Source organism: Dipteris shenzhenensis, chromosome 27, assembly GCF_047967505.1.
Source record: "Dipteris shenzhenensis isolate YYH24624 ecotype China chromosome 27, Dip_SZ_1.0, whole genome shotgun sequence".
Classification (NCBI taxonomy): domain Eukaryota; kingdom Viridiplantae; phylum Streptophyta; class Polypodiopsida; order Gleicheniales; family Dipteridaceae; genus Dipteris; species Dipteris shenzhenensis.
The window spans coordinates 39,540,618-39,612,706 of NC_141622.1; the positions used below are offsets into that span (position 1 = coordinate 39,540,618).

At 42.4% G+C, this 72,089-nt stretch overlaps 2 protein-coding genes across 2 annotated transcripts; both read right to left on the bottom strand.

Annotated features, from left to right (window-relative positions):
- Positions 1-7,428: 7,428 nt before the first annotated feature.
- On the bottom strand, positions 7,429-32,137 carry LOC147884282 (uncharacterized). The gene is made up of 9 exons (XM_087398746.1): positions 31,963-32,137; positions 31,227-31,876; positions 31,039-31,094; positions 30,846-30,957; positions 30,678-30,730; positions 30,513-30,550; positions 8,743-9,064; positions 8,252-8,589; positions 7,429-8,160 (listed from the first exon to the last, which is right to left on the bottom strand). The coding sequence occupies exons 1-9, from the start codon at positions 31,989-31,991 to the stop codon at positions 7,992-7,994; spliced, it is 1,767 nt and encodes a 588-aa protein (XP_087254872.1). The 5' UTR covers positions 31,992-32,137; the 3' UTR covers positions 7,429-7,991.
- A 33,336-nt stretch (positions 32,138-65,473) lies between these two features.
- LOC147884283 (putative inactive receptor kinase At2g26730) lies at positions 65,474-68,258 on the bottom strand. The gene is made up of 2 exons (XM_087398092.1): positions 66,871-68,258; positions 65,474-66,757 (listed from the first exon to the last, which is right to left on the bottom strand). Exons 1-2 carry the CDS (start codon positions 68,198-68,200, stop codon positions 65,982-65,984), a joined length of 2,106 nt encoding a protein of 701 aa, XP_087254218.1. The 5' UTR covers positions 68,201-68,258; the 3' UTR covers positions 65,474-65,981.
- Between the last annotated feature and the right edge of the window lie 3,831 nt (positions 68,259-72,089).

Consider the following 72,089-nt stretch of genomic DNA (forward strand, 5'->3'; position numbering starts at 1 on the left):
AAAAGAAGGGTGGGGTATGCAGATTGATGAGCACATCTTTGTGAACCTTTTCTTCATCCTTTGTGAGGGTATTTGACAAGCAAAAGTATGTAACAAGGGTCAAACAGGCAGAATGAATTAAGTTGGCAGCCATGTGGTTATGTTTTGCACACCACCTCTCTTTAGGCTTCCCTCTTGCAGAAGCTCACCTCTTTGAACACTGCTATAAGATTGTGTGTGTTTATTAGCACCGGCTCTCCTAGAGAGAGTGCATTAGGATTGAGTTGAGTGGGAGTTTTGTGATGATTCTTAGTTGTTTAGAAATTCTTATTTGGAATTTCTAAAATTCTTAACCAATACTTTTAGATAGGTGTAGCTAAAAGCTGAAAAGCAACATCTCCAACTCCCTCCCAGGTGCATGTCAACAGAATGAATACTTTTAATAATTAGCTTCACCTTTGCATGTGCCACCCGCATCTACGCAAAGTAGATGAAGCGTCAAAGTCCAACTCTCTGGATTCTACATACTCAGCACCTTCTCTGCGAAGATCGCCATGGCCAGCATACATCGATAACGTCTCTCGTGATCCATCATAGAGACGAGTGCCAAAGCTTCATGCCGCCAAAGCTCACATTAGTACGTATGTCCATCCCCCCATCACTTGACCGGATCCAGAAACGTGTTACTACACTCTCTCCCTGCTCACATGAAAGGAATAAGTCGTTGCCTAGTCGTCGAAGCAATGCTTCGGCATTTGACAGGCGCTCCAAGATGAAAGCTCGCAAAAAGAAGCCCTAATGGAGGTCATTTTTCCATCTCAATGAGGAGAACCGGGATCCCCGTTCGAAGGCGAAGCCTCGGGCGCTGTCGAGCTCCCCTTTGATTGAGGCGATTGAACCTCAAACTCGGCTACAACAAGAAAGATACCCAAGGATTCCCAGGCAGCAACCCGTGCACCTACGGGTCCTGTTGTGTGTGAAAGGCTTCCAAGAAGTGAGTCAAGAGCTGAAAAAAGATACAGAGAGTTGTGTGGAAAGGCTCCAAACCATGCAAATTCTGCTTTTCTAGCTGGATGGAGCTGCATCGAGGAGGTAGAAGATGACAGATATTTCTTGCAATCCCGCAGCTGGGGTCGTGCTTGGAGCAGAACTTTGTCACCGCTTTGGGACTTCAAGCAGACTAATCGAAGAGATGTAGCCATTGACGAAGGTCTCATTTCAAGTCAGCATCCAGCTAGTTTGTCTTCAGATCACAACGACCGTGGGCAGCGAACCTCAAATCTCAATAACGAACCTTGTGCGGCCTTCAACTTTTACTATTATCCTCTCCAAAAAGCCAAGCATGGAGCTAGTGGAGGTGTACGTTTTGCGAGTTAAACTTGCTTTGATGTGCTTGCCATGCTTGTCGACCGTTTCACAATCAACGGAATAAGCTCCTTAGACGTTGAACCATTCACAGAGGGATGGAAACCTGCTATGGGGCTGGCCTTCCAGCGTTTTCGGCTAATGAAGACACACAATCTCTGGCTGAAATCCAGAAAGAGATCATGTTCATGGCCGGCGAGGAATTCGTCATAGCAGAAGACATTGCAGGAGAAAGTTTCTCACAAAGGCCAAGCGTCTGGAGCTTGGTGGAAACGGCAGGCCAGTTTGTGGTGAGCACAATGCCGAAAGTCCAATGCAATGTGGTCAATTTCTTTCACTGCTACAGTCTTGGGAATTGTTGTCATAGGGCATCGCTGGCAGCGAGAGCGATATCAAAATCAGCAGCTTCGGCTCGAGCTTTACGCCAAGGACGAGGTGTGCTCGCATAGCATCGGAATTGGCTAGTATTTCAAGATTGAACAGGACGCATGTGTAGTGTAACGAAACGTTCATGCATGAACTTAACCTTTGAGGTGTGTTCGGGACACTAATTACACTACGAGTGCATGTCTGCATGCTTTATGATCTTACCAAGTTCGTTTTTCTTGTTGTGATGTAGAAACTCAATGAATTAATGTATCATATCAATCGCCTCAGTCAAGCCAGTTTCTCCCTTCATAGTGTGCATTTCCATAAGAGCACCAATTTACAAGCACCATGATCATTTGCCCTATCCTGCTGCTGCAGATTTGTTCCCGCTTCAGCACAAGAATGCTTTCTTGACTATGCAGGTTGTGCAATGAAATTCATTCAAATAATGCCAGCAGTCGTTGTAGCTTCTAGACTCTCGCACTCAAGAAAAGGTGCATCAAGCCGCCACCCCCTCCTACAGTCTATATGGAGCATCCAACAGACAGATACTCAGATTGGGCACTTTCTCCATTTGTAACCATCTTTCTCTGGAGATTTTGCAACCCGTAATTTTATTGCCACCGTGATTGTTTCTCATCTGTGATTGTTGATAACTAAGTTAATGGCCTTCTATGCACCGATCCATCGAATTGGGTCCAATCAGAAAGCTAGAATTCCATTATCCTACTTTGGAGGCAATGATGGCGGGCTGTTGGAGAAAATCATAGTGTGGGTTCGTTGTCGGCAGATCAAGGCGATTTTGAGGGAAAGTGAGCCAAGGACGTTTGGGGTACCGTCTGGACCGTCAAGGCAATTCGACTTCCAGCCTGCTGAGCCGGTGACCAGGCTATCGCTATGGGGCAATGGTGAAGGTGAGCGCTGCTTTGCTATTCCCAACTGCATACTCAACGACAATGAATGAAAAATTAACATCTCTGTTCCCAGGTCCATCCTTCTGCCCTTTATGCCTCGTTTCCTTTTTGTTATCGGTGCTTTGTTGAACCAAAAGCATGGGCGATTCTTCCTCTATGATTATGCAATACGACATTTAAAACGTTCAGGAGCATTATGGTGGATTGTGTAAGTATTTACTCTTCGATGTGACTAAGCACAATATCGTCACGCTTTCCCATTCACAGAGCGTTTTTGGCTTTGTAAAGGTTTTGTCGATCGCAATGGAAAAGGCTTCATTTTCGCATAATACTTATTTGTATGTTTTTGGCACAGTGTATTGAAAACTTTATTCGTCTTTTTTGCAGTGATCAATTAAACGTAAACCTAACGCTAGAGGGGACACACCTAACAATCCATGTAAGTGCGACATCATAAGTGAGAATTCCTTACACTATTTCTTAAGTGGTTAGCAAAGTTTAGGGTGATCATTTTTCATTTGCGTGTATGAATGTGTTTTGTTTGCACATGCTGTTTGAACATGAAAATAATTTAAATCCTCGATTTCATTGTTTTCATTGTAGTCTGCTTCTATGCATCTCACCTTTTCTTTTTCATTAAATGATTCATTAGTGAGTGTGCGTTAGTTCTATCTGCTTTGGGATATTCCCTGAAAGGTTTGCTCAAATAGCACATGGGATTGAGCGTTATTGTATATGTATGGTTGGTCAATGAATGTGCCCGTTCTCTTTCATTAAATGTTTTTAACCGTTATTGTATATGTATTGCAGAGTGCACTTTTAAATACTCGTAAGTGATGATGGTCTTGATTTTCTGTGAATCGATTTTTTAAAAGTCCTCCTATGTGTAGAAAAGTGTGCACGTTTTCCATCTTCTTTGGGGTGTCCCTGCAAGGATTTGCTCAAATGGCACATGGAATTCCCAAGCGTTGGTCAATGCATAACTCTGTCCTTTTTTTAGAATTTTTTTTTTAAAAAAAAGAATTGTGGAATGTTTTTATTATAGTCTACTTTTGTGTATCCCATCTCCTTTGGGGTATCCCTCTAAGGGTTTGCTCAAATGGCACATGGGATTTGCAAAAAGCCGGTCAATGAATGCGCCTGTTCTCTTTCATTAAATATTTCGTTATAGAGAGCATTTTGGTACCATTTGCTTTAAGATATTTTTGATAGGGTTTCCCTAGATAACGCATAAGATTTAATTTCCACTGTATATGTACGATTAAGTGCTCTTTTGAATACTACTAAGTGATGACACGTAAGTACTAATAACAGATCCTGAAGATGAATATGCATTGCAAATTTTGAAAGCTGAGGACAAGTATGCGACTGAAGACATTGCTTGGAAAAACAAAAAAAAAAAAGCAATCCAAAAAGCTATTTGTTAGAAAAGCCGGTTCACCTGAAAAAAAAAAAGAGTTTGCTCGAAAAGCCAGTTTGCTTGAAAACTGATGTTTGCCTATTGAAAGGGCTTTATGCCTGCCAAACAAACTTTATGCCTGCCAAATGGCCTTTATGCCTACCTAACGGGCTTTACGCCTACCAAACAGGCTTTATGCCTGCCTAACATGATTTATGCCTATCAGTGAAAAGATCGTTGTGTTTACTAAGACTATAAACGAAAAAAAATGTCAAATAAAGCAAAAAAAAAAAAGGAAATGCCGTCAACTCTTTGCATAAAATTACTGGTCCAGGAGATTCGAGAAGATATCATTTCATAAAACCTTCATTGTTTTAGTTATTTTATGTTATCTTTACTAAGCTATGCACGGCTTCTAGAAGGACATCAAAGTGATTCATTTAAAACTGTAAAGGTAGCCCTGTTGACAGACTTTTTCTCTTTTAAGAAAAAAAAGGCGAGCCTGGCATTCAAAACAACAGCAATTGACCCAAACAAATCAATCACTAACATCTTGCACAAACAAAACTTAAGCCGTGTTATGCATTATAATTACACACCAAGTGATTGTTTATTTGATGTAGTCGCGTAACTGTTGAAAAAAGGGATGACCTTTAAATAACTGCGGACTATAACAATCTAAAATTTTATTTTGAACTTGCACAAAAATGACCAGCACGCAATCAACTACTTCAACACATTTTTGGATTTTGTTTATTCTTATTCTTTGCATATTTTGGGTCAATTTTTTTACTGAGAAAGCTTTTTCTTCTACCGTTATCTAAGTAGTGGTTCTATTTCTAACTTATTTTTTCATGCTTTTAGAAAGTCAAAGAAACCTATATTATTGGCGTGTGTGTGAGATTAATTTTCAAATTGCAATATGAATACGACTAATGATATTCGGGTAATATACTAATGTCCTATCTATTCACAAGACTTCTTTGCAATACTCTTTTGACGCATGTTCTCAAACATTAGATATAGCCGAGTTAGATACAAGGTCAAAGGATGACATTTCATATAATTGTAGTCCATAACACTATTATTTAGGTCACAACCAAGGATGAGTTATGAGCTCATATGAGCGTAGTCTTATTCATGTGTTCATTGGGCTTCAATTTCCAAAAGGCACAAATTTTTGCACGTCACCAAAGCAATAATAAAACACTACCCCTGCCGTTTGCAAGGAGGATCAGATCCTGATGGACCCTGTGTTGTGTCTCATGTTCATATTTATTTTGCTCTTTTCTTTCTTTTCATTAAACGGTAGGATCCAAGTCACTTTTGAGGTAGTAGTTATGTGCTCTGTGAAAAAAAAAAAGAACTCTGAAGTATAGCAAGTGAGCAATGAATGAATTAATAAATACATACCAAGGACTATGAAATTTAGAACATTATCAGTGATAACAAGCGGGCCTCTCAAGATTAAGTAGAAGCTACCCACTTTGAAGTAACCTTAATATATTTTTTCAACCACATGGGTGCGGAAATTATTTTTTAATTTCTTTTGGACAGAGCCTTAATTGATAGAACCTCATAGTAAGAGCAGTGCTTCCGTGCATACATGCACTCTATATCTAAAAAATGAGGATCAAACTAGCTATTATTTACATTCAGCATGGCACTAAAACCATTGTACAAATTAGCAAGAAAACCCAAATGCATAGTAATAAATCTTTATTCCAGTTGTAACAGAAGTGTCACTGCACTAGGTAAGGATTACACAAGGCTTGGCAAAGCAATATGGACAACCAACTACCACAAATTACTAGAATGAACCATATTGCATTTTTGACTAACCCCAGGGATTCTCATATCTACCTAGTTGAAGGACGATTGATTGGTGCAAGAAAGAATCCATTTCACGTTCAATAAACCACTGCCCTGAAACTTTGACTACTCTCAGCCAAAAAAGGAAAAGTGAGCCCCATTAGCCTTTTCCCTTCTGAAGCAAAAACCTGATTTGCCCATCTTCAAAGCCCAAGATAGCTGACAGAACAACCACTTTCACCACCTTGGAAAAATATGTAGCAAATTGCTCCTGGAAAGCTCGCAAAGCATGCAGGTAGCCCCTGAGATCACATCCACTGTGACTCCAAAAGTTTTGTTCCACAGAATTACAGCAGAATATCCTTTTGGCTCAGGAGTGGAACACATGCCTCAAACAAATGTGCGGCCTCTAGCAAGAGTCTTCGTGTCTCTAAAAGAGGACCTAATGTCCTCGTCTTTGGCTGCTGCAGCTTTTCAAGTGCCTTTGCCGCTTTCTTTGCTTCTGCTATGAGGGCCCTGTTTCAGAAATGGAAAGCACACAAGTCAGATCCATATCAAGCCACAACCAGTCAAGTTTTTGCCTTGGCCACTTTCTTTGCTTCTGCCAAGAGGGCCCTGTTTCAGGAATGGAAAGCACACAAGTCGGCTCCAGTACCACCATATACTCCAACAGGGCTCATTTTGCCTCCACTCTTGAGAGAAACATTTGGCACAAATTTGCGTCAGTTTTTCCAGCCTCTCCCAAGTATGAAGATCTTTGTACACATTTCATAAGCTACTACCAATACACATTTTGCAAGCTTAGAGACACACCTTGGTCTCCTTGACGACATGAATAAAAGGACGAGGAGTTTGTTGACCTCATGTAGAGTTCAAGAGTTGACCAGAAACAAAAAACTTAACCCAACCAAGCTAGGCAAGCTAGAAAAGAGGGGCGGCAGACTGACAGCTACATCTTTGTGACCTTTTCTTCATCCTCTATGAGGGCATTTGACAAGCAAAAGTACGTTAACAAGGGTCAAAAAGGAAGAATGAATTACGTTTGTAACCATGTTAGTATGTTTTCAACACCACCTTTCCTTCCTTCTTTTCAGGTTTGCCCTCTTGCAGAAGCTCACCCCTTATAACACTGCTATAAGATTGTATGTGTGTATTCTCCATCTACAAAAACCAGGATCAAACTAAACTATTATTTACATTCAGCATGGCACTAAAACCATGTACGACTCGGCAAGAAGATCCAAATGCATAGTAATAAATCCTTATTCCAGTTGTAACTGCAGTGTCACTGCATCAGGTAAGGATTACACAGGGCATGGCAGAGCAATATCAACAATCGACTTAGACTAGCCCAAATTAGTAAAATGGACCATATTGCATTGTTAATTAACCCCAAGGATGCTCAAACCCACCTAGTTATTGTCTAAGCATTTTCTGCTTAGAAATGCTCATTGAGAGACTAAAATGAAATGGTATAGTCTTCACAAGCAGTAGCTTGAATGAGAGAATGTAAACTACTTTTTGATTAGCCTTCTCCTTGTTGAGGCAAAGTTTCTCAACAGGGTGAAAACAAAGTATGACAGGAAAAAGGGAGAGAAATAACGAGATACAAAGCTCAATACTCTAAATCAGGTATGTACATATGCTGAAAGGCTCCTACAAGGATATAGGAGGAGAACATTCCAACATTCGTCTCTAACGTTCCCTTACACAAGTGGGCTTTGCCTCCATAAATGCCAAGATTCCACTCCCTATGTGCCTAACTCTATGCCTTATCATGGTTATAATCGGAGTTTACGGATCCACCCAACACGCCCTCCTGGTGGAACAAAAAATCATTGACTCGAATCCCACATGGGGTTGAATAGTGCAAGTGAAAAACTAGGCTAAGGTATACACCATTTTAGGACGCATTGCCAGGGCTGGGAACCCATAAGATACAATACTGCCTGCAACTTTGACCATTCTCAGCCAGAAAAGGAAAAGTGAGCCCCATAGGGAAGACCTGATTTGAGCCCAAGAGAACTGACAAAGGCAACCACTTTCACCACCTTGGAAAAATATGTAGCAAACTGCCCCTGAAGCATGCAGGTAGCCCCTGAGATACACCCACTGTAAATAGGTATTCCCTCCAAATGTTTTGCTCCACAGAATTACAGCAGGATATTCTTTTGTCTCAGAATTGGAGCACATGCCTCAAACGAGCGTGCGGCCTCTGCCAACAGTCTTCGTGTCTCTAGAAGAGGACCTAGTGCACTCTTGTCTTTGGCTGCTGCAGCTTCAAGTGCCTTGGCCGCTTTCTTTGCTTCTGCCATAAGGGCCCTGTTTCAGAAATGGAAAGCACACAAATCAGATCCAGTTCAAAGCCACAACCAGTTGCAAACAATAAATATACCATATACTCCAACAGTACCTGGCATGTTCAGTCAATTCCGTCCGCCTCCTCTCTTGAGAGAAACGTTTGGCACGAATCCGCCTCAGTTTTTCCAGCCTTTCCCCAGTATGAGGATCTTTGTACGCAGGTGGTGATTTTTTAGGGTGCAAAGTACTCGAGTCTTTGTCTAATTGTGCTGCAAGGATGGAGTCTTCTTTACTGTCCATATCATCCCTGACTGAAGTCTCAGGTTCCTTTTTCAGGGGCTTCATTCGTGATGTCCTCTTGTAACTTGGCCGGGTACTCCGTATGCGTGGTTGAATACCACGTTGCAGCAGGTAAGCACGAATACCCTGTTGCACGCTACGCCTATAGTCCTGTAGCCAGGCAAGAACCAACAAAAGTACCACTTCACGACATCGACAGATCAGAAGAGTAAGATAGATCATTGTTGGCTGCACTTACAGCGCTGATCCTGGTACAAAGAGAAGATTTGCCACATGCCTCTAGAGATTTTGTAGGTCACTTACAGGATCAGTCCATTTGGCTTTGATTGCTTCTGATATCTTTGATTTATGGTCCCCTGACTTACTAACATCTACCAGACGCTTCGAAACTCTCTTTCTCTCTCTCTCTTTCCTCAAAGATAATTTCCATGCCTCTTGTGACTCCCTGATAATGGTGGAATAACTGTTCCACTGGTACACCTCATCCCCAACACTGCCAATTCTTGCTGCCTCTGCAATCAGTTCTTTCCATTCTACAACACAAGATTGTTGAGTTTGTATTATCTTCCTCCTGGTGCTCCATACACTTGACAGTGCGGTACTTATTTTCAACCTGGTCTCTGGACTGCAGATCACAGAAGATAAATACATTGTTGTGTTACAAAACACTTCGCAGCAGAGTTCAACAGAAAACACATGCCTGTTTCTTTTGAGCCAATATTTTTAAAGATATTAACTTAAAGAATGAAAATTTGAAGCTGACAAGTCTTGTCGTAACCACCTCAATATACCTAAGTATGCTAGTTACACCATTATTTGATGTTGTCTTTCAGGCTCAATGCTGACAAAAAGAAAGCAGCTCTCCTTACAATATGGTTACAAAAGGAAGACGTCTTTCTCGAATCTGTTTGCTTTTGACCAAAAAACTCCAATGTATTCCCCTTTCTACCGACAATGTACTATAGTACTTAGCATACAGCCTCTTAGAAAATGTGGTGATGAGTATTGAACAGGACATACTCTCTGCTATATACTGGAAGTAACAGGTAGCCTATATCTGCCCAATGCAATCCTGAATCCAGAACAATCATAGAGAAACTTTTATGGATAATCCTCCTCATGCATTGCCGGTAGCTTGATTGGAAGCGGACAAGATTGTGTGTATACAAGCCTTCTAATGTTTTAAGACATGCCACATGGCACCCCCGTCCAATAATCCCACATACAATAAGGTGCTGGCCCACTTACCTAGGCCTATAAAAGGGGCTTCAGCTGTACTTGCTTATAAGGTTCTCACCAGATTCTAGTCATGTTTTCAAATCAACTACTGGCCCCAAAAGATCTCATACTACTTGCATATGATAAACTCCCACTAAACTGTTGTTGAAGCAAATGAGGAGAGATGGCACTTGTTACTGTTGCAAAACAAGAGTTCAAGTGACAATCTCTCACTAGGCAACGGATGCAACTTGCTTACACTTTAGTGAAATATGTTGGACGACATATATACATTGAACTTCATATGGGAGCATGATACAGAGGATTCCAACATCATTGAACAACGTCAAACTTTCTACAACAAATTGCATGAAAGCATCTTTTGTATTCTCACAAATACAGGAATCCACCAGCAATGTCACCTACTCCTAGGTTACAATGAGCAATGAGCCAAAACCTGGTGAAGCAACAACTAGCTTTTCTTTTTTATCAGCACCTAATGGATATATAGCTCATTTTGTATTGTTTTCAAAGCATATAATAGAAAGGTTTTTTCTTTTTCCCACCTTTCCTTTTATTGGGGTGTGGAGGAGGATACCCAGCCAAGACAGATCTAATATACCTAGATGAGTCTAGGAACATGCCCAAGCTCATTCTCTAAAAACACAATATAGTGCAGCCACATTCCTCAAGGGCAATGCACTTCAATGGTGGACCAATTTGCTCTTGCAGGGTAAAGCCCCTAACACTTGGTTGAGTTCAAGCAAGTTTTCTCATCTACTTGGCTCACCACCACTTTTGAAGTGGATATAATGACAGCATGGCATAAGTTGGATGCCAAGAACTCTAAGAACCTCGAAGAGTACAATAAAAAGTTTTGGGAAGCCTTGCTGCCCGTGAGCTCTTACAGGCGTGTGGAGCTGTTCGAACAGATCGAGAAATATTGTTGTGGGCTGCAAAAGGAAATTCGGGACTACTGCACCAAAACCAAAGTCTCTAATATGTCCCAACTGATAGAAAACGCCACAACAGCTTATGCCCTATTACTGGGGAAGACTTCGGGCTTCAAGGGCAGCCACCAGGAAGCACAATTAGTTTAGGGGCAGCAAGCAAGGAGGCCACAAGCGTTTCCAAAGATTTGAACAGCCCGTAAAGTCTAGATTTGCTGCAGGACAAAGGCGAGGATCGCCTCGAAAGAAATTGTCAGAGGAAGAGAAGAAGGCCCTCTATGATGCCAACAAATGTTTCATATGCAAGGAAGAGGGCCATTGAGCACATGAATGCCCACACACGAAGAGAAAGTTTCCCTCGTCAGAAAAGAGAGAGAACAAGGGAGAAAAGAGGGATGACCAGCGAGGTAAGAAGCCCAAACGTACTGCTGGACTGGAGCTATACAAGATGTAGATCCCACGGAGTTATGCAGAGCGTGGGGTAAAATGAAACCGGCCTCTAATCACTCAGAGGGCAGTGGAACTAAACCTTTAATCACTTCAGCACTTATTTACAGCTCACAAAGCATATATCACAACCATTAACCATTGCATGATCACCATTTGGCATTTACCCATTTGTTCACAAACAAAACCACTGAAAAAGGGATGGAGGCTAGAATGCCCCTGCTCAACAGACATAGACAAGTGCACCCGATTGGCCCCAAACACCGTGGCGCCCCTTTCGGTATTTCTTTATATTTCACAGTGAAATGATTACAAGTTGCATCTGGGAGACCTTCCCTGCAACTGAGCACGCAGCCCCAATTCACTAAGCCTTCGCAAGGCTTTCAAGCATATAACACCATCACATAAGTGCACTTAACCCGTAGGCTCAACCCAAAGGCATTCTCTTTTCCGAGTGCAATTCCATTGGCTGTCCAGATGCAATCACACTGCACCCCAGCTGCACTCTCTTTGAGTGGTTTCCACATGGCATTCACAAAGCTTTTCAAAGCTCCAAAATAAAATCAGCAAAGTACCCAACCAAGGAATGACTCATGTAGCACTGCCTGGGCACCTGTGAGCCAAGAAAGAGGTGGCACACAAGGCCAACCAATAGCTTATGGCAAAAAGAAATTGCAGTAGCAAAATCACAACTCACCAAGCCCTGAAGACTCGAACCAAGTCCTCAATCGCCAAGAGGACATAGTAGCCAATGCCCAATTGCATTCTCAGCCAAAGAGGAGTGCAAAGGCATGAAGAAAGAGCATTTACAAGAGCCGACCAGCAAGAATTCCACTCAAAAATGCGAAAAGAAGCACTTCTGTCGCGAAGAAGTGGGAGTTCTTGGGCTCAAAAGAAGCGTGCTTCAGAGAGGAATGCATTGAGAAGGTTTTGGAGAAGTTTCATCGCCGGAAAGTCCTCCAAAACTGAGAAAAACCAGTCAACCAGTGCGTCGAACCACTCGAAATTCAACAGAAAGCTGTAGCTTTGCAAGAGCAGAGGCCCAGGAGGCGGTAGAAGCAAAAAGGTCCAGAAAAAGCCACTTTTGCAAATTCGTCCAGCAAAATAAGTGCTCAGCTATGCCCGTTCTACCAAACGCACGGAGGGAAAAGCATATCACTACGAAGGGGAGGCAGAGGGGAAGCCATCGGGCCAAACGGGGAAAAGCATATCACTACGAAGGGGAGGCAGAGGGGAAGCCATCGGGCCAAACGGAAGTCGAGGAATCCAAACGGGTGAGGAGTTATGAAGAAAAACGGAATTCAGCTGGAGGAGGCTGAAAAACCAGTCCAAAATCTCAACAAAGGGAGAAGATGAGAGAGAAAACCACACATGTGAAGTTTAGAAGGCCCAGGAAGGTCCAGGAATGGCAAAGGAGCATGTGGAAGGCACTAGAGCCACCTGAAACTCTAGGGGGGCCACTGAAGGTACATGGCCCTCTAGGGGGCCCATTAAAAATGCCACGTCATCATTTCCCAACAACCACTCTTTTAATTCCTTGGAATGCCTTTGGGCCTAGGGATTAATTACGCTTATGTACTAGGCACCATGCCGCGTTTAATTACACATTATTAAGCCCACGCTTGGACTTTTAAAACCAAAGTTATCACGGTCTTGTAGTACATTAAAGTACTTAGAATTTCACGCCCCCGTGACATACCCCTCTCTTGAAACAGCAAACCACAGTTTGCTGCCCCAAAACACAGGAGCGAGCATGAAATATAGCATAAAAGAGTATACAAGAAAGCCGCAGCTATAGTATACAGAGATAGTGAAAATATGGCTAGGAGAGGCATGCATCCATCCATATATACTGCTCAAAATCTATGTGATCCTCAGCGATCAATAGTCAAGATGCATCAATATCATGAAGTCTCACAGCAGAAATACTGTCAGCTTAGTATCTCGGATGAAACATACAGTGTCATCAAGCGACCTCATGAAATCACAGTGAGCCCGTCTGTACTGAGGGAGTGGAGGTGCTACCCCCCTCTCGAACATCAGGCAATGCTCCAGACGATCGCTCTGCTGAACTACCTGTAGGAGCCCGGACCGTAGTCGGCTCTAATTGGAAAGCATCAAGGTAAAGCTGCAATATCCCAGGTGAATCTGCCAGTTCACCTTCCTCCATCCATTTCGCATCAAGTGATGGGTAATTTTGAAATTTTACCAAGTAGCGACGGATAACTTTACCCTTGAGCTTTCTATCTCTGTGTGCCAGAATCTGCTCTGGGACCAGAAGTTCATCCTGTTCTTCCACTTCAGGCTGCACCTCATCAGGTACATCCTCGGGAATATCTCCATGATATTGCTTTAATAAGCTCACATGAAAGGCATTATGTATCTTCCAATGCGGAGGCAACTTCAGCCTGTAAGCTACCTCGTTTATCTTTTTAGAAACCTGGAAAGGACCATAGTAACGCATGTTCAGCTTTGTGTACAACCTTTCCTTGCCTTTCTTATTTTTTAGCCTTGCCTTTTGAAAACGCAGCAAAACCCAATCACCTTCTGTGAATACCAATTCCCTGCGGTGCTTATCTGCTGCTCTTTTCTGCTTGTCTTGACTTCTTTGCAAGGCATATTTGATCTTCTTGTAAGCCTCTTCAAGGCTTTCCACAAAACGATCAGCCTCGAAGATTTTCTCTTTTGTATGCAAAATGGGAGGTATCTTCCTGGCGCCTTCCACTATTTCAAAAGGTGCTTTACCTGTGGATGTGTGCACTGTATTATTATAAGCATATTCCAGCAAAGGCAAATAATGCTCCCATTTGCTTTTGTGGTCTGAGACATAGCATTTAAACATATCCAAGATGGTAGAGTTTTCCTGCTCTGATTGTCCATCAGACTGAGGGTGAAAAGATGACGAAAAATTCAGCGTAGTGCCCATATTTTCAAACAGTCCTCTCCAAAAGAGGCTGGTCATCCTCGGATCTCTATCACTGATTATGGATTCAGGCATCCCATGATACTTGAAGACATGCTGCAGAAATAATTTGGCCATTTGATCTGCTGTAATTTTCTTTCTTACTGGCACAAAGTGGGCTTGTTTGCTAAACCTGCAAATTATTGTCCACAATCCATCATGTCCAGTAGGAGTACGTGGAAGATCAAACACAAAATCCATAGCTATGCTTTGCCATGGTCTATCGGGAATTGGCAAAGGGTGTAACAACCCAGGTGCCTTCTGCCTGTCAAACTTTACTTTCTGACAAACCATGCATGTTCTCACATATTCTTCCACATCTTTCCTCAAAGATGGCCAATAAAAGTATTGCTCCACTGCTGTAATTGTTGCTGTAATTCCCCTATGTCCTGCATATGGAGGAGCATGACTTTCCATTATGACTTTCTGTCGCATCTGATCAGTGACACAGAGTCGTCCATGCATCAAAATGAAACCCTCTTTCAACATATAGTGATCATGCCTTTGACCATCAGAAAGCTGTTCATAAATAGTTGAAAAATCAGCATCATTAACATACTGATCTTTCATCACATCTAACACATTGTTATAAGCAATGCTCACTGCTGAAACACTGGGTTTCTTGGAGACTGCTTCAGGCTGTGGTTTCCTGGAAAGTGCATCAGCCACGACATTTTTGTTACCCGGCACATGTACAATTTGAAAATGAAACATTGAGAGGAAGTTAGCCCATCTCATGTGCTTTTCAGATAATTTTCTCTGCGTGAGAAAATATCTAAGTGACTGATGATCAGTTTGCACATAAAAATCAGCTCCAAGAAGGTAATGTTTCCATGTGGTCAAAGCATGTATCACTGCTAACATTTCCTTCTCGTATGTCTGCAAGTACAATTCAGCATCTTTGAGAACTCTACTCTCATATGCAACCACTCTGCCATCCTGCATCAAAGTGCCTCCTATGCTGTTCCCACATGCATCACAAGTTACAGCGAAGGGTTTTGCAAGATCTGGCAAGATAATAACGGGTTCAGAACACAATTTTTGCTTCAGCTCTTCAAAAGCTGCATTTTCCTTTGGTCCCCACCGAAACGGTACAGCTTTCTTTTGTAAAGCATGCAAGGGAGAAGCAATTTCTGCAAAGTACTTTATAAACCTCCGATAGTATGAACACAACCCAAGAAAGCTTCTGACTTCATGCAGATTTTTCAAAATTGGCCAACTCCTTATGGCCTCAATTTTTGCAGGATCCATCTTGACTCCATCCTTTGACACTATATGACCGAGAAAATGAATCTCATGCATATAGAACTCACTTTTCTTGGTGTTTATTATTAGCTTGTGTCTTTTCAACTCTTGAAACACAATAGTGAGGTGTTTCCTGTGCTCCTGCTCATTTTTAGAGAACACAATGATGTCATCGAAGAAAGTGCCCACAAACTTTCTGTGTGCTCTAAAAATTCTGTCCATCATTCTATTGAAAGTGGCAGGTGCATTAGTCAAACCAAAAGGCATCACAAGGAACTCATATAAGCCAAATGAAGTGCGGAAGGCAGTCTTGTAGACATCTTCAGGCCGTATCCTTATCTGATGGTATCCACTTTTAAGGTCAATACGACTGAACATTGAGGAACCTTCCAACCGATCCAATATATCATCAATGCGTGGAATTGGAAAACGGTTCTTAATTGTGACTTTATTCAAAGCCCTATAATCAATACACATTCTCCAACTGCCATCCTTCTTTTGCACAAGCAACACAGGGGAACAGTAAGGAGAATTACTTGGCTGTATTAATTCCTTTTCCAAGAGTTCCTTCACTTGTGACATTATCTCTTCCTGTTGTGCCTTACTGACACGATAGGGAGGTATATTAGGCGGTGAGCTTCCTGGAATTATATCAATTTGATGATCCTCGGGCCTCTTGGGAGGTAATTCTTGAGGAAGTGCATCTGAGAAACAATCTTGAAAATCTGAAATAAAAGCAGCCCCTTCTCTATCTAAAGCAAAAAGAGTAGAGCCTTCTTGAACTGGTTGGCTGTCCTCTTTGACAAAAATCAAGTACGCTGAAATATGACGCTTTATTACATTGGAAATACAAGAAGTTGAAACTATAGGGATGGACTCCCCTTTCAACTTTACATCAAGTACATGATTTTTGCCTCTATGAGTTAAAGAAATCTTCTTGTTTCTCATCTGCACATCAGCCCCCACCCTGTACATCCAAGGCATCCCAAGCAAAGCATCACACTCTGGCAAAGGCATAATGTAGAAGTCCTCTGCATCCTGATATCCCTGGATATGCATCCTCAACTTGCCAATGATAGGAGTGACAGGTGTGTTGAGTTCAGGGTTGGCCATATCACACATGCAGGATGGCCCCATTTCCTCAGGCTCAATGCCAAGCCTTCCTGCCATATCAGGAGTTATGAAATTTGCCTTTGCCCCAGAATCAAAGAAAAACAAACAATTCTGATTTCTGATTTTTCCCCATGCTCTGCACATCTCAGTCTTTCTCATTTCCTCTTCATCATGTGCATGTCGCAAACTCCCAATCACATCTAGAAGAAGTCCTGCAGAAGGTTTAGGCTTTTTGCCCTTCCGATCAGCCTGTTTATCACCATTCTTATCATCATCTGACCTGTCTCTTTTCTTGAATGGGCAATCATAAGAGCGGTGTCCCTCTCCTTTGCATATAAAACATTTGTTTTGCTCCATGAGTGACTTTTTCCCTTCATCAGATAACTTGGTACGGGGCTGTTTATTAGGCTGTCCACGCCTTTGACCAGCTTTGAATTGGGCTTTTCCTCCCTTTTGAAACGGTTGTTTGCCATAATTTTTATTTTCAGATTTGATGTCCTTATCCTGGTGTTTGGCAGCCCGTTTGTTGTCTTCTTTCTTGCTGTCCATAAAGCCCAAATTCTTCTCCTGCATCCATGCATATGCTGTCCTTGCATTCTCAATTAATTGAGTCATAGAACCCACCTTGGTTTTGATGCAATAATCACGTAGCTCACTAGGCAATCCACAACAGTACCTCTCTATTTGCTCTTTCAAAGAAACATGCCTGTAAGAGCTCAATGGCAGCAAAACATCCCAAAACCTCTGGGTGTAATCATCAAGATTCTTGCAAAGTTTGTATGACAAGTCATGCCAGTGTGAAAGTACTTCAACTTCAAAAGTTGGAGTAAGCCAAGTAGAAGAGAACACTTGCTTAAATTCCAGCCAAGTAGCAGGTGCATCTCCATGAAGCATAAGGTTAGTGTACCACTTAAGTGCATTGCCTTTCAAAAATGTGGCAACCTTCCTCATCTTGGATGCTTCTGTAAACAAACCCCCAAGAAATGCAGCATCAAACTGTTGAAGGAATGTGAGGGCTTTGTACCTGTCCTATACTCCATTATATGTATCAAACTTGACATGAGAACCACCATCCTTAAATTCTTTATATACATTTGATATTGGCTGTCCCAAAGATGGCTGTATATTTGCAGCATTCCCTTCACTAGGGAGAGCCATGCTTGGCTGAACATTAGGCATGGGAGCATGTGCTGTGGCTTGCATGCCTGGCTGCATTCCCACATTGTCATACATGGCTTGCTTTCTATGCCCAATTGGCGGTGAAATCAACATAGCATCAAAGATAGAATTTGTACCAAAATATTCAGGTTGCTGCCTCAAATATGGCTGAGGTGGTTGAGCCACATTTATGGACTGCACATTATTATTTTGAGGAGTAGAAATACCCAAACCAAGGCCTTGTGCTGGCTGCTCATACTGTTGCACTGGATGTACTTTTTGTACCTCTTTCTCAAGTGCTCTTTTGGGCGATTCCTCTCTCTTGGAAGTCACTTTCTAAGTCATTTTTGATGGCTGTCCCTCATGGGAAACTGATGCATGAGTGTGTGGTCCGCCATGAGAAGCTGATGCATGTGTGTACTCACTCTTTCCGTGCTTGTGATTTCTTGATTTCTTGATTTCTTCTTCTTCTTGGCATTTGTTTGCACAATCTGAGCCAAATTTTGAGCCAGCTGAGTCAAAGCAGTCACTGCACTTGCAAGCTGTGCATTCAACATAGTAGCATCATCTGACTCACTGCTAGAACTAGTATCACCGTTGAGCTCAGTTGTAGCTTCATGTGTGGCCTGCTCAAAAGGCATTTGTTGTGCTTCTTGCAGCTGTACACTAGCTGGATCATTAAGGCTTTCCTGCCTTCTCCTTTGAGGAGTTGTGGAGCTCTCTTGCTCATGGGTACTCACCATGTTTATGGTTGTAATATGCAGCAAAGATATCCTTCCACCAAACTACCAAGGCCCACCTCTTGAGAAAGAGTATGTGGTATCCCGGCAATGGAACCAATGAAACCGGCCTCTAATCACTCAGAGGGCAGTGGAACTAAACCTTTAATCACTTCAGCACTTATTTACAGCTCACAAAGCATATATCACAACCATTAACCATTGCATGATCATCATTTGGCATTTACCCATTTGTTCACAAACAAAACCACTGAAAAAGGGATGGAGGCTAGAATGCCCCTGCTCAACAGACATAGACAAGTGCACCCGATTGGCCCCAAACACCGTGGCGCCCCTTTCGGTATTTCTTTATATTTCACAGTGAAATGATTACAAGTTGCATCTGGGAGACCTTCCCTGCAACTGAGCACGCAGCCCCAATTCACTAAGCCTTCGCAAGGCTTTCAAGCATATAACACCATCACATAAGTGCACTTAACCCGTAGGCTCAACCCAAAGGCATTCTCTTTTCCGAGTGCAATTCCATTGGCTGTCCAGATGCAATCACACTGCACCCCAGCTGCACTCTCTTTGAGTGGTTTCCACATGGCATTCACAAAGCTTTTCAAAGCTCCAAAATAAAATCAGCAAAGTACCCAACCAAGGAATGACTCATGTAGCACTGCCTGGGCACCTGTGAGCCAAGAAAGAGGTGGCACACAAGGCCAACCAATAGCTTATGGCAAAAAGAAATTGCAGTAGCAAAATCACAACTCACCAAGCCCTGAAGACTCGAACCAAGTCCTCAATCGCCAAGAGGACATAGTAGCCAATGCCCAATTGCATTCTCAGCCAAAGAGGAGTGCAAAGGCATGAAGAAAGAGCATTTACAAGAGCCGACCAGCAAGAATTCCACTCAAAAATGCGAAAAGAAGCACTTCTGTCGCGAAGAAGTGGGAGTTCTTGGGCTCAAAAGAAGCGTGCTTCAGAGAGGAATGCATTGAGAAGGTTTTGGAGAAGTTTCATCGTCGGAAAGTCCTCCAAAACTGAGAAAAACCAGTCAACCAGTGCGTCGAACCACTCGAAATTCAACAGAAAGCTGTAGCTTTGCAAGAGCAGAGGCCCAGGAGGCGGTAGAAGCAAAAAGGTCCAGAAAAAGCCACTTTTGCAAATTCGTCCAGCAAAATAAGTGCTCAGCTCTGCCCGTTCTACCAAACGCACGGAGGGAAAAGCATATCACTACGAAGGGGAGGCAGAGGGGAAGCCATCGGGCCAAACGGGGAAAAGCATATCACTACGAAGGGGAGGCAGAGGGGAAGCCATCGGGCCAAACGGAAGTCGAGGAATCCAAACGGGTGAGGAGTTATGAAGAAAAACGGAATTCAGCTGGAGGAGGCTGAAAAACCAGTCCAAAATCTCAACAAAGGGAGAAGATGAGAGAGAAAACCACACATGTGAAGTTTAGAAGGCCCAGGAAGGTCCAGGAATGGCAAAGGAGCATGTAGAAGGCACTAGAGCCACCTGAAACTCTAGGGGGGCCACTGAAGGTACATGGCCCTCTAGGGGGCCCATTAAAAATGCCACGTCATCATTTCCCAACAACCACTCTTTTAATTCCTTGGAATGCCTTTGGGCCTAGGGATTAATTACGCTTATGTGCTAGGCACCATGCCGCGTTTAATTACACATTATTAAGCCCACGCTTGGACTTTTAAAACCAAAGTTATCACGGTCTTGTAGTACATTAAAGTACTTAGAATTTCACGCCCCCGTGACATAAAACCTATGACCAGACCGCTCTATTCTTCTTTGATCCAGACAGCTTTTAGAAAGCTATGCTTTCTAAGAAATCCCACCCTCCCAAACTTGGAGGGTTGGTGCTTTTTTTAGCATCTAGCCTCCCCGAACAGCAGCCTGGCCGCGATCCTGCTCCAGCCTATGGCACACCCCTCTACACTCTCCTACATGCGTCACCTAATCACTGCACAGCCCTGACCGTACACGGGATCCCCTGGGGTTCCCCTCAACCCATCGCTTGCCTAGCGGCCCCTCTCACGCCTCTCCTACAATCCTCTCCACTCTCTCCTAGCTACACCTCACACTCTCTCTCACCTAACCCCACTTATCAGCCTCGAATTCACCCTCTCTCTCTTCTTCCTTCCTTCTTTCCCTAAACTTAACCACTTCCCTTAATCGATGAACCAGCAGACACTTGCAGGGTTTGAGCACGAATTTCGAAATTAGGGCATACCTAGAGAAAAAATCGTCCAAAATTCTCGCAACAAAAGTTCCTACCTCAAGAGTTGGCTTTGATACCAACTGACACGTGCCCAGCACTCCCAAAACCTCTGATCTGCAAGCAAACACAAGAACACACCAATGTGAGGAAACTCAGCACGCTGCTCACCACCCAACCATGACATCTACGAGATGTGATCCCGAATCAAGAGATGTCCCCTCCGAGCCACGAGCTGAGCTACTGGCACGAACTCCCAACCAGATCCTAACCAACCTAGCGCCCTATACCACCAGGTGGCGTTGTGAAGCCTAGGATCTGCAGCTGGGCCTTGGGCTACGCTATGATGCAGGTGCGCATCCGCGACTCAGGATCAGACCTAGCACCTGGGAACGAAACTTGCTCCCATCGGCTCCCGAGAGCTGAACCTCTGGGCCCCTTACATAGACTCGGGCCCCAAGCACCCAAAATAGTGAAGACCTCTAAATGGTTCGTACCCTTGCCACTCAACCCGAGAATCAAGCCTGCCTAGCTCTAAGCCTCCCCAAGCTACCTGAGCTAGTCTTGTGTACCCAGTACACGTCGGATACCAATCCGTGCACATGACAGAACATCCTTTCAAAGCCCCTTCCAGTAAAAACTCTGTTTTACCTTATCATACATCTTGTTGAGGCCTATATGCCCAGCCATAAGAGATGAGTGAAATTCCTGCAAGATTAGCAGCTTATAGGAGGAATTTTCAGTAAAAAATATTCTATCATTATACCACAAGAGCCCATTGTGCAACTTGAAATTGGGATATTGCTGACAATCAGGATCTTGCAAGTCTTGGAACATAGCAGTTGCTTGAGGATCATTGAGATACTCTTCTTGAATGCCATGGATCCAATCTTTATAAACCTCAATAATAGATGATAAAGTATGAGCCCATATCCTGGAAAGAGAATCTGCCACAATATTTTCTTTGCCCATCTTGTAATCTATGTCAAAGTCATAGTTTTGCACAATGGATAGCCATCTCCTTTGCTTTGGTGATAGAGAAGACTAAGATAGAAAATATCTGAGAGTCTTATGATCAGTCTTGACCTTGAAATGGCTGCCATAAATGTAGTGGTGCCACTTTTTGATTGCATGAAGTATTGCCAACTTGGTCATAAATGTGGAAACTTGACTCCTTGTCATCCAATTTCCGACTTTCAAAGGCAATAACTCCATGACTCTGCTTTAGGACAGCTCCAATGCCCCTTCCACTAGCATCAGCCTCAATTATAAAAGGTTGAGAGAAATCAGGACATACCAAGATAGGCGCTGAAGTTAATGCCTCCTTTAATGCTTCAAAGCTCTTATTGGCACTGTCAGACCATTGGAAAGCATTCTTTTTTAGAAGATTAGTGAGAGGAGCTGCCAATTTGGCAAAATGCCTTATAAACCTTCTATAAAATGATGCTAGACCAAGGAACCCTCTCAACTAGGTGATATTCTGAGGTATAGGTCAATCCTTTACACACTTTACCTTGCTGGGATCCACCTTAATGCCACTACTGCTGATGATATGGCCCAAATATTCCACTTCTTCAGCCATGAAGGTGCATTTACTTGATTTGGCATACAACTGGTGTGTCCTCAATACTTCCAATACTTGCTGGACATGCAATAAATGCTCTTCTTTCGTTTTGCTATAGATCAATATATCATCAAAGAATACCAACACAAATTTATAGAGGAAAGGCTACAATACCTTGTTCATTAGGGCCTGGAAAGTTGCAGGTGCATTGGTTAGACCAAATGCCATTACTTTGAATTGATAAAGCCCATGTTCTGTCGTGAAGGTAGTTTTATGTTCATCTCCCTCCTTCATCCTTATTTGATGATAGCCTGATCTTGAGTCAATCTTTGTGAAGTACTTTGCCCCTCTAAGCTCATCTAGTAGATCATCAATTCTAGGGATAGGAAACCTATTCTTAACTGTCATTTTGTTCAAATCCCTGTAATCAATACACATTCTAAATGAGCCACCCTTCTTCTTAACCAATAACACAGGAGAGGCAAAGGGCGACTGACTGTGTGTAATAAATTCCTTGTCAAGGAGTTCCTTTATTTGCCTTGCCACCTCTTCCCTTTCAGCTCTAGAAAGTTTGTATGGAGCTTTGTTGATTGGTTCAGATCCTAGCTCCAACCCAATTGCATGATCCACATCTCTCATGGGAGGGAGATGGTTTGGAAGATCAGCAAATACATCAAAGTATTGCTGTAATAGGGACTGCATGTCTTTATCCTCCACCAACAACCCATTACCCTCTTGAGACTTGGTCAACTGAATAGCATAGACTCCACAAACACTTTTGAGGTGTCTGGCCATTCTTGTTGCAGAAATTAAGGACAATTTAGGAGATTGGTGACCCATAAAAGTGATGTGCTTACCTTCATGCATAAACTTCATATACAGCCTGTTAAGGTCCATAGAGAATTCTCCCAAGGTTCTCAACCATTCACAACCAAGGACAATGTCAATAGGTCCCATTTCCAAGACAAATAGATCTCCATGAAAAGTATAGTCTTGAGAAAGTTGCACTTGAGCAGCTTGACAATATTGCTTACTATGGGAATGCTGACCATTAGCCACCTCGACTTCGATCCCATGATCCAAACTGGATGGCCATAACCTCACTGTTTAAACTGTCTTTGCATAAATGAAGTTATGAGTGCTCCCACTGTCAATAAAAATGTGGACTGGTCTGTTATTGATTGTTCCTTTTAACCTAAGGGTTTGAGAGCCCTTGCAGCCCATAAAAACATCAAGAGATATGCTATACACAACTGATTGTATATCCCAATACACTTCATCATCATCATCAACAGCATCATTTTCATCAGAATTTTCGATCTCATCCTCATAACCTTCAACAACTTCAATGTTCCATTGTCTAGATCTATTTGAGCACCTTGGCAAACTCTCATCCATAATCATGGTGTCAAACATGGATAACCCACCTGGATCAAAGGGAAAGGTGGTCCCCTTTTTGAAACTATGATCCTCATCATCATCAAGGCCTTCATTCATACAGTCTTGATATTCATGAAATTCAGATTCTGCTGCAAAAGTATTAGGAGATAAATCCTCATCAATCTCTAGAATCAAGCTCAACTTTGCTCCCATTTTTGCTTTGCACACATTCCTATGTTCAGGGGTCCACTTCTCACCACAAAAATAGCACAAATTCTTCTTCTTCCTGTCATCAATAATTGCTTGAGATAACTGCTTAACCAACTTGTTTCTTTTATCACTCAAATCATCCTTTGGAGTGGGTTTAAAGGATGACTTTACATATGTAGCCTTGTAAGGCTTAGGTTGTCCCATGCCACTGCCATACACTGTGGGGAACCTAGAAATAGAAGAAGTTGTAGCAGTTGCACGAAGTTTGCTTTCATCATTGGAAACCCCTTTGACCATAGGCTTAGTTCCAAAGTGACCAATACCCAAAGTCTTCTCCTTTCCATTATATTTGGGTTTATACAGCTCTGCCAACAGCATGGCCTCCTTAAGAGAATTGGGCTTTTGAGCTACAACATCTGAAGCAATACTAGGGTGCAAACCATGGATGAATTTGAGCATTTTAACTCTTTCATCAATACCATGAACAAACAGAGCCAATTTCCAAAACTGTTTGATCTAAATTTTCACTGATCCTTGCTGAGTAAGATCATACCACTTACAAATATATTGATCCCTAGTAAAAGGAGATATAAAAGTTTTAAGCATTTCAGCCTTGAATTCATCCCAAGCATTAAAAGTTAACCCTTCTTGCTGTAGATGCCTCCACCAAGAGTGAGTATAATCTTCCAGATGAAGAACAGCAAATCTGATTTTACCTTGATCACCCTTTGGATATAGAAGGAAGTAATCATCCATCTTGTTGAGCCATTCCTCCAATTCCTCAGGAGAGGTAGAATCACCTTTGAACTTAGGAAGTATAATCTTTTCTTTCATATCTTTGTCTTGATGAACAGTTCCTTTTGGTTCAATAGATTTAACTGTTTGTATATATTGCTGGAATGTCATTGCTGCCCTAAGATCTACTGGTAGCAACTTATATTCATGGAATTTTTTACACAACTCTTCAGCTATTGAACTGTTATTATTATTAGGAGTCTTACCTAGTGCTGAATCCTTATCCATATGAGCTGTAACTCCACTAGAGTGATAGGTCCTTCGGGCAAAAGCCATAAAACCAACTAGTTCAATTACATGTATAGGATGATCATCATCATCATGTGAACCTGAGTCTATATCAATTTGGGGATCCACAGGTCTCTTCCCATCATAAATTTGGCTTCTCTTGAACTGGTCAAACCTTTTATTAAAAGTGGCAGACATGTTCTGCATCCTTTGGTCAATCCTCTGATTATTGGTCTTAATCTCATTGGTTAACTCCTTGAATATCTGTACCATTGGGTCCATACAACTCTTTATGATCTGCTCTTGGTTAAGGGATGCTTGTACTTGAGGAGTTGCTCCTAAATCCCCTTGCACATTGCTAACATGAGGATCATTGGGCTCAGAAACTACAGCCTGATCATTAGATGGTTCCTTTTCTGAGATGGAATCAAGGATACCCATTGGTTGCTTACTAGCTTGACCAGTAACTCTCTTTACAGGCATCTTCAACGACTTGAATCTAGAGTAAATGCACCGTCTTAAGCCCTGATCAAAAACCAGACCAGAAGCCCCAAATGCTAGTTTTTACCCTAATTTCGCAGGTCAAATTTCTGAAAGAAAACTTTAAATTTTCCACTTGTTTAGGTGATCCTTATGCTAAGACTGAACCAAAGAGCCAATTAGGAGTAGAATTTCATAACATTGCACTTGGATGGCTAGAAATTGCTAGAACCTTTGGCAAATAGCAATTCTGCGCTAGCTGTTGCACTGAATTTTCGAAATTCTCAGTAACAAAAAACCAAATCACTATCACACTTTGTCAGTTGCATTCATGGAGCTAGGCGACCATCTGCACTAGAGCTGACGCGAAATGGAGCTGTACATCTCAAGATCACAGCAGTTCCTCCATGCCAGCCAATCGAAATAGCACATAACTCCTCCAAATAGTCTCGGAACACCACCAGACTTAGGGAGCAGCCTTATGAGATTCGGGCGAACAGATCAAGCCAAGAATGTCCTAATTTGGTGCAGGAAAACAGCAGATCGTCGCTTTCTTCACTTTCTTGCGCTAGAGAGAAAAACCTCAATGTTGACTCAATCCTCCATCCTTTTAGGAATCTCACACATAGAAATGATCAGGGAAGCGAGGGCTTTCCACTGATGTAAAAAGCCCCAAATTCTGAGCAGTTCGAAAATCAAGGTTTCTCAGAGCCTGCCATGTGGCAGCTCACAACAGAGAGCACTTCTGGTGCTGAATTTTTGCAAAGGTAGGCCCTAGGCTCAAGAGTAGATGCTCCAAATTTCAAAGTGATTGAACAAAGAATTTCCCACAAATTCCCACGAAAAGTGCTCTGATACCAATGCAACAAGACTACTCCTAGTTAACAATAAACACTACTAAGTTTAGTAGAATTTGCCGAGAGTTAAGTAGTGTAGTACCTTATGTTTAGGAAAAGGGTAGGAGAGGAAGATCATGGGCTGGATCTTCAACAGAGACTTGTGAGGGGCTGCACAAGGACAGGAGGAAGTCATTCCTTTTTAGAATTCAGCTGAGTATTCAACTCTTGCTGTAATATTCTATTTCAGTAATGAAGTACAAGTCATGAATTGAATTGCCAAGTACAACTATATTGTATGGCCCAAGGCAGTACAAAGTAGTATTGCTTATGGGATTACCTCCTAGGATGCCACGTGGCAACTTATGGTATCCCCTTTAAAAAAAAGAAAACACTTACAAGCCAATTAGCAACATGGAAGAGCCCTTGGGATAGGGTGTCCAGCAACTTTTAGAAGGACAGGGCAACAAAGGTAGAGCGCTAGGGCAGCGCTTTCAGCAGTGTAGCAACATGGAAGAGCCCTGGTGGCAGGCTGGGATAGGGTGTACAGCAAGAGAGAGAATCTGTGTGGTTAGGCTAGGCCACTATTATATAAGAGAACAAGGGCTAAAAATAGAGTAGCTTTTCTAAAAATAAGAAAGCTAAAAGCACAAAAGCTAAAAGTATGAAAACTAAACTAGCTTTTTGGAAAAGCAAAAAGCAGAAAAGCTAAACTATCTTTTTAGAAAAGCAAAAAGCAGAAAAGCTAAACTAGCTTTTAAGAAAAACATCAACTTTTAAAAATTTAATACTTTAATAACTTTATGAATATGGTTATTATTATTATTATTATTATTATTTTATCCTTTACCAAGGTTGATTAATCTAGAGGCCTAGGACTCGATCAACCCTAGAACCTAGACAACTTGAATCTAACTCTAGACTACTCAAAATTCTACCAAACTGAGACCAACTTTTAGCTCTTGAAAGGCTCTCAAAACTAGATACTCAAGCACTGGGTTTTGAGATCGCTCCCAACTCACTAAGCTATGCGATCTAGATCCGTCCTCATTGACTAAGCATCATAGCCCAACACACCAAGGCATTGAAGGTGTCAAGGAGGAATGGTCGGGTATTGAGAACCCTTGTGGATGTGCGAAGCATCATCAGTCTTATACGGCATGTTGGTAATTTAATACCAGGGAGGGTGATCCGGTAAGGTAGTCAATCGACTCGTAACTTCACCGGTGTGAACTCCACCCCATGCACTAGCTTCCGACATCTTGTCACTGAATGTGACTAATGGATACTGAAGATCCATGGCCATGCTGAAGACGGCAGAGAGCCATACTAAAGATGGTGCATCACACTAAAGGTGATTGGTTGCGCTGAAGGCGACAGATTGCATTAAAGGCGATAAGAGCTCTGAAGTCCGGAAAAACGTCACACTGAAGGTGACAAGTGCTATATTGAAGATAGCATGCATGGTGATCAGCCATGAAAAGAGAATACTCTAAGCTGCAGGAGAGTATGTGCACATGGTAGTAGAAGATGCCCGGCCGGGATGTGAATCCGCAATCAGATTTGACATAGAAGAGTACACATGTGTAATTAGTAATAAGAGATCTCAATAATTGAAAATGAAAAATGTGGCCAGAAGAAAGAACCATGGTTACAGGCCATACCCGATCATGCCACCAAATTGCTGAAAAATCTGACTCCACCTAGCTTGCACACTGCTCCACTGAGAACTAGGCATGGTCTGAAGCCACTTATGATCTATTTTTACTCTGAAGGTTCCACCATAAAGGAAGGGCTTCCAATGCTTCAATGCTTGAATAACATTGAGTAATTCCTTGTTGTATACTAAGTAGATCTTCTCAGCGGCATTTAGCTTACAGCTATATTAGGATACCGGCCGTTTCAACTTGCTAGAGAACTGCACCAATAGCTACATTGCTTGCATCCATGATGATCAAAAACCATGCCAAGACGCTAGCTTAAAAATGGGAGTTGTCGAGAGCAAACGTTATACATCATAAAAGGCTTGTAGAGCTTTGCCGGTAACTGAGATCTTTTGCCGGTGGGTTTTCATCACGTTAAGAAATTTGTGAGAGGTGCCGCAAATGTGAAGAAACGACCCATATATCCACTATAAATCTTGCAGAGTCCCACAAAGGATTTAATCTCCCATGCATTCATGATAACAAACCAATCCATAATGGCTTAACCTTTTCAGATTCTAATCTACACTAATGATGTATCCCAAATACTGAATTTCTAACAGCCCAAATTCACTTTTCTTTGCATTAAAGGTAGAGCTGATTATCATGCAACACCTGAAGAGCGTTCCTCACATCCTTCATGTGTTGATCGTCAATTACCGAAAAGATTAAAATATCATCCAAGAAAATAACGAGGCACACACCGATACACTTTGCAAAGATCCTCAACATCATCTTGTTGAAGGTAGGAGGTGCATTCTTGAGTCAAAGCCAAGGCCAACTACTTGTAGTAGCCACTGATAAATATTGCATGAAAGCAAACACCCAAGTGGCGTGATGCCATGTAATATCCCCAAAGGAACTAAAGATGATGGCAAGCTTTGAAAGTAGAGGCAGTTACTTATCCTGCTAGCCAAATAGTAGACTAAACATAGCCAACCACTTACAGCACTTAGTAGCTTATATTGTATGACATTAAGCTTCGATGTGCAACTTTAGGCCTCCACCAAGAGTGTGTGTGACCATATACAAGAACTATGCATCCATAAGAAACTTTGAAACTTGCAAAATGAGAGAATTATATCAAAAGAAACAAGCATTCAAGCAGCAAGCAGCAAGCAACAAGCAACAAACACTCGAGCACACAAGCACTCATTCAATGGTCATACATTTCTTTATAGAAACCCAAAAAATAGAAGGGACACAACAGATTCAGATATTTTTCACCAAGTTCTGCAATTGAGGTACCCATGCATCAATTTGGCTCAAAGACAGTTTCTTCCAGGAGTTTTCCCAAATATTGGTGGACTACTTGGAGGCTATGCATTTGCCACCAAGTAAAGGAGAAAATGTCACATGCACCCCTGCAATAGGGTGGAATGTGACACTCTGGCTCATCAACTGCAAACAACGTACAAAAGTAGAACCCATTTAGAACATTTTGTCATATGGGCACGAGCTACGTAGATCAGTCCCTGAACCTTAGGATCAGCAGTACCCATGGAGAACTGCATACATTAGTTAGGTTCAGACTTAGGTCTAAGTTGGTAGGCAGGTCATTAGGCCAGCCTGGGCTGACCAAACCACACCGGACCATGTCAGACCAGATTGGCCTGACCAGGTTGGTCAATCGACTGACCGGACATTGGCCGACCAGGTCGGGTCTCTGTCCAAGTCCTATAAAGGGGCCCTCAGTCCCCCATTTCCCTCATTCAGTTCCTGGCTTCACCCCTGCTGTTCCAGCCTGTTTCCACGCCCCATTCGAGCTGTTCCCTGCATCGAATCAGTCCCATACCTTTGCCAAAAGGGTAGATCTCCACACAGCAGTGGCACGACTTGGACAGCAGCAACTGGGGGCAGTTACCGGCCCATTTCAACAGCCTTTCTCAGTTTTCTCACTCTCTCTCAGTTCATCTCATCCTCATTCTCACACACGCAGTACACCTGCATGCCCATGGACAGCACAAGCCTCATTCTCACCCTCGCAAAGTGAGCTACATCGATGGTGTGGACAGAATTGAGGCCTCAAACATTGGCTGGAGTTGTTCTTACAAGTTTTTGGGCACTGTATGGCATTCTAAGGTCCCTCTTCAGAATTGCATTCTCTTGCTCTCTAGAAGAGTGTTTTCAACATTGAATTTCAGTTCTCCAAGTTAAAGCAAATTCTCCTGTATATTGTAGGAGAGGGTTCCTTGGTGGGTACAAGGACCCAATCACTTGTCAACTCCTTTATCTTTCTAGTCCCCTTTCTATGGTGTGCATTGAAAATGGCTTGCTAAAGGTTTAAAGAAGGTCTTGCTGAGCTTCACATGATCATTAATCATTGCATGTTACTTCGTCTAAACAAGTGTGTGTCTTCAAAACATTAAAGAGAATTAAAAGAGGAAGAGGTGATAGTAATAGCAATAGCAGTGATAAAGAAGATAAGGTACTAGAATACCAAAGATTCATATCATGGAACATACAACATGAACTGTAGAATATGCATTAAAAACTCTTGGTGCACTAGACCATTGATCAAACCATAGCAAAAATATGGCTTCAGATTCAACGCAAAGTAGAAAATGTAGATCCTTAGTTTGGAAGATCTTGCATAAGTTGCATGAACTCCACCACTTAACAAGGTCTACGGCCCAAACTAATCAAGACAGCATTAAGACTTTCAATTCATTGTTAAATAGTTGTTGTATGTGTTAAATCAAACGGGAACCCTCTACTCTAGAAAGGGTTGAATGAATTGCAGCGCATGGAACTTGAAGCAACTTGCTGTATTCAGGACTTCACATCAAAAGCTAATAACAAACGTCACAGAAAATTGATGAAGCTAACCTCTGTGTTTCTCCATGGACTCGCAGTTTTCTACGTATCTATGAATCAGGTAGACATCAACAATTAGCATATACTTTGAGAGCCTTTGATGGCAAGGAAAGGCTGAGTGCAAGTGTTGAAAATACACAGTCGAGCTGAGACTACCTGAAAACGACTAAATCTTACCTCAGGATTTTGCATAGCCTCCATGGTTCTTCTCCTAATAAGAAATTTTGTCTCTGTAAGAAAAAAGAAATTGTGTATTCAATAACATGAAAACATCAACAAGATAAGTGCAGCAAAAATCCAAATTTTGATGTCAGATATGTTAAAAGAATAGATTTGAAGTTTTACCTTCAGAATGCTGCCGTCCCTTATTCCAAGGAACTTTTCCCTTATTTGCCGCGCTTATCCTTTTCCTCCTCCATTTCTCCCGTATTAACAGGCTAGTGATATCATCCACATCCTTGAAAGAACCACACCAAACAAAGTGGGCAAGGCAACTATAAACTTGTTGAAAGGTTAAAAAAAGCTTTTAGTTCCTTACTGTTGGATTTTCGTCTGGCACATCCTTTATGGCATGAATGGGACACTGAAGCCCCCCTATGACACAAAAACACCCTTTGTAATTGATGCCGTTCAAGAAACAGACATTGTTTGCAGGCAAGGCACCACACTAATGATATGATTTAACAGAACGCTAAAGGGGATAACATTGTCCCGTACTTAATATACCTGTTCGAATATTTTGTAGCTTGTTCGACGGGACTTCCCTCTTCTTGGCCGTGCTTGTGTTACGTCTTCTCGTGGCCTCAGCTTTAAGAATGGGCATGTCCTCTTCTGTCAATTTGATACTCTCCTCCTGTGATCTGAATAATTTTTCTTCCTGACAAGTATCGTCTTCAACGGAATATAAAGATGCCCCTTCCTCTGGAAGCAAGGCAGAAACCTGATTCTCGGAAGAAATTGGCAATGGTTCCTTTTGTGTAGGCAATACAGTCATGGGTAGTGTACGTGATCCATTGCCATAGATTGAAGAAGCTGCGCCCGGTTCAATCCATGCACTTGCGTTAACTTCGAGATTCCCTGCTGGCACAGCCCCGGGACAATTGTCCGGTACATTAAGTTTATGGCTGGCGGTTCCATTCTCGACAGCTTGCCCAAAAGAGAGGGCAACCTTTGCCACCAATCTTCTTTGTCCGTTAAAATATTCTATCCTCCTTCCAGGAAGTAGAAGAGGGCTGCTCCATCTCCACGCAAACTGGAGATCGGTATTCTTGCCAAAGTTGAATAGAGAAGGCTGCGATAGTGCCCGATGACCAGACTTCTTGCGCGCAGAACTTGAAGAACCATTCCCTAGATCAATTCGCAAAAGAGCAACTGACCTGAAAGGAAGCCATGGAGGAAGTGATAAGGGAATTTGCGCTATCAAGCTATGGCATAAAACAGGAGATGGCGAGGGGGAACCGACCTGAATTGCAAAGTGGGTGATATGGGCATGTCTGTGAGACGTTGAGCACATTTGGGTTGTGGAGAAGGTTCCTTAGAGTTGAGAAGACAAAGGCTCGTTTTCCTTAGTGCTTGCTTTGGCAAGCAAGCAATTTTTCGTCATTTGGTTTTTCGGAGGGATATCTTCGTCTCTCGTTATTGGGCGCCCTTGCTCATCCCTCCTTGGCTACTTATGAATCACTACTTACTTTTCGGAGGATCTCAAACACAATAATGCAAAAATGAATCCTCAAATAGTTCAGGTTTCGCACTCAGGGGGTGTTAGAACATCATAGTTATGTTTGGACAAACAGGTAATGTATGTTTTCCCTGGCTTGTAACTAGGAAGATAGACAACCACATGGATTCTTATATAATCTTAAAAAAAACAAAAAAGTTTAAGTTACAAGTGGAGTAAGGAGCGAATGAGTGCATGGGTGTAGAAGGGATTAGAGGAGGTATGGGAGGATTAGTGTGCTCGATGTGTGGGGTGGTTAGAAAGATAGTGTAAAAGGGAGATTTCACGGGGTACATAAAAGAATAATTCATAGTTAGGGAAGTATACATGTGTGTGTCTGTCTGTCTGTCTATCCTCTTAACTACAATATTGGGTCCAATTTACAATGTACAAGTAGACTAACAACAACCATACACCATTGCCCTTAACCCCGCACAAGTAAGAATAATCCATTACTATACCATCTCTTCTAACAAATAGTTCAAGTGGCAGTCCATTTCCATACTTCATATCAGTCAATTGTAAGAAGTACAACAATACCCATGACTAGTCTCCAATCATTAGTAGTTGGAGATAATTTGCCATATAGTCTTATTTAAAGTTGCTCAATATACATCGAATCACTTGGAGTAGCTCAATTCGTCACGTTGTGGACTAATGTCTCCGAGCTAAGCACATTCAAAGATGGACTTATTTGAGCCTAGTCATGGATGTCTAAACTTGAGTCTTCCTGATTGTTCCGAGCGTCCCATAAGAAAAATCGTGTTGCTCAACCACAATACTAGTGAAAGTAGCCAGGAAACCGATGAGGAGTGGGCTAGAAAATAGCATGGAGAAGCTCACAGTATAGGGAAGCAGAGGCAAGGAGTTCGGGAGCCAGGAAGAAGAGGAGTCATGGGCAACAGGCATGTGTTTTAAGGCAAAAGAAGGGGAGAAAGAGTCATGGGCACGTGGCTACCTCTTTCCCCACTCCCAAGTACTCATCTCAATCCAAGCGTACTTAATACTCATCTCCATACATGGGCACATGGCCACCTCTTTCCCCACTCCCAAGTACTCATCTCATCTTCTTTTCAGTCCAAAGTGCCAACCAAAAATCAAGGACCACCATTCAAAAAATCCTCTATCATGAATTCTTTAATCCTCCCAAAAAGCCCCCGCTCTTATTGCTCTTTTATTGGTCCATGATTTCCATGACTTCTTTTTATGCTTCATAATGGAGGTAATGATTGTACTAAGTCCTATGGCAACACTATCCATGTGACCATAACTCTTAACAATTCCACCATGACTCTCTCACCTCCAACCATGACCAGTTAAAAATATATTGTTGATAGATTGGTTAACAATATGCCACCGCTGGTTAAGTGATGTGATTTGATATGGACAATGGCAAGTCCATAGAGCCAGGATTGTGTCTTAGAGCTAGATGGGCCCAAGAGGATGGTAAAAGAATGAGAAGAGAGAGTGGTATAAAGAGATTAGGGTTGGCCCTCCCTTCAAAAGGTGACTTGTATAAAAGGCCAAATGGTTGACTTTAGTCTTCATTGTTGAATGCATAAGTTTGGAATATAAGCTCCCTCTTCTCTTCCAAGAGTGTCGTTGGGTGTTCTCTTGTTTCCTTTGTAGTGCCTTTGTGTTTGCTACTCCATCCCCCTTCACTCTCCTCCTCCCTTCTCCTCCCTCCCTTCTCCCCTCTCTTCTCCCCTTCTCCCCCTTTCCTCTTTCTCTCATGGAAACACACTGCAACAATCAGGGAGCTGCTTGAGTGACACATGCGGGCGACTCGTGCTTTGCATTGCTCTCACAAGGAGTAGCTTGGAGTGGAGGCTCCATCGGCATTCCTTCAAGATCCCCACGACATGTGAGTCACCATTGAGACTACACATTTTTGGCGCCGCTGTCGAGGAGTTCAAGGTATGCTTTTGCATTGCACTTGCCATCTCTCGTCATCTACCCATTGCTCATTGTTTCAAGCTTAACTTGGAGCTTTGATAGTGGAGTTGTAGGAGAGGAAAGAGTGAAGAAGTGTGTGTTTGGATAGAAAAAAGAAGAAGCTGTCATTTTCTGTTGGAAAGTCTTTTTGATCCTTTAAAGCTTGTTTTTTATGTTTTTTAGTGTTTTAAAATGGTAAGAAGATAGTTGGGAAGATTGCTAAGGAGTGTATGATGTCAAAACTCACAAAAAACAACCAAGAATGAGGAATCAAGCTGAAAATCAAAGTGGTTTTGAGTGTTGACAATCACCTCTTCAAGAAATCTCTCATTTTGCATTCAAATGTTGTTTTTCTTTCTTCTTTTTTGCATTGGGTAGGTAGATTAGGTAGTTTAGCATCCCCCCATCACCAAAAAACATGAACGGAAACCTCCAAATCATCAAGAATCATCAAAAACCAGTCGGCAAAACTACGCACTCCTATCCCCACGGGTCGTCGCTATCTCACATGTCAAACCTATGTTGACCCATCGCGTTAGCATTATCTCGTCAGTCAAACTTGCATTGACCCATCGCCTTAGTGCTATCCTGTCAATCAAACTTGCATTGACCCGTCAGCTTAGCCCTATCCCCATGACCTGACACATGTTAGTACCTAACCTTCCGCCCTAATTAATTACTATAAGTTAGCTATGCTACTGGTCAAACATGCGTTGACCCGGTGCCGTAAGGCTATCCCATCAATCATTGCCTTAGCTCTATCCCCACGAGTTGTCGCCATAGCTCTATCTCACCGGTCAAACAAGCATTGACTCGTTGCTTTAGCTCTATCCCATCAACCATTGCTTTAACTCTATCCTACCAACTTGCTATCCCCGCGGGCCGTCGCCATAGCCCTATCCCCATAGGTGAATGCCATATCTCTATCTTGTCGATCAAATAGGCATTGACTCATTGCTTTAACTCTATCCTGTCGATTTGCTATCCTCACGAGTCGTCAGCATAGCCCTATCCCCACAAGTCATCGCCATAGCTCTATTCCGTTGATCAAACAAGCGTTGACTCGTTGCTTTAACTCTATCTCATCGGTTGTGGCTTTAACTCTATCCTGACGACTTGCTATCCCCATGGGTCGTTGCCATAGCCCTATCGCCACAGCCGTAGGGATAGCTCTGGGAACACAAAAATCAAGAAAAAGCACATGAAAATTGGGAAGCCACAAGGGGTTGCCGCCCCTTGACCTCGCGTCGAGGCGAACTCAACCTAGAATTAGGGCCGCAATTGTGCCAATGGACACATGATCTTGAGATCAACAAGAGTCCTACAAGCTCACCTTGAACCTAAAGACAGTGTCTCAAATACCATCTTGTTGACCTCCATACCTAGCTTGGCATCCTCAGGGTTAGTAAGCTTAAAAGTTGGTTCTCACTCATTGCAAGAACCACTACCAAGTGAATTATCCAGCTTGGAAGAGTCCCTGAGTTAGGACAGAGACATGGGTGAATCCTCTAATGTTAGAGCCTCAGTGGCTTTGAACTCCATCCCCACTGATCTCCACTCTCCTACCCCATCTATAGTAGCAGCCACCCTAATGAAAACCTTTTCCAATATCATGGGAAGGTTTGGATTGACAGACCCAATAGAGTGGCTAAACCCATTTGCTAGACATCAAACTAGGGCAATGTTAGAGGCTCAAATGTTGGCCCAACCACCAATGTCCGAAGCAATACCCAGGGAGCCAAGTCGGCAATCACTCCTCGTTGTAGCAATTCTTTGATGACACTCCTATGAGGATGGAGTTGGACCCACATTCTCACAAGGGTCCCAAAATCTAGAGCAAAGGGGGCAGAGGAGAAACCTTAAGGTCCACAGTTAAGACCCTCCACTTTAGAAGCCCTTATGATGCCTCCTTGGCAACAAAACATGGGAGATATTCCCTACCCAACAAGTGCCCCTTATAAGCCTATGCCTGCAGGGGACATACCACTCCCTAGAGGACCTCCATACCAACCTGTTAAGCCCAACCCGACCCAAGTCACAATGCAAATGCCTAGTTGGCCTCGATCCTCCCATCCCAACCTCATGTCATCAAATCCATGGAACCCTTCATTACGACCACCAATGTATGGGATAGGGCCCACCATTCCACAACCTCCTCCTATATCGTGAACGGTCCTTACAAATGAAGCTATGAGAATCCTAGTGCAAGCACTAGCAAGGGAGGCCTCTGCTCCACCACCAATGTTTCCAGGAAGGGATATGAACCCCTCAAGGAGCAAGCATGTCACAATCTCTAAGCTAATCACCAAGTTTCTAGGAGAAGGAGACTCGGTCTCCCATGTTGAGAGATTTGAACAAATCTGTGAGACCCTTGGTGATATTGGGAATCTAGACAAGGTCAATGCTTTTAGCTTGAGTCTTGATGGCAAGGCTGGACAATGGTTTGGAGCCTTAAACCCTGAGGAGAAAATAAATTGGGACACATTGCGTAAATCTTTCATTGTGGGGTTTGCCCCCAATGGTCCCAAGTGGAGTCCACTTAACCAGCTTTATGAGGTGAAGCAGAAGGACACTGAGTCCTTAAGAGACTATATCATGAGGATTAAAAATATGAACTCGCGATGTGACCCCCACGAGAGGATGAGTGATGTGCAGCTTCCACCACGCTTCCTTCTAGGGCTACGAGATGCTAAGCTGCATGATCATTTGTTTGCTATGAATCCCACATCATTTGATCTATGTAGTAAGACGGCGATATGCTTAGGGGATAACATGAGGGAGAAGTCCCAACAGGATAAATCCTTAGCTTCCTCTGATACGTCCCAAATAGCACATGCTTCAACCTTAGAAGCAACTAGGGATGCAAGCATTATGCCCAAGGTGCTCAACATGGAAGAGTTGGCCACAGATCTATTAAATAAGTTGAGCCAACAATGGAAAATAGAAGCACCAAAAGATGCTCCTAGCAACCCCCATCTATTTCCACAAAGAGAGAACATATGATGTGGGGTACGTACTGGGAATCATCCCACCAAGGAATGCCCTCGTCTTAGAGCCAGGCCAACACCCTACTGTGCCCATTGTGTTCGTTGGGAAAATTATGACACATCCCAATATCATTATCCTACGATGATTCCTCAACCCCTGTATCAACAAAGGCCGCATCTACCATGGCCTACTACACTGCCGAATCCATTTAATCAAGCACAATTGGCAATACAAGGAGCCACATCAACCAATCAAGGGTAATTTAGGGCTCAAAATATTTCATTACCCCTGCCAGTACTGGGACCTCAACTACCACCTCCATGAATTACTCCCCTGAATCAAGTATTGGTGGAAGAGCTACCTAGTGATTGGGGAGACTTCAAACCTACCCACAGTAGACACACTATGCCCACAAATGTGACAATGCATATCGGTGCAGCATTATAAGTCACAACATTATACAAGGTGACCAATACATTCTAGTCTACTAGACGGCCCCGATTGCTCAAAAAATGGGATATATGAACTTGACCAAGACACAACCCATTCAATGCTCTATGTGTCAAGGGCCAATGAGTGTCCCCTCAAGGGAGCAACAAATCAGCCGGTCATAGGTGCACTAGCATCTAATACACCACCACCATTGTGCATTAGGTGTGTTGTGGACCATCCTTTCAAGGATTGCTTGATGAGAAGGCCATCTAGGTCCACAAGCCTTAACTTAAGCATTGACAGACCCCCCCCAGAGGCCAAGTGTCATCAGTATCCTTGGATGTAATCACGAGGTTGCAAGCTAAATCCCTTAATAAAGAGCTTTGCAAACAAGCCAAAAGGGATAAAGCTAGCACGTTGAAGCCTAGAGAGGCAACTGAATTAGCACGAGTAAGAACAAGGGTGCAACGAAGATTGGCAAGGGAAAAAATAAGATCATCATCCACGATGGGTCAAATGAAGATACAGCCTCCCTAGCAACATCATCTTTCTCTGGTGATACTCTCTCAAACGGTACCAACAACAACCACCCGCATGAGGCAAATGAGGCAATGATAATGGTTTCAACCCATGGCCAAGCCACAACACCTAAGGGTCACGGTGAATATCCCAACCCATGGGTGGGGAAACAAGGTCTCGCTGAGGTGCATTAGTTGGAACACAAGTGCCAAGAGGAATGTGAGTAAAGGCTTAAGGCAAGCAAGAGTGCTGATACAATTCATCCAAGACATTAGATAACTACTACAACCTCAAAAACCTTGCAAATACCTGAAAGGGTAGATGAACAAGGTGTGTCATGCCCTTTAACAAAGGGATCCACCCTAATGAAACAGATGTTTGAAGAAGACCCCACCTTGCAACAACTAAAGGAGGATGACAACATGTATGTATATGGCTTAGAAGAGTCGAAATCAATAGGTAGGGAACCTATCACTGGTCCTCAAGACATCGCAGGGTTAGCCTCATTCCTATCCGCTGAGATCAAGATGCCCATCACGATACTATTACAGGATAATCCTACTCTATGGAGAGACCTCTCAGATTGGATGAATGGGCAAATAGTGACACCCTAATCCACTAATCCCGAGAATGTTGAATCTCCCAACCAAGCTCAAGACCTTCCAAGGGTTCCAATTAACAAACTCGGATAATACTTTGAGAGTGATGAAAAGAATGCAGTGTTACCCATCTCCTTCCGTGATGAGAAAGCTATGACAATCTTAGATGGAGGAGCAGGTGTTAGCATCATCATGAAACAATGCTGGGAAAAGTGGAGAAGTCCCGACCAAGAGATTACTTCCTTGGTAGTTAAATTAGCTGATGGAGGCACGAATCATCCCATACGAGTACTCAAGGACATTAAAATCAAAACCTTTGGTCTCACATATTGGGTGTGCCTTGTTGTAATGGATTTCCAAAACAACCTTGGGTATGAGGATATACTAGGGAGACCTTTCTTGCGTATGGCAATATTAATCCATGATTGGCGCTCCAACAACATTTATCTAAGGAAAGATCAGCAAGTCATGAGGGTTGATCTCCAAACATGGAAGGCTCACACTAGGTCCAAAAATCTATTTGCAGCTGAATCGGATACCACCGATAGGTCTGTGTCGGTAAAGCTAGTTAGAAAATATGAGAAAGAGGATAGTGAGAAGAGTCTTGATGAACCTTGGTGTGCTCCTTTACCAAAACTAGAAGACTCACTTGATTGGATGCATACACTAGCGGTAATAAATCTACAACTTCTGAGGGCACTCACGTGATGCACCTTGATGAACAACTTAACTCCATTACAACTTTTTACACCATAAGAGCGGTACTACCTAATCAAGTTGAACTAGGAATTGACAATACCATTGATCCTAATGAGATAGATATGACTCCATCTCAACTTTGGGTAGAGCTGACATCCGCAAGTGCAACATGTTGAATACAAGCCATGGCAGATTGGCGAGCAAGCCACAACCTCATCTCCTGGGAAACATTAAAAGGTTTTGGCCAGGTACGCCTTCAATTATGTGATTATGAAATTCAGTCCATAGAGGGTACCTCTATTAAGGTTATTGGTTCTTTAATGTTGAATGTTTCCTTGGACAATTACATTGTGCTTGGCAAGTTTTTTATAGCTCCTGCAGGTAGCCTAACGAAAGCTACCATTCTTGGTAAAAGATGGATCCAAGACACAAAGGATTATTTGGTGATGAGTCGACCCAACAAGATGTGCTAAGCCCTACCAACCAGCCCAATGTTCAAACACCAACATCAACAACTACTTCCACCTCCCCACCTCGAAAAGGATGCCACCAAGGAAGAAGACAAAGACAAAAGGCAACCAAGCAAATATGGGTCCAAAAGGATCTATTGAAGGCTCAAGGATACTTTGAGGGTGAATCATATTTTTGGATTCCAAAGAAACCTCAACATATAACGCCACCCCCTCCTTTAAACATCAAGCCTCACCATCGCTAGCCACCCCCTCATGTAAACAACAAACCTCAACATCAAAGAAGAAGACCATGCTATCCAACAAGGAAGGTACATTACCAATGGGTTCCCACAAGACTACTCAAGGCCCAGGGATATTACCTTGGCAACTCTTATATATGGGTACCCAAGCCTCGCTAGAGCAATCAACATCCCATCCATGCTTGCCCTAGGCCTAAATGTACACCATCTCCATCGCAAAAGTAGGAGTAGAGCCCCAAATCTATCAATACAAAACCATCAACCAGTGCAGATGTACCAATAGTAGTCACACAAGAACCTACTCTCAAAAGATGCCAAGAACAGCGAAAACGTGCTTTCAAGGATAAGGGAAAAACACCAGTGCAGGAGGATCAAATGCAAAGGAATTCATCTGCCTCCTCTTGAGTAGTTACACAAGAGCCTATCTCAAAAAGGGAGACAGTATCACAAGAACTTGCACGTTTGCAAGTCTCTCAAAAGGCATGTCACTTTATAGCATCATCTTCACGGCAACTGGCAGTGACACAAGAACCTGTCTTGAAAAAAGAGACAACAACACAAGAACGTGCCAAGACAAAAGATGAATCCACATTAGAGCCACATAAGAACCTTCCTTATTGAGAAATTTGTCATCCATCATCAGGGTAGCTACACAAGAATCGGCCACGCAAGTAATGCCCATCACAATGGAAGTCCCACAAGAACCTTCCAATGTGAACAATGAATTATCTTCATCCTTGACAACTTTCTCAGTTGAAACTTGGGCTCAACAAAAGCAAAAGATCTCTGAGACATTGCAATCCTACTCACATTTGATACATAGAACATATATCACTTTATTATACGATATCATGGAAGTGGTACATGTGGGAGATCACAATGTTCAATGGTGCAACATTGACAACAAGAAACATGCCAATAGTAGATCCACAAGAACCCACTCCTAAAAATGCAGTAGCTCCACAAGAACCTACTGCTACAATCAAGGATCTCAAAGAACGTCACGCAACATTGTTGCCAATGGGATGACAACTGCTCATTGCCAACAAAGATATCTAGTGATGTCTTAGTGGCTCTCCTTCGAATTGATTATCAAACTTACATGAGGTCTACAAAATGATTTTCTTGCTAGGTGTGGGTCACAATTGGTCAATATGTCACATGTGGAAGTCCTAGGTGAAAATAGGCGATTAGTCCTCTTCAGGTTCTCAGCATGGCATACTCAGCAAATCACAAGTACATCAATCCAAGGGCTCCTTGGTCATGAAGATAAGCTACAAACACTACAAAAAGTCAATACACCAATCAACATCAACAACTAACCCATCAGTAGAGCTAAATAGAACAGGGCACTGACTTATGCCTAAGTCATCAAGGTCTTGAATTTGAGTTCACATATGGAACGACAAGTGGTTCTCCACAAGCATCTCTCGAGGATGCATTCAACTCCAAGGTGAAGGTGATTACACCAATAAGGGTTTGGATGAGTTTTTTGTGACCCTCAAAGCTTTTTTCACATTCCTTTACTAACATCACCATTAACTATCTAGCTTCCACTCATCCTCTTTTCTTTATTTTTCTTTTCTTTCAGCTATGGCTTAGAAGCCTTTCCTAGAATCCCCCTTCTATCAACCTCTTTAGCCACTGTTTTCATTTTAAGGGTTTGTATGGTTGTATTATCAAACTCCTCTCGATTTGATGACCTAGACAAATAAAGCTCCAAATGATGCCACAGCCTTATTGGGCCCAAATACTTCCAAGCAAAGCCCTTGATAAAATATAATCCATAAAATTGAATTTAAAGGAACTTCAATGCAGAAAAGCAGTCAAGCAATCTGAATTTGGCTATAAAAGGAGGACTGTCTGACTTTTAGATCTCTCTTAACTCTTTCTTGTTCTAAAGAATAGCAACCTAGCCTATAGCACCTTTTTAGTCGTGATAGCTCCCGCAAAGTGGCTGCTTGCCACTCCACAATGTGCCTCCATGAGCACGGCTTCCTATTCATGTGGTAGCATGCATTGGAGCAGGACATCCATCAAATGGCTATGGTAAAGTTGCCGCATCTTCTCAACGCCAACTACTTTCGTTGGTCTCTAGTTAAGTACTTTGGTATCTACCCGGACATCATGAAGTAGAGCATTTTGTCATACCAAGACCATGAGGTTCCTTGAATCACCTCCTCCACAATACCCTCCGCTGCAGCCACCATAAATACTACATTGAGCTCCACATCCAAGAATTCATCCTCGATACCTGTTGTGGACTCCCCAATTCTAGGCAAGACAAGTAGCCCAAGTCGATGAACCACATCAAAATCAAACTGCTGGATGAGTAGCATCCAGCACACCAGGCGACCTATCAAATTCTGCTACCTCACCAAGTATAGTAGTGTGGAGTGGTTGACGTGGAACACAAAGTGTCAACCAAGAAGATAGTGCTGGAATGTCTTTATGGAAAAGACCATCCCCAACCCTTCTCGCTCAGTCATCATCGAATAGCTCCATTCCACTACTGTTAGTGGAGAGCCTACGGTTAGCATGATATACTGAACAGAACCACTCCACCTCATCCTCTTGCATCAGCATGCTTCCCACTGTGCGATTAGAGGCATCTATGAACATATGAAATGTCTTTTCCCAATCCACAAGGATCAGAATGGGTGCTCGAGAAAGTTTAACTTTAAGCTACTGATAAGCCTTCTCACAATTTGTGGACCAACAAAGGCTTTGGGCTCATCATGAGCTAGTGCATTCACCGATATGGCCATGTGTGCCAAAAATTGGAGTTTGCCATGCCACCGAATCTATCCTAATAAGTGCAAGCACTCTTTTAGATTGGTGGGTGCAAGTTCCTACATGATCGATGCCACTTTTTTGGGGTCGACCGCAATGCCCTCTGTATTGATGACATGCCTCAGCAAATGGCCTCTATGGACTGCAAATGCACACTTCATCGGGTTGAGGCTGAAAGGAGTCTCCTGACAACATTAGAAATAGAGCCTCACGTGTTACAAATGCTTCACTTTCTCACTAAACACACTAAGATCATCCAAGTATGGGAGTTGAAATGGGTTTGGTACAGTCTACATTAAGTTTGTAGTAATCCACACTTCTTATGCACGATCACTATTAGAGCCGTCCACTCTGGGTTTTCAATGGGTATGATGAATCCCACCTGCAGTAGCCACTCTCATTCGATCATCTACTTTGCGATGTGCGAATTCATTTGGTACCATTTCATTTAAGTTGACGTGGCATCTTTCTTTAGATTCACATGGTGTTGGTAAAATTTTGGGTCTAGCCCCCGCATGTCTGACTAATCCCAAGCAAAAACATCTGCAAACTCTATCAATAGTGCCACCAGCTTTGTCCAAAAGTCCCCCTCTAAGAAGTTATTGATCTTCATTGGCTTGGAGCTAGGGGGTTTCTATTTGGCGAGTTTTTTCCTAGCGAGTTTGTGAGTTTTTTTGCTACTAAGAACAAAGTAATAGAAATCTTGCCAAACTCGCTAGGAAGAAACTCACCTAATAGAATCCTGCCTAGTGGGTATGAAGAAGTAACATAAATGTTGCCAAATATAATCCCCCTTAAACGGTAAACATAACAACTAATAGAGAACTTGCAAACATAAACAAAAAAAACCCCCTTAAATGGAAAATATAAACAACTACCAAGAAACTCACAAACTCACAGTCAAAAAGTGTCCAAATAGAACCCCTACAGAGGGGTACTTGGAAACATAAAGAAGTAATAGAAATATTAACTTCACACACATGTTTGCATCCTATTGGCCCTTCATCATGTCAAAGAAATACCACTCTAAATTTAATCTAAGGGTATCCCTTTATTCAATTTAGAGTGGTATCCCTTTTAGATGTATTTAATGACAAGGTATTAAAAAAAACATATTCTAGAAGACACAAGGCACTTAAGAAGTTCAACTTCATAAGCGACGATTCAAATCCATGACTTGGCACAAACTATATGAAGGCTTCATCACATGTACGTCATTTAATCTATTTCAAAGGGGTACCACTCTAAATTGAATCTAATAGAGGCCAAAAGAGAGATGCATGTCACATCATTGATTCAATTGACAACTACAAAGCAGAAATCCAAAATTGTTTAGGTTATATGAATGTTATGCTAAAAATAAATATCAAGGGAGTCTGATGACTCCGACTTGACTGTAACATGGGCAAAACAAATCCTGCATGTCACTTGAAATATGGGTTCGAAATTTATCTTGAATCTACATTGTTTTATGGCTGATGTAGACTCTAGGAGAAGTCAGCAACAACTGGAAGATCTCAATAACAGTGAGCCGAGGTTGGTGAATTGCCATGCAATCCATGTTTTGTCCCAAGACACGAAGGTAAACAACATACATGTGCTTGCATGGAACAAATATTCCTTGTGATGCATGCTGAATGAAGTCATTGCAAGTACATGATGGTTCACTACAAACACGCCTTGTATATGTATTTCCCATAGGATCAGATTCAAAGCTTTCAACCATGAACTCTTCATCTTCATCCACTTTGTGCATCATTCCTGGGGTCACATTAGCGGTAGTATGCAAAGAGCATTCAATGCGGTCTGCAGCTACCTTTGAAATGCTTGTCCTATGCTTCATCTTGCAACGGCTAGAGGTAGGAGTCACTTTTTCTGAGAGGTTTGGTATTTGATTCCCACGAGGTGTTTTATTTGCATCAGAGTTTCCCAAAATCTCAAAAACATCCAGAAGAATCCCGGATCTTTTTAGCTTCCTTACTTCTACACTTGTCAAACTTACTCCTACTTGCACTGGCCACTTTTTAGAAGCTATTGGAGCACCAATAATCATGTTTCTTTGAATCCATGAATGTGTCACATCATCCCCAAAAAACCAAAAAAATTGCACTCCTTGACCATGGGCATGGTTCATTCTTCCCTTGAAACTAGGTGCTGGATTTTCTTGCAAGCTATTAATCAATTTTTTGCATTTGTGATGACTGACACTTGAAAGCCATGCTTGACAACGCACCTTGCTTCCTTGCTCTACCCTAAGAATGGACCAATAAACATCATGAACATCATCTTCATGCACCCACATGTGCACATCATTAGCTTGATGTGTACTCTGAACATTGGGTCTTGATGGTGGCATGCCCAACCTGTCTTCAAATTCAGAATCTCTTCTAGTGGATGCCTGGAAGGTTCTCCATGCACGTACCACATACTCAAAGTCATGGCGATGAGAGTCATCAATGCCCAAGGGCTCGCCCAACCTTTTCTTTCGTCTCAATCTCCACATCTCCCATGAGGTGTTGATCATCTACTTCTATCCTAATAGCATTCACTACAGAATTTGCAACTCTCACTGCCCAGAGGGCTAATATAACTTGATCTTATGTTGCCTGTTTGTTGAAGCAAGTTCTCCAACGAAGGACCAGATCCAATATGCAATCCTTGGACATGTTGATCACACCTTGCTATCTGCAACAATGCAGATGCCAAGTCCCCCCAACACAAGCATCACACAATGAGATTTGTCTTATGTATCCTTCAAATGCCAACCAACTCCCATGTTTTGACTCTGTTAGATTTGCCCGAGGAGTATTGGCCAGAGCTCTTGTGTCAATTATCTGATCCAAAGCAACAAATTAATTTTCTACACAATAAACTTAGCTACAAATGTAATGAAGGCAAAGTTCATCATATAGTTAACTCAAAACACTTACCCCAATGAGCTATCCTATCCTCCCACCATGACATCCATTGATCCAAGAATGGAATGTCACTTGAACTCACATGGTTATTTCTCCACCAGGTTCTAATGATTCGGGATTGCTCTTGTGCAATTTCCCTTGTTTGTACATCCCTCCATGCTCGGCATAATTACAAGTGGGTTTCTATGAATCTTTGATACACATTTATATTGGTGATTCTCTGGAGTCCTTGTTCCCAATGGAAAATGCATGATCTCTCTCGTGCCTCCATGACATTCTCAGCGCCACCATTGTAGACAGTGCAAACTACTCGCCAATTTGCTTATGCCTCATCAGCCATAAACCGAAAGAATTTGGGCTCCATAAATCCACATTTTCTTACATCATTTAACATTCTCCAAAATTGAACTTGAGCCTCTGTGTCCTCTTTCTTAAACTCGCAGGTGGCAATTGTCAAAATTTCTCTCACACTGCAATTTAAAGATCTCATTGTTTCACTAACAAATTTAATTATGATTACATCACTATAATACATAACAAAAAAAGGGATCTACCTTGGATCATAAGCATGAGCTGCCATTGTTTTCCAACCATGCACTCTATGAACATGCTCAAAATGTACCTTTTCAAGATCACTACCAGGTTGCACCCTATTGACAAGATCGACTCCCGAACCTCTACCCTTACAAGACATTGTCATCACATAGCAAGGCTGGGACTCAACCTGACGAGGAAATAGACACCCTTGGAAAAAATCATATCTAACATGTTCCTTCAAGTAGATGATACAATCTAATGACTCTTGTTGTGGTTGCAATGTAACTAGTGCCTCATGAATCCATCTCAGAAACCTAACAACAATGATGGCATTTGCAAATGTTAGCAATTTCGGGCTTGAGAAAACTCCAAAATTTTTCCAAAATGAACACCAAACAAAGCTCTAAACTAACCTCCTTTGGTTTGTGTAACCTTGGAGCTAGCGTAAGAGGTTCTCCCACATATCCACTGACAATGCAGTTGACACATCAAGAACCTTGTTTGTGGGCAAAAGATGATGGGCAATTATTTCCTTTGCCAATTCTTTTCCAACTTTTCTTGCTCCAATATTTTTCATCTCCAATACTTTCTCTTGTATAAATTTTTGTGTATTTGCTACTTGACACCTACTTCCAACAGGAGAAACATCATGATCATGGCAACCAAAATGTATTGCCAATCTTGTGTATCCAACATCTTCTGGCTCAATTTAATATATTTTTGCAAAGCATCGAGAGCGACAAAATGGTTGTTCTTCACAGTGTAAACATTCAAGAGTACCATTCTTAGCACCAAGGTCTCCTATGTTTGGAACATTTATGATTCGACCTCTCCACTCTCAAGTATTTGGTCTATTATGTCTTAGAGGGAAACCACATAATGGGTTTATGCATTCAAATGAGCCACTACAATGACTGACCCTGATCTTAGCAATTTTTGACAAAGATGGAATAGAAGTGGGATGTGTTCTTGACCACTTGTGTGGATCATATGCCTGTTGCATTCCATCCATTCCACTCACATTTGCATCCACAGGAGGCAACTCAAAAAAAATACTCGCATTATAATAAGAAGGTAAATCATGTACTTGATGATGCTCATCAGCATGCTTTATGAATTTTGAAATAATGGACTTTGGTGCAAGCCACATAACCTTCTCTCTCAAGCTAGATTCTTCAACAAAGGAGGTGCCCTTCACTTTCACATCCACATGTTGCTTCAGAAATTCTGGTATAGTTGGCTGGGAGAAATTCTAATAAGAGGACATGTCCTTCAAATCTTTTGGAGACGAAAAATGGCTCCCAATCTCTCCTTCCATTGTACCAATGCTTCCATTAGCACCCACAGTCAAGATCTCCACAAACGTACCATAATCCACATCAAGGTCATACACCATAGTTCCATCAATAAGAAGTAGATTTGGAACTCTTCTATCCTTTGTGCAATTTTGTCCCTCTATAATCATTTGGAATAGGTGGAACCTACCCTTTTGCAAATTGAAGTTCTAGCAAATCCTTTCTTATGAGATTCTACAATGACCAGAATGCACCTTCACCTGCAATCTTTCTTCATGGTTTTTGGAGAAGAATGTCATATACTTGGAAGCCATCTCTTACAAGAGTGTGGGATAAAATCTACAGATGGAAAGAACATCAAATCTAGGAATGGAAGGAAACTTGAGAGCACATGAAATGAAAACAAGAGTGTGTGGGAGGAAGTCCAAGAATGGAGGGAAAGTCCATAGCAGAAGAAACAGGAAGAAGAGTGTGTGGAGGGAAAGTAGAGAACAAGAAATGAGAAGAAGAGTGTCGAGCGAAATTTGAAAACGGGAAAAAAACAGGTAGGAAACGGAAAAAAAAACGGGTAGGAAACGGGAAGGAGAGTGTGAAGAGGAAAATGTAGAAACGGGAAAAAAATCTGGAAACTCCCTAGCCACTACTCCACTAGCCCATGTCCCCATGTGTCAAAGTTTTTATTATTGATTAAAATGTTAAAGATGGTGGAAAGAGTTTTGTGATTTTTTGGTGAGAAGCATATAACTCATCTTGTCTCAAAGAGCTCTCCCCACTTCTAGCTCTCAAACACCTCTCCCCCATTCTTCTTGCCTTAAACAGCTCTCCCATCCTTCTTGCTCCAAATAGCCATCTATGCCTCCAACGCTGGCCCTTCTTCCTCACCTTGCCCCATCCCTAGCTTCTCCCAATGCTCTTTTTCCTCCTCCACCCAGTAGCTCTCCTTCATAGCGCTCTTCTGCTCTCCCAATGCTCTTCTTCTCTCACAGTGCTCTTCTTGCTCCTACCGACGCTCTTCTTCCTCCTCCCAACGCTCTTCCTCCTCCTTCTCCCAGCACTCTTCTTCCTCCTGCCGATGCCACCCGCTGGCTCTCCCCCCCTTCCTCGCCTCCCTCCTCCTCTCCTTGCCTTTGCCTCACCCCCTTGCCTTCAGCCTCTTCCATTGGGCCTCCCTCCAACCCCACTTCTCCCTCACCTCGCACACCTGCTCCTCTCTCGCTCAACTCCTAGCTCGCTCAAGGGACTCGCACACTGTCTGGAGTCTCCTCGATTCTTCGCTTCACTCATTGGGAGCTGCGCAAGGGCTTGCATGGTGGACAAAGTAGAGAAGGTATTGTGGAATAGGCTTTCCTTCATTTTTCCTTCATTTTGCCTTCACATCACGCTTCACTCCATTGTGTGGAATATGCCTAAGGGAGACGATGGTTTGATTTCCACCACCTTTGTCCTGTTAGTCCCAGCATAGTTTTATTGTTTTCTTAGCTCCATTAGGTGGCATTCGCTCAATGCTCTTCTTTTGGGAGCTGTCATGAAGCTACTAGGAATTTCCTTGGTCGTGGTGGGCATTTCGGTTTGGTTGGCTGCCTCCCTTATCTATATCGTGCCATCTTTTGGGGTAAGTCAAAGTACAAAGTGAGATGCCACCAAGAATATCGATTTGGGGCTTGGCTTCAGAAAGACTAAGCATTGGAAGCTTTAACTCTCAGCTTGGAATTCAATTTGGTTGCTCCAACAATCGTGAGCCTCCTTAGGACTAACTTCATGGACCTACAGGATATTTTTATAGTGACTACACTGCTCCCGTAGATGGGGAGGAAGAACAATGAATTCTAGAGAATCTTGGGAGGGGGCTTGGCACCGAGGCCACCCTTTTCAACCTACATTGGTGTTGAAAGGATGAGACGGATGAGGTGAGATTGTGCTTGAGTGCTTGAGAAGAAGACCCATTCCGATGGTGATAGAGATTCGTCAAGGCAACAAAGGATGTGAAGTCAAATGTTGAGATCTGTTTAAGGAAGGATGAAGGCCTATTTTGATTGTTGGTCTTGCACTCTGATTGTGCCTTTGTTTCAAAGCCACACACACAAATTTTTGTCTTTGGGTTCTTCTTCCTCTATCTTGCATTTTGGGTGTTTGTTGCTTGTAGCTCCCTCACTTTGCCTGTGATGTAATTCGGTTGCAAATCTTGCAGAGACTCGTAGAAATTGAGATGAGGGAAGCTGACATCCTGCCTTCCACTGTGCATACAGAGGAGGATCGGATTGTGCAAATGCTGATAGTCCGAAGAGCAGGAGCAAGATCAAAGAGAGGGTGGCCACTCACGGTGGAGGGAGGAACAAATCCTGCAGGAACCTGAGGAATTTCTACAAAATGCACGCTTGTGATGTTTAGGATTTTCCTAAAGGCATGGGGAAGCGCTATATCTAAGCAGCTGAATAATTTGTCTGCTCTATTGGAAAATGTTTAGCTCTTAAAATGGAAGGCTTATGGGAGGTTACAAAGCCTTTGTTGAACGGTTGCAGTGCAGCCAATACTTCAAAAGGATTGGGAGAGAATGGAAATACAAACTCAAAGAGTGGCACAAAACCCAATTGCGGTGCATTTCCACCAGCAAACATTTCAACAGTGTTTATTGTTTCCAAAACGCAGTGTTTATTTTTGAAACAAAAGGGGGGGCTTGGTGCTGAGCCCCCCCTACAAGTCTTGTCAACCTCCATTGACAAGACTCCAATAGCTCTCACAGGACCTCCAAGCCTCAGGGGACTCCCTTCAACAACTGGCTATAGCTCCACAACGCTCACAGTGAGTAACAACCCAGATGACCCAACACTCACAGCTACAACTCCTCCACAATGGAACACCCACAAGCTCTACATTGCAGCACGTAGCTACAACTATGACCTCCAAACAAAGACTCCATGGGTTGAAGAAAAATGCAATGTGCCTCCACAATCCTCAGCTCCATGCACGATCGACCTAGCGACCTCTCCATGCCTCGAGTTCCACATTGGCATAGTGCCATGTCTTTTGGAAGCAAATGCCGAGCCCCCCCTACAAGTCTTCATACTGAAATTGTTTAATGGTGAGGCAGTGGATATAAAGCATTTTAATGGTGAGGCTATTGCTGTTGCTCTCAGCAGTAGACCTTTCCTTGCCTCTCATGCTCCCTTCACTTCCCATTTCAGTGCCACCTCCTGCCTAGCTTTTGAATCCCGACCCTTGCTTCCTTCTGCCATCAATCACCCCTCCAACTCCTCTCCAGGCTTGGGATGTCGGATGTTGAGGTGACGAAGCTTGGGATAGGAATCTGGTCCTAGGGTGATACTTTCTTTTGGAACAACAGAGCCCAGACAGTATGTACCATCTTAGTTTTCTCATCATACTATTGATTACTTAATCGCACACTTAATCGCACACTGCTACCAAACAATCCAATAACTCAATAGAACTCAATCTACATGTCTATTATTTTAACTATCCAATCCCCTTATCAATCTCAATTCCAGCTATTTGCAACAAGTCAAAAAGGGGGGCTCGGCACCGAGCCCCCCATACTAGTCTATACATCTATTTTTTGCTACAAGCCCCAAGGGTGGGCTCGGTGCCGAACCCCCCTACAAGTCTAGATGTCTCTATGGAATGAACAAGAAAAAATTGATGCTATGGATATTGTCATCATCTAGTGTGGGGAGTCATTCCCCATCCTTAAAAAAGGATATGCTACATTAGTGTTTTCTCTTTTGTCTTCTAGAATGGGAATGGGACTTTGTGGTCCTGATTGGGCAATTTTGCCAACACATTTTATTGTATTCTATAGTATAAAATTCTTTCTTATGTTGATAATTAGTTTCATTTGTTCTAATATGTAAATATATTTCTTTTTAATTATGCAAGTGTAAATTTGAGGATTCTTCTATCAATGGTGTCATTTTCTTAGGTGTGTGGCCTTAGCATTGTCATTTTCTAAGCATGAAGGTTAGTTGATTTTGGTGTATACTAATTAATATCTCTTTTTATTAATTAGATAATGGTCTTGACAAGATCTACTATGAACAAGTCATCATCTCAGTTATCTGTTTTGTATTGTGAAGCAAGTTCTAGAAAGAATACAAGCTATAAGCATGTGCAGATGGCTGACATAGAGAAGATGATTGAGATAAGCCATGAAGAAGGCGAATCTTGTGAGGACATGGATACTACTGGGGAGTTGAAAGAAACAACTTCTAAAACAAAGGTCATAGAAACAAAGTCACAAGAGCATGATGATAAGACTCGATGAGCCAATTGAGTTTTCATAGGAGATTCTTCAAAGAACATTGGAGAGAATTAGAGTTGTTAGGAGAACTCTTCCTCCCAAAATCCCTTTGTGTAGGATTCAGATGAACCAAAAAATAAGGACTATGGGTAAGTAGTCTAAGGAGATGGGAGTCACATTTAGAAAGGATAGGTACATTAAGGAGAAGGGGTCTTTTATTTTGGCAATGCAAACAATGGATGGGGCTCATATTCAAGTTACAGATGATGTCAAGGCTAATTGGGATCCAATATGGAAAGATGTTAATGATGAATTTGAAAGGGAGGTCCAGAAGTGTGAGGGATAAGATGAGGTCATGGGGTGTGGACTTCGTTGTTCTCAACCTGCCAATACGACTGTCTACCATAGAATTTGGAGAGTCCACACCATGTTGGAATGTGGATGATGCATTTGCTATTGCAGACTTGGTAATATTTGACACAGGACACATAGTTGTTTTTCACATTGAGAGTCTTTGTAGGCAGATTCGTGCTACTGCCATGATGAAGAATCACAAGTTGACATTGCAAATGTACATGTACTTTGATGAGGCTATGGGTTTGAGTCCAGGAGCATCAAATGGAAGGGAGGTATGTAACCTTTTTTGATTTGGGAAGAAGTTCATGTGTTGTAGAAAATTCGTCACTATGCAATGTATTTAAGTTTGTGTTGCACTTAAACATTTATATCTCTCACCTTTAACCCTTTTTCTTATAGAAAGTACATTTATTGATGATGTCTATTTATCATAGTAAGGGAAGCATTCCTTTCACAATCAAGCATGGTGTTGATGGTTATTCATTTCTTGACTTGTCATGTGATTGTGTTCGACACTTTCTACCTACACTGCTAGACATGTTTACGGAGATGGAACTTTATGTTGTGGTATGATTGGTTTGTGAAGAGCCATCCAATATTAGATTAAACAATGTTCATTACTTTCTTTCTTCAGGTGGGTTGCAAAAGAGCCCAATATTTATGGCAGCTTTGATAGAGGCATTGACACCATCAAATGGCAATGTACTTGACCTAATGATGGGTTGTGGTAGCACTATAGAGGCTGCCTTGCACTGTGGAAGACTTGTTTGTGGTATGGACAATGACAAGAGGATGGTGTCTTATGTGGAGGAGCTCTTTATTTCAATGGAACATGCTGAAGAGAATGAAGATGCTGATGGTAGCTCAAGTGAGGAAGAAGCCTTTGAAGGCATAAATAAATTGGAGGATCCAGAGGAGGACTAGTGCGGTACCTTTACTTTAGCATCCTTGTGTTTTTTGTGCTTCTATATTTTGAGGAGTGGATATGATTTGATGATTTTCTTGCCATTGACATAGTCCTTGGTAATGATTGCAGTGCATTGCCATGCTATGTGCGAGAAGTTGTAGATATGATGGCATGTCAAGAGGATGAGAACCCTTATAAGAAAAGGATGAAATTGGCTCCCAATTGTATTTTTATTGATGACATTGTAGTGGATGAGAAAACAAAGCAGTTTATGCTATATTGTTTTGGATGACATTGCATATGCTTTGATCAAGCATTGATACAGTTTCCCAAGTTTTGAAAGAATATTTTGTTGTTTCTTTTTGTGTACATTGTTTGCTATTTCTTAGATGTTAGTGCTCCTTTCCCAAGTGATGGAATTGAATAGTCACGTATGAATTTAAACTTCTTCAATGCCTTATGTCTTCTAGAACATGTTTTTTTCTTTCATAGACTTGAGCAAGTAAGATGGTTTATAGATGATCTCATTTGAATTTAAACTTCTTCAATGCCTTATGTCTTCTAGAACATGTTTTTTTCTTTCATAGACTTGAGCAAGTAAGATGGTTTATAGATGATCTCATTGTCTCTTCCAAGCTGTCAAGATTTCATGTATAAAAAAGGAAATGCATTTGTTGTTGGCAGAATTTATCCCCAAGAATTTTATGGATAGTTAAGATCGTTTCTCTTTCTTAGATCTTAGTGCTCCTTTGATAGGTGGAATAGTCATTGTAAATTTGAACTTCTTCAATGCCTTGTGTCTTCTAGAACATGTTTTTTTCCTTCATAGACTTGAGCAAGCAAGATGGTTTATAGATGATCTCATTGTCTCTTTGAAGCTCTCAAGAAATCATATATAAAAAAGGAAATGCATTTGTTGGTGGAATTTATCACCAAGAAATTTATGAATAGTTGAGATTGTTGCTCTTTCATACATCTTATTGCTTCTTTGGTAAGTCATGGATTTGAAGAGTCACTTATGAATTTGAACTTCTCCAATGCCTTGTGTCTTTTAGAACATGTTTTTTTTCCCATAGACTTCAGCAACTAAGATGGTTTATAGATGATCTCATTGTCTCTCGAAGCTCTCAAGATTTCATGTATAATAAAGTAAATGCTTTTGGTGGCAAAACTTATCTCCAAGAATTTTATGAACAATTGTGATCATTTCTCTTTCTTAGATCTTACTACTTTTCTTGTTTAGAGTTAATTTATATGATCAACTACAAGAGCCTCGGTTTCTGGGTTATAAGAATGCCTCATATTGGTTCCATGAGACCATATTTGCATGCATGTGGAGTTAGAATTGCTAGCATCTCTCCCAATATGTATTATACTTTAAAAAAACTCACATAATCAGTAAAAAAAATCTTGTTTGGTAGCACTCCTTGGAGCTCCCATTGGCTCCCAAGAATAATGTATCTAGTGCATCCTCCTACACCCATGTCACACGTATCATGCACTCTTCAAATTCCCTCTCTTGTTCAAAGACATCCTTCATGTCCATATCCGTTGGAAGTGTGTCATCCATCAACTCGTTTTGCGATTGCAAACTCACTAGACCAGCAAAGGTCTAGGAGGGAGATATTGTATAGAGATTTCATTGACATCAACCGCCGTGAACAATGGCACCAAGTCTAGGTTGCTTTGCAAGAACTCCTCCTCTTTGTCATCTTCTAGTCCATCTGCCATGTTGATCACCTCTGCCAACACTGGTCAAACTACACCCTCGAGCACACTCATCACACCCATTGGCACGTGAATTTTCTTTTTACCCCTCCGCATCAAGAGCTCATTGACAAGGTGTTTAGATCCCAATTCTGTTTGACCTTAGCGTGCCACAACCAAGGGCATCCCAACAAAAAACTGTACTCTAGAATGGGTGCTATTGTACTAAGGACAATGAATGACATGCTAAAGAAGATACCTGCCACCTCCATGCACATAGTTTTCAATATTCCAAGTGGGCAAACTCGCCATGTTGATCTACCATCCACACCAAGAATGTTGTAGGCTTCAATTGTGTCTAGCCGATCTCCTTACGTGTCTTCAATATCACAATGTTCACCCCAAAACCTCCGTCGACAAGCATATGAGAAAATTTGACTGTGGGCACTTGTGGAAATGATGGGAATCCTCATATCAATGAGGGGCACGGCTAGAACTAGAACCAATGCTGCATGGAAGGATTCCACCTTGGGTATTGTTGCTTCACCTGTTAAGGGCTATATGAGTGTTTTGTGAAATGATGGGAATCCACATATCAAGGAGGGGCACAATTGGGACTAGAACCGATGCTGTGTGGAAGGCTTTCACCTCAAGTACTGTCGCTTCACCCGTAAAGGACTTCATGAATGTTTGATGAAATTGCGGCACCACAACTGTAGCAACCTCCCTAAGGAGATTTGAATTGGTGCATCTAGGCTCGATCCTCTACTCTTTTTTCGTCAAGATTGGGGGATTGCCGTCTCTGGCTGCTCGTCTACAAAACTGCTACTTTGGTTGGTATTGGCTCTGGAATGGGCTTTGAAAACATGCAACAGTCTTTGGCAATATGCACATTTAGCATTAACAAGCTTGCAAGGGAACTCAGAATCTTAAAGGACCAACTTGCTACCACTAAAGAGGCCAGCACTTCACAAGCACAAGTCTTGGACCAATGGTCCAATACCATTGAAGACATTCCTTAACAGGCGAAAGTCACCTTGCAAATGAGAAAGCTTAAGGAGGCATATACATCCATCTACCATAAGTACAAAGAAAAAATGGATGAGATGCAATCCCAAAAGATAATCATCTCCAAGCTTGAACTCCAATTGCTAGTGCACAATGAGGCAATGGAAGACAAGACCAATGAAGCCCCACTACAATGCACAACGGTGGTGTACCAAGAGCTTGTGGCTGCTCTACAAGCGGAAGATCACCTCAACACACGAGTGCTTATCCAATGGAAGCAACTAAAAATTAGGATCATATCCACTCGTATCAAATGGGAACGTTCCATAGGGACCAAAACTTTGTGCATAATTTGCCAAGACTTGTCCAAAAATGAGAAAAATATCTCCTACCAGTCTACACATGCCAAGTTTATAGCACTCAAGATGGATGCTTTCGTCGCATATGTATGCCTCATGGGTAGTCCTCCCCTCAGGATTATTGCGAGTTTGTTGCCATTGCTACAAAGGCCATCACTATTATTTGCAAGGCATGACATAACTGACATCCCATCCTTGCAGCTGATGATCCCATTACACCAGCAAAAAGAAGTATCGAAAGATGACAGGGTCGCATCTCACATCCAACTTCCCATATCTAACCACTCTCAAAGTGTGCTTGCAAACTGCCTCTAGAAATTCCTAGGGGACGAGCATTTTTCGAGCAAAATCTTTCGAGCGTTTGAGCAAAGAAAAAAAAAAGCTTCCAACTATATAAAAATATGGCAAAAATAGATCCGAACAAAACATAGTTTCCCTTAGAAATATGCAAAGTATTATAGCAATGCCCATTTTATACAAAAATCTTTACATGAATCTTTGGGAATGGTGAGTAACATAATGGGATGACTTTTGAAGAAACCCACATGTAGAGTAGACTTCTTTATGAAAATTCCCTTATGATTCTTCTTACAACTTTTACTTAATAGGGGGTAACATTGAAAACCCCCCTCATGAAAGGGTTTATCCAAAGAAACCTCATTGAAGCAAGCCATCAAGGTAGTTTTGCCAGCGAAACCCCTTTGAAGTAGGTCTTCCAAGGTAGTTTCGCTGGCGAAACTACCATGGACAACACTTTTAAAAGTGGCATAGCTTTCACATCGAATGTCCAAATATAGTCATTCAGCCACTCAAATTGATCAGAAAACCCCATTTGAGAATATCTATGGGGTTATATTTTGGAAAATACTGCATATATAGTATTAAATATTAAATCTTTATTATAAGAGTGATATATAAGCCCAAGTTAATACTTATTTATAGTAATTTAAACTTCTTTAGAAACATATCCATAAATATCTTGTTATTTATGCTATTAAAACACTAGAAAGCTCTTACCATATTGATATAAATGTGTTTAATAAGTGATTATGATATATGTATAATATTATTACATTGAGAGTGATTATGAGGGATGTTCCTTAAAGGAATTATTTTTCAATACTTTTTAAAAGGTAATAATAGGGGTACAAAGGATGTCTATGAACAAGAAAATTTATGTTATGTAAAATTGAATGTGTGACAATTCTGTACATTTTTATGATAAAGGGATCTAGTTCTAGTGAAAATAAAAGTGTAAAAACCATGTTTCCTAAGGAAATACAATTTTTTAAATCTCTTGAAAAACACGCTCGGATAAACCTGCTCATAGGTTTTTGCTCGTAAAATTGACGCACCCAAATTCCTAGAGCATTTTCAATCATGGTTTCATTGATGGTAATCTTTTGACCTTAACAGACTAGTTGCCCCTCCTTCACGTTCACCTCCTATACCAACCTAGTGAAGTTTTGGAGAGCATCCAAATTGGGCTTTTCTAAAGAGTGAAAGAGCTCCCATATGTCACGATTTCAAGATCAAGGGAGGAGGGGCTCTTGCACTATGCTGCATAAAGGGAGAAAAGATTGTGTGAGGAGCTCTTGAAATGTGCAGGTCCCATTACGAGAGGGGATAGAAGTTGAAGGAAGAGTGCAAGGGAGATAGAAATGGTCGAGAGGGATAGAAGATGAAACAGTGAAGGAAATGGAATAGTGAGAGATAGAAATGGTCGAGAGGGATAGAATATGAAACAGTGAAGGAAATGGAACAATGGAGGCTTGAGTTTGCAATCTGATTGCAAGGGAGAAAGAAATGGTCGAGAGGTATAGAAGATGAAATAGTGAAAGAAATGGAATAGTGGAGGCTTGAGTTTGTAGTCCGATTGCAATGGAGAACAAAACAATCGAGAGGTATAGAAGACGAAACAGTTAAGGGAATGGAATAGCGGTTTGTAGCCCGACTACACTGTCAAGATGAGAGCCACCATAGTGGTTGTAGCATGACTACACTGTCAAGGTGAGAGCTACCACAGGTGGTGGTTGGCCCGAATTTTGATTAATTCAAAGCGACACTACTGATTTTCATAGTAATGAGTGATTAGAGGTGGTGGCATCTAAGGATCTTAGCCACGTCTGTGGTGGTGACTAAGACCCATCGGGCTCACAATTAATTTCCAGCCACCATAGTGACTTGCAATTACTCACCTTCTAGTTACCACCACTGGGCTTGCATGCATGATTACTACGAGTGCAGTAAATTACCAGTCATCGGGCTTGCATGCTTAGGAGAGTACTCGAGTTCATGGTAATGAAGGATTAGATGTGATTAGGCTTCATGCTTTACTTTTGAGAATTACTGCCCAGTGGTGGTGGTTGTCAGTAGCCATGCCTGTCATGGCTATGATTCGAGCGAGCTCGTAGTTAAAATTACCATCCCTGCTCACCCACCATCGGGCTTAAGCATGCATGATCACTACGAGTCCAGTAAGAATTATGAGTCACCGGGCTCGCATGCTCGGTAGAGTAATAGAGTGAATGGTAATGAGTGATTATGGCCACGTTTGTCGTGGCTACGATTCCATTGGGCTGGCAGTTAAAGTTACTAGCCACTGCACCACCGGGCTTATGCATGCATGATCACTACGAGTGGAGTAAAAATTACTAGTCATCGGGCTCGCATGCACAATAGAGAACTAGAGTGCATGGTAATGAGTGATTAGAGCTTCATGATTTACCTTTGTGGGAATTACTACTCGGTGGTTGTGACTCTCATCAGCCATGTTTGTCGTGGCTAAGATTCCACTGGGTTGTTGGCTATTAATTACGAGCCATCGTAGTGGCCTGCTCATCCACCACATGGCGTCTGATTCATGATTACTAGCCCTTCTTGGGTAGTGCCTAAGATTCCATTGCGGTGGCCTACAATTAATATGGATGGAACCCCAAGCTCCAGCCACCATGGTGGCTCGAACTTTATAATATATATAAGATTCGTGGCATTTGGCATTTTACTACGTTGCTCGCATCCGTCCCTGTTCTACTACTTTTCTCCACACGTTCTGCTACTTTGCTCCAAATCCCTCCTCCAGCTCTTTTCTGCCCCTACTCTACTTTGCTCCATGCTCCTCCTCCAACTCTTGTCACTCATGTGTTGCTCACCCACTCATCTTCACCATGCATACTACCACCCCCCCTCGATGCTCTATGATCCCAATGTTATCTTCCTTCTCATACAAGGTGATTGCATTGCACTCACCTAGAGTAGAAATGCTAGCATTAGTGGAGACCCTTTGTTCCCACAGTCGATTCCCGCCACATCTTCATGTCACCACTTTAGATGACATGCTCACAGAGGGCCTCTTTATGGTTGTGTTGTATGGGTTCCCCCTAGATGCCGATGAAGGCCTTAGTATTTTTAAATCAGAGTACTCTTGACTTGTTAGGGGGGCCATAATCTGAGTCCTGGCAATGTCCATGGTCTTTGGCCTCTCCATCGTATCCTCCTTTGGCTCTCCTTTGGCTCCCTAAAATTTTTTAATGCAACAAGCCATATTGGCAGAAAACTAAGTTGTATAAATTCCCTCTTGCTCAGACAAGGCTCTCAACAATGGCTGGATGTAATCTTTTGGCCTCTAAGGCTCTAAACAATCTTTTGGCTCATTGGATGTAATGTTTTGGTCTCTAAGGCTCTCAGCAATTGCTGAGTTTCTAGTACATTTATGTAATCTCTTTTTGTTCAATTTGAGGCTCTTATTATGCATTATTGTCAACTTTTATGTCTGAATGGTTATGGTGGCTAGTTATAATCTTTTGGCCTTTAAGGCTCTCAGCAATTGCCGAGTTTTTATAAATGTAAGATCCTCTCTTCAATTTTTGCTCGGTATAAGTTGTTAATTTTTAAATAACTTATTATTGGATGTAGATGTACATTGTAATCTCTTTTGCTCAAATTTCACTCGATAAATTGTACTTTTTTCCTCATTTATATTTACTCCAACGAGGACTAAAATACTAGGAAAGAAGGACTACAATTTCCTTGGTTTATGACCAAAATAGTGCTAAAATAACTCCAACGACTCACCATTGTGGTTGCATGGAGATACATCTAGAAAAATACAATTAAACTTTCAAAAAATGCAATTGACAATATGACCCTTGCACCCTAAAGGGGACCCCTCAAGGGCCATATCGTCAATTGCATTTTGCTTGGTTGCATAATGAAATACATTTTCCTTGGTACACAAATATGTAACTCCAAGAACCAGCGTGATGGCTATCATAGATCTCCTCCTATTCGCCAATGTGCTGGTTGTCATAGACCTCCTCTTGTAATACGCAAAAATAGGTAACAAAGCTGTAACTCCAAGAACCAGCGTGGTGGTCTCTCCAAGACAACCTTGAATTCTGGGTGATGACAGATCGTCAGGCTAGAGACTATGCTGAGGCGATGCTTAGAATGATTGATTAGGTCTCATTATTATGCCAAAAACTAGCACGGTGGTCTCTCCAAGCTAACCTATGATTTGCATGGGCTAGGGGCAAAGATGCGGCAAAAGGCTACACGATGACAGGTGGTCAGCTGCACTGTGGCGGTGTTCAGAATGACAGATTACAACTAGTTGTGCCAAGAATCAGGGCGGTGGTCTCTCCAAGCCAATCTTCAATTTTAATGATCTGCATGGGTGCGGTGCCCAATGACAGATGGCAAAGCTACGGTAAAAGTTTGTGCGATGATAAGTGGTTAGGGACTAGAGACTACGCTACATGAAGCAGTGCAGAGATGTCGTATGTTGAGCTATGCAGTGTTTAGAACAAATAGATTGCTTCTCATCATTACATCAGTGTGCCTTCATGACGTCGGGAAAATTTCCGATGAGAGCATGGGTCTACGTAAAATTCAAATATTTACCTAGAAGCGCATTGTATTGTGGCCCCAAAATTGGCCCGAAAATAGTTCTGCGATTGGCTACACCCAAGAAAACATTGACCCTTCTTAGAAGGTGTTGGTCACAGACACTTGAAGACATGTTGTCAATCATCTTCTGGCAAATCTTTTGAACCGACTCGCAGACTATGAGGTCCAATCTCTTCATGCTCAATCCATTTATAGACTTGAATTCAGGTGCAGTTTTATAGAAAGTACCCTACAATGGGGGTTGGTAAGCTTAGAGCGAGAGACACTTCTTGGACTTTAGTGGCATCTTCAAGGAGAAGATTTCCTTGATGAGGGGAAAACTCTATGAGCAGTTGAGACATTGGTGATGAAAGGGAAGCTTTCTCTTCTGCCAATGAGTGATGGTGAAAAAATGGGAGTAGTTGAGATGAGAGAACAGTTGAGCTGGGTTTTCCTAGAAAGATTGAGCTAAGAATTGAACAGCTGAGGGACAGTGATGGGCAAGATGCACTACACAAATTCAAAAAGGATAGAATGCAGCCCAAACAAGATTAAAAGAGATGTAATGTGCTAGTTGGGTGTAACCACATACCAGCCATCAAGTGGAAGGATGGTACATTACTACTTCCATGTGAAGTAATCATGCTAGAACGTTTGGTCCACTACATTAAAATTTTTTTAAAAAAAGTAAAATATGATTATATTGTGCATGCATGTGCTATTCCCTTGTTACTAATGGGTCTCCTAATCTTCAAAATTCCTAATCTACGAATTGAAGCATTGAATTTTGATGGGATATGTTATAGTGGCTTTGTAATTTTGTGTTTTAATTGTCTTTGCATTCAAACATTGCATTGCATCTACCAAGCTTCTTAGATTTGCAAACTTCCCTTAAAAAAATAATTGCTAATCTATCACACCTTAGCCTACATTTAACTCCCTAATCTAATTAATGTAATCTAAATAATCCAACCCAATCTAAATAGTTTAACTAACCTAACTAACTCTCCCTCCACCTCGCCCCCCCTCCACTCAACCCCCTTTGGCACTTACTGCTGCCTGGGGCCTTTTCCACTCCCTATCTGCACAAGCATCCTCATCCACAGCCCAATCACCTCCCACTCCCTCCTCAACACATCTCATTCACTGTTGCCATCAATTAGTTTTAACAATGGTGGCTGCTCATGCTTTCCTAAGATCAGCAGACCGCAGCCTCCTTTATCTCTATGGCAATGGAAGCATTACCACTATCGTTCTCCTAGAAAAAATGCGAAGGCTCTCTTTCCGTCCCTACTCCTTCTTTCCTCCCTCCCTCTTGGTGCCTTTCCTTCCTCCCTCCCTATTTCTAATGGGACTCCCTCGGGCCAGCAGAGGTGGTGAGGAAGGCAGATGAGAAAGCGACAGCTGAGGGGAGATCACGGGTTTATACACTTGAGAAGGCTGTGGAGATCTCACGAATTTATATGCTTGAGAAGGCGGTGTGGAATGATCTAGAAGAAGACAGTTGCCACATCATCCCTCCCCCATCTTTCATGCTCTATTACCATGCTCTAATGGATTTTTTTCTCTCATAGCCCCCCTATTCCCTACATGCTAAAAAGCATAAATGTCATGTCACCTTCCCATGCTAAGACCTAGGGCCTAGAGGAAGGAACTATTGATCTATTGTAAGCTTTGTTGCTACCTTCATGGGAAGCAAAGGGAATGGTGTGAATGGATGGAACATTCTGCTTGCCAAGAAGTGCAAGGAACACTATTCGTTCTCCCATGCAAAAGGAGTGAAAGGAAGGCATAGTAGGTACTGGGCCCCCTCCTACTTATAAAATTAGTTTGTCACAAGGTGATGCCACTAATGGTAGGCCAATTTGGACAAGTACTTAAAATGTCCCACATTGGCTGATTTTGTCGGTGCATAGCCATTGCTCATTCCCATTTGAGCCCTTTTGTTGGGTCTTTTCTGCCTCTCCCTTGGCCCATCTATTGCGATGTGTGCCGCTAATCCAGGCTAATCATTTCATCAATCCTCTTCTATTTTTTGTTTATATAGTGGCTTGTTGTGGATTCTTTGTTGGCACATGGAAACCTTCCTCTGCCCATATGATCCTTTGTTTGTGTAGCCTATATGCTTTCAAGCTAGCCTAAACATAGCGATGTCAACTCTTGTAGATATTGCCCATGTGACAACCTATGAACATCCAACCATAGTGCAACCATCATGGATAATCCTCTCCGCTTGGCCATGTGGCATCTTCTTCTCATGCCCACATGGCAATCTCTCCATTCCCCCATCTTTCATATGTTCCAAGCCTCTTTGCTCTCCTCATTTCAAGGCTTACAAGCAGGATAAGGACCATGTACTACAACAATCCTTGCTCTAAAAAGAGTGATACTCTTGGCTTCTATGACAACATTCTACAATCTAGGATAAAAATTTGTTTGACCTATAGTTGGTTGTTGATGTTTTGGTGCATTAACAATTTACATATTATGATTTTTGCTAGTCCTTATAAAAGCATATTGCCACTCTTGTGTACATAGTTCGCTGCTACCACTTTGGAATTTGCATTGTGATATTTTGCAATCTATTTATTCAAAGAATGTCCATGTTACATGTGGATTATTGTTTTTGGGGCTGAGGATAGCCATCCTCAATAGAATTGTAATAACATTAAAAGTTGTGAATTGAGTACTTAAGTTTTTTCTTTGGAATATTGGATGCCTAAATTTCAAGGACTAGATTCTTTAGACAATGGTATAAAAGTTGAGATATTTGATGAATGTGTTGATTGTAAATGCATGAATTCCAACATCAAGGTATGGATGACATAGTAGGGCATATTCCACATTTGTTGGAGATGTTCAAATCTTTATAAATTAGATAGCATAGGATTGGAATAAAATTGCAGATACATAGAAAACCTTTAATTACAAATTTTGTTGTACTATCTAGATTCAAGGAACTTCAAAAAACTCATCAAGGGAGGACATTCACCATTTGTAGGTTAGATCATGGATAGAATGAGGGATAAAATATATCAAAATTAGGTCATTCTAATGTAGCTAATGTATGTCATAACTAGTACTTATTTCAAATAGCAAAAGTTTTTTCTATTCTTAGCTTGTTCACAAGTATTAGGAACTCCATGGAAACTTTGATGTGGAGCTCATATAAATGACTTCTCAAACTCCATGGAAACTTTGATGTGGAGCTCATATAAAGGACTCCTCACCATTCTACTCCTATCCGATTTGCAATACTACTTAATGAATTTGAATTTTTCCCCAAAAATAGGTGACATACTCTATATTGTTTTAGATGACCCTTGTCAAATTGTAAACAGAGCAAGGGGATTCAATATTCTAGATTGGATGGCTAATGCTAACATGAATTGATAACTCATAATTATTTCAAATAGCACGTGAAGTTTACTTTATTCTTTTGTCGTTAAAAGGTATTATTAACTCCATGGAACCTTTTAGGTGGAGCTTGGGCCAGTGACCCTTGAGAGGTACCCTTACATTTCTATCCCTTTCACAATACCAATTATTATATTTTGCTTTCTACAAACAAGGAGGGACATACTCTATATGAATGTGACTACACATAAATTTTGTTTTTTAAAAAAAGGACCCTTGTCAAATCATAAATAGAAAAAAGGAATTCTATATTTTCAAATCACCTATGTTCAAAGGTATTATGAACTCCATGGAACCTTTGATGTAGAACTCGTGCAAGTGACCCCTCAATCTTAAATTGACAAATGAATTTTGCTTTTTCCTAAAGTACGACAACTACACTCTTAAGTGATTGATTCTTTTGCCCTCCTCTTGAAATTTAAGTTGAATCTCCACCTTCATCGTGTATGTACTATTGTACCTCTCCACGTGCGCTCCCACTTTTGTTCTCCCCCTCCGCCAAAAAAAAGGCTAAGAGTAAGATAGTGGTTATGAATAGTCCACAAGGTGTCCAACTAGGCCATATCATTAAACTCTTTCAAATAGGTGGCATTATCATTAGCATCTTGAAAGATGTGTCCCCATTGTTCATGAAGGTACCCCAAAACCCTTAAGTGGATGCAATAGTGTTGGGTGCCTTCATTGTTGACCAAGCCACCCCCAAAATCCTCTAGTGAATGCAATACTTCTGCCTAGCTTTTGTTAAATATTATCAAAAAGAAGGGGTGGGCTTTGCCCTATAAGTGCTCCAAAAGCAGAGTAACCAATGAAAAGAAAGGAACTCTCAACAAGGAGATTGAGATCCACACCCACTCTTCATGGAAGAAACCCCCCACACATCATGTATTCCACTTCCTGTCCATCCCAAGAAAATAATGATATTCCATCTAGGACCGAAAAGAAACCTCCACCACCGAAAAACGAAACTCTTGGAATTAATTTCCCCATTGAAGAAGACAATGGAAAAGTCCAACCTTCCCACAAAATAAGGGCAAGGAAGTACATGGTTTTATATGATGATGCTTAAGGAGGGCACCATCAAAATCTTGAACATGAAGCTCCTTACCTATCACTTTTATGCCTTGAAGGAACCACCAGCTCATGTGGGCACACTTCCCTTGAGATGCATGCAATGTCTAAGAGAGCGACGTGCTTTTATTACAAAACAATGGTAAGTAGTGATTCCATGACAGCAAGAGCATTGCCGACATGCGAGAATCAAAGAGAAGCAAGATCGAGTGGTTTTTGTGTTGACTTCCCTAAGTTTTTTCACAAACAACAAAGAAAAAGCATGATGCGAAGGTGTAGAACGGACGGTTCTACCGTTTATGCCGAGCGTGAATTGCAAGAACAGAAAATTAAAAAGCTTCGTTTGAAGATTCGTCAACGTAAATTCCAAGAGTTTCATTCACCACTTATGTCGATTGAACGATCCGTCGCAGACGATTGATGATCCTTCGAAGTTTCCGCCATCTCTGTAGATGCCGACTCATGCGACGTTTGCACCATCTCTGTAGACGCTGATCCGTGCGACGTTTGCAACACCTCGACTGTAGCTGCCGATTCGTTGGACCTGTCCTCCGCAGACGACGATTGCGTGTTGCCATCTTCCGTCGACTCGAATCGCCTCACTTCTTCGATCATCTTCATCACCTCCTTCATGCTTGGCCTCTGATCCGGCAACGAAGACACACACGTCAACGCAATTTGCAGCATTTGCACCATCTCCTCCTCTATATTCTCGTATTTCATCAGCTCTTTGTCAAAGACCTCTGATGTCCATTCTTCTCGTACAACAGATTGAACCCACCGCGGCAAGTCCATTCCTTCCTCAGCAGATGTCTGGGTAGGAGATTTTCCTGTGAGGAGCTCTAGAAGTAGCACGCCGAAGCTATAAACGTCAGACTTCTGCGTTACTTTGCGAGTCTCAGCAACTTCCGGCGCCCTGTATCCCACTATGCGCGAGACAGCGGCATTGAAGCTGAAGAGTGAAGTTAGGCCGTAATCCGATACGCAAGCGTCGTACTCTCGGTGGAGAAGGACATTAGACGACTTGATATCTCCGTGTGTGAATTTGGTACTCGTTCCGTGTAGATGAGCGACGCCTCCGGCAGCTGCCATTGCAATTTTCAATCGCGTTTCCCAATCCAAGCCAGACTCTGTTATAGAAGTCTTAGTGCCTGGCAAAAACAGAATCGGCAGCTTGTTAGAGGATTCCTGAAACCTACAGAAAGCAAATCAGGTCACGATCGCATACTCCGTAAAATTCGATAGATAAAGTCAAGGATCTGACCATGAAGCGCAGCTGAGAGGCTCCCCAGCGGCAAATATTCGTGCACCAGTAGCTTTTCCTCTTTGGAGAAGTAGTAAGCTCGCAAGGGCACCAGATTTTTGTGTCGCAGCCTTCCCACCGTATCCAGCTGCTGTTCGAAATCCTTGCGACTCACAGAAACCTCCTTGAGACGCTTCACTACCACTGTCGGACCGTCTTCCAGCACCGCCTTGTACGCTGTCCCAAAACTGCCCTTCCCGAGAACCTCAGCCGAGGCCCTCAACAAATCTTCCAGATCGAAACTCTGCTGACCACCTTGAAAGAACACAAGCTTGTTATGCTCCGGCTCCTGGGCAGAGCTGTACTCGTCCTTGGAGTCCTCCATCGATTTCATGAATGTCCCAGCCGCCTTCGTTGATGCCTTCTCTGTAAAAGATGACTTATCGGTACTCTTCTTACTCAGCAAGCAGAACAGACAGCACGCAGTAATAAGCACGAGAACTGCAGCGCCTGCCAGAACTATCAGCACAATGTCCAGGGTACCGAGCTGCTTGGCCTTGCGCCGTGATGGAGATGGAATACCCTGCACAGGAGGAGGAGGACTCGCAGCGGAGGCGGGAGAACTTGGAACGGAAGGAGGAAGCGCCGGATTGGGGCAAGCTGCGAGGAGGGGAGGACCACAGAGTTGTGCATTGCCTGAGAAACTAGAGCTCGGGAAACTGCGTAACGGCGTGGGAATACTTCCATTAAGGCCGTTATTTGCCAAGCTGAGCTGCACGAGATTGCCCCCCGCGTCGAGAGCTTCGGGAATGTTTCCGACCAACGAGTTGTTCTGAAGCAACAACACCTTGAGACGAGGGAGGGAAGCAAGGGAGGGAGGGATGTGACCTGAGAAGTTGTTGAAGGAGAGATCGATGACGCTGAGGCTAGGGGTGGAGTTACCGGCGAAGGGCACGACGGATCCGGTGAAGAGGTTGTTCTGGAGGAAGAGGCTGAGCTGGGTACAATTGGCGAGGTCAGGGGGGAGAGGGCCGGAGAGCTGGTTGTTACGGAGGCTCAAGACGCGGAGCTGGGGGAGGAGGCCAAGGGAGGAGGGGGCGATGGAGCCAACGAGGCCAGTACCGGGGAGTTTCAAGCTCTGGACGCTATCGAGGGAGGGGCTACAACCGACGCCAAGCCAGGAGCAAGGGCTGGAGGAGTTGAGCCAGTTAGAGATACGGCGGGGGGGAGAGGAGAGGTGATGGAGGAAAGTGAGGAGGGCGGAAGAGTCAGACGCAAGATCAGCAGAGGCATCGAAGGGAAGAACGAGGAGGACGAAGAGGAGGAGGAGGGTGGCGGAGATGAGAGTCATCTTTGTTGTTCAATCTAAGGCCTAGCTCCAAAGACAATCTAAGGCCCTGCTCCAAACACACGAGACGTAGCTCTTCACTCCTACTCCTACTACTCCCTACTCCTTCTTTCGCTCATTATTATTATTTGGCCCGCGTTTTTTACTCCCATTTTTTTTGTCGTATTTTAATCGTCCCGCGAGAATTGCCTACCCGCCGGCCACCCTCCTCCTTTGCTTCCTCCCCTTGCCTCCCGCTATTTGACAAATGTGGACGGCGTTCTTTTTTTTTTTTTTTTCAAAAACAAGCCTACTTGTATTGTAGGGGGAACTCCCAAACATAATCCCCTTGCCCGAAAAAAGCCACACCAAGGGGTGAACACCCAATTTAGCACCTAGACTCATCTCCACAAGCTTAATTGTATTAACTTGCTCCTCGTCTCAAACTCAATCTCAGCCATCGGATTAAGGTCCCCCTCTATATCAAGGAAAGTCAAATGAGAAAATCAGCAAAAACTCACCAGGAAACTAAAACTTCCAGCTAAAAGTGACGATCGAGAAGGTCCACGTGTCAAGCACTAAGAACATGGCCTAATTAAGGTTTCCTCAAAATTCTTTCCCACATCCCCCTGTCCCAAAATCCCAACCTCGAGGGCTATGGGGGTTTGGCAACATGCTATGAGGGAATCCTATTGCAGCCCATTGTGGGGGTTTGGCAACATGCTATGAGGGAATCGTATGCAAATGGGAGTCCCCATATAGGGCATCAGGCTCTCACTTACTCCTCTACCAAGTCCAACTCAACCAACCCTCGATTGCCCGTCCATCCATGCTTGTGAAGAGTAATCCACTAAGCTCCACCACTGGCTCATCATCGACTATATGCAATAACTCCTTTTCTTTTTCTAGGACAGAAACAACTTCTCTAGCTGCCAACGGGTGTCCCCCCCCCCACACCTGGAATCAGTCAGTTTGCACTTTTGATAATTGTCTCTCCTTAGTTCAATTGAAAGTTTGGTGGGTACCTGCCTGGGAAACTGCAAGCAAGCTCAAAATATCCAAAAAATTGTGGATCCGTGATGCATGGAGACTTCCTCTTACCACCATTCCCTTCCCAACGTGTGACATTGCAAGTTCACACATTTCGCCAATCTCATTGCATCTCACCAATCAAAACTACACAAGAACTAGCTTACTATTCCCATGTATTTTACATGACAAAGATGAGTGCTTCATGAGAGACATTCACATCTAGCTCACATGGATCTAAGGGGAACACAAGGCATGGAGGAAAATGTAGCAATAGGGCCATCACCTCTAGGAAAATGGTAGCAATATAGTCATCACTACTACCAATAGGAAAATCCTAGCCATCACCACCATCAGGAAAAATGCTAGCAACTGAGACCCCCCCCTCCCCCCCGTTCTTTAGAGTTGATAGAGCCCATACATGAACACAATTTTCTGTTATAAAAGGAAGGAATCATCGAGTGCTTTCCACAACTTGTTGAACTCCCTACAGAGTTTTGCTCTCAAAGGCTACTCCAATGAGAGTGACAAACTCATGAAGGAACAGAAATTGAGATCTAGGTCAGTAGAGCTTGTTAAACCTCTAAAGAGTCCATTTCATATTTGAGAGCACAAGGAAGATCAAGAGCCATCTAGTCACGTAAGAGCTTCAAAGCCATCCAATCCATTTTAAATGCGAAAGCACGAATTTAAATATGGCACAAGGAGAAACCAAAGCCATCTAGCCATGCAAGAGTAAAGCGAGCACAACGAGGACCAATAGCTAGCTCAAATACAAGAAAGGCAGCAAGACCTTAAAAGCCATCCAATCCATTTCAAATTCGAAAGCATAAAGATGACCAAAAGCTATCCAATCTATTTCAAGTATGAGAGCAGAAGGAACACCAAAGGCCATCAAGTCATGCAATTTCTTCTCCAAATTTGTAGAAAGCATGGGAATGGAGCAGAGATGGAGCACAAGTAAGCCAACTACTTCCACTAGTAGCTTAGATCTTTGAGATGTGGAAGCATCCTCTATTCACTCTCATAAATGTTAATATATCTCATCCTCACAAAATCCTCACTAATAGCATGGACAAAAAACCAAGCTTGCAATTCGTGGAGATAATATAGCACATCGAGGCTTCACAAGACTTAACATTGGGCAACACCACCCAAAATGATGATGTTGGGTTGGATCTCAACAATGCTCCATAAGAGGAATCAAGAGGCAATCCATAGAGGCTTGATGATGTGCTCCAACAGTGGGAACCTAGCCAATGCAGAGACACCCTTGATTTAGAATAATCGAAATGGCTACTCAAACCATACAAATAAGTGGTCCTCTAAGGAGATTCCATTTAATTTATGCTTGTTGCATTGTAGCTTCTCATAGTTGTGTTGCATAAACACCAATCATATGACACTCATCATGATCTCTTTCCATCCCCTTATGCAAGCATCTACTTGACTTCTTGGGGATGGAAGCAATGCACTTCATAGTTGAAAAGATGCGACGAATTGTAGCTTGCTCTAATGCTTACCAAGCCATGGGGGAGAACCCACTCTTGGGTATGTCCACATGCCATGGTCAATGGAATAGAGGCTTCAGCTCCTCTTTAGCTCAAGGGCATTACGAAGTGTCTTTCGAGATCCCATTCGATTTGCGTCAACCTTCCTCTACAATCATTGTAGGTGCCTAAGAGATCTCAAATACCCATGGAAAGATGGGGTCAAATTTAAAATACATGGAGACCTATGTGTCCGATTCATGACATGTCAGAGGATTCATTGCTTTCATGTCAAGTGAACATGCTTTATTAAAGAAGGAACTTACTTAAATGTGAGTGGACAAGATTGATCATTGGGCAAGCCACGTGGGTGAGTTGCATTTTGAAAAAAAAAAAGGATCTTAGGTGGAACACGATGTAGTGTATATAAGCTTTCTACTCCAGAGTCCGAATGTAACTTAATATGAGTTAATTTGCCAATCCCTAGGTAAGAATAGAGACCAAGAACTACCCACTTATCATTAACCAATCAGGATGTTTAGTTGGGGTGATAGAGTCCAACTCTCTTTACAAACATAAAAAAATTGAGTGACTTCAAAAGCAGGGTGACCTGATGCCACATAGTCCTGCCCATCGTAATTGCACATGCAACCTTAGCTGCCCATCCAAGTCCCATTGCCCAACCAATAAATATCAGGTTCCCATTGCCCAACTAATAAAATTCAAGTAGAGTATTGCTCCCCGTCAAATGCTACCTTTTTATAAAGATTCTTACTTCGGCCATGTGTAAACGTATGCTCATTGAAGACTTCCTAGGCTGCGGACTCCGTTGGGGCACCCTTGGGGGGGGTGTACTCACTCTCAAGGTAACTAAGTGCATGGATGGCATGGGGGATGAGGGAGGGCCCGCCTCATTATTAAGCTTGGAGTACAGACTACACATGAGAAAACTAGGGAAACATGGTGATGTATAAAGGGATGGCAGCTTTTTAGGCAAGCAAGTTTCTTCATCAAAGTTTCAAACGTTCGTAGTACGTACAGAGTGTTTGAGTGTACTGGAGGGGGCTCCATTGGCCGTCCCATATCCTCATCTACTGGGTCCAAGTGGGAATTAGCTCTTGAGGCGAGCCTGCCATCTGGCAGCACATGCTTTGGACGGACGCTTTTGGACACAGTGCCCACTGTCCACATGATGCTTCTCTTCTCCCGATGGCCACCTTTATGGGGTCAAATAACAGATCTCGATGTTCCACCACCTCCCCGAACAACCCATTATCTGTTTTACCTGGTAAACCTGCCCACATGCGACTTTGAATGTTTCCGGATCTCGTACCCTCCTGTTCAACTTTCGTATTTTACCACAACTGTTTATTTTCGTTGCTGCTCGCACTGCA

Excerpts from the sequence above, each read along its gene's own strand:
- LOC147884282 (XM_087398746.1), bottom strand. The coding sequence starts at position 31,991 with ATGCCCATATCACCCACTTTGCAATTCAG. Across the intron at positions 30,731-30,845 it reads GGGACGGCAGCATTCTGAAG|AGACAAAATTTCTTATTAGG; the intron begins GTAAAACTTCAA and ends TTTTTCTTACAG. Across the intron at positions 30,551-30,677 it reads AGGCTATGCAAAATCCTGAG|ATACGTAGAAAACTGCGAGT; the intron begins GTAAGATTTAGT and ends CCTGATTCATAG.
- LOC147884283 (XM_087398092.1), bottom strand. The coding sequence starts at position 68,200 with ATGACTCTCATCTCCGCCACCCTCCTCCTCCTCTTCGTCCTCCTCGTT. Across the intron at positions 66,758-66,870 it reads CCTCTCAGCTGCGCTTCATG|GCACTAAGACTTCTATAACA; the intron begins GTCAGATCCTTG and ends TGTTTTTGCCAG.